At 48.2% G+C, this 71,617-nt stretch overlaps 1 protein-coding gene across 1 annotated transcript; it reads left to right on the top strand.

The window, feature by feature from the left end:
- The first annotated feature begins 22,737 nt into the window (after positions 1-22,737).
- LOC131399926 (myelin and lymphocyte protein-like) lies at positions 22,738-47,310 on the top strand. Its single transcript, XM_058534568.1, has 4 exons — positions 22,738-22,931; positions 40,530-40,697; positions 41,875-42,000; positions 46,769-47,310. The coding sequence occupies exons 1-4, from the start codon at positions 22,839-22,841 to the stop codon at positions 46,889-46,891; spliced, it is 510 nt and encodes a 169-aa protein (XP_058390551.1). The 5' UTR covers positions 22,738-22,838; the 3' UTR covers positions 46,892-47,310.
- Positions 47,311-71,617: the final 24,307 nt, after the last annotated feature.

Here is a 71,617-nt window from a genome sequence, read left to right on the forward strand (position 1 = left end):
GTATTCCATTGTGAATATATACCACATCTTCTTTATCCATTCATCTCTTGATGGGCACTTGAGTTGCTTCCAAATCTTGGCTATTGTGAATAATGCTGCTGTCTGGCCACATGCCAAGTTGGTGAGCTGTGCAGGATAATTTGCGGAGAGACCACACAAAAGACACAGAAACAGTGAACGAGACATATAGGTTTATTGGGAGTTACTTACAGGCAATGTCCAGTGGTGGCCAGCTGGACAAAAGTGTGCAGCTGGACAAAAGTGTGCACCAGCAATCACGGGTGGGGAGGGGGTTGTTTATATAGGCGGGGCACAAAGGCTATGTGCTTGCTGAGAGGGGCTGTCCCTGGTATGGCCAGCGTTCCCAGGAACAGTAGCTCACGTGGAGGGGCTCTGTGTTTTTTTAAGATGTGATGATCTTTGAATGAGATGAAGTAAGATCTGGGCTGGCCAGGCCCTGGATCATTACAAATCCCAGGAGCTGGGTGTCCTGCCCAGAATGTTGGTGTCCTGCCCAGAAGGGGGCCAGAAGGACACATGGCTGTTAAAGGGTATGCAGGTTACTGCCCCTACAGCTGCGATGAACATAGGCGTGCATATATCTTTTTGAATTAGTGTTTTCATGTTCTTTGGATAAATACCCAGAAGTGGAATAGCTGGATCATCTAGTATTTCTTTTTATAATTTTTTGAGGAATCTCCATACTGTTTTCCATAGTGGCTGTACCAGTTTGCACTCCCACCAGCAGTGTATGAGAGTTCCCTTCTTTCCACATCCTCTCCAACACATGTTATTTCTTGTCTTGGTAATAATAACCATTCTGATGGGTGTGAAGTGATATCTCATTGTAGTTTTGATTTGCATTTCCACGATGATTAGTTATGTTGAACATCTTTTCATGTGCCTGTTGGTTATTTGTATACCTTCTTTGGGAAAATGTCTATTCAGATCCTCTGCCCATTTTTCAGTTGAGTTGTCCATTTTGTTGTTGAGTTGTATGAGTTCTTTACATATTTTGGAAATTACTATGGTCAATTGATTTTTGACATGAATGCCAAGACAATTCAATGGGGAAAGAATCGTCTTTTCAACAAATGGTGCTGGGACAACTGGGTATCCACGTGCAGGAGAATGACGTTGGACCCCTACCTCACACCAGATACAAAATTAACTCAAAATGGATCAAAGGCTTAAATGTAAGAACTAAAATTACTAGAGTCTTATAAGAAAACATAGGAGTAAATATTTGCAACCTCAGATTAGGCAATAGTTTCTTAGATATGACACTAAAAGCACAAGCAAAGTGAAGAAAAAATAAACTGGACTTGATAAAAGTTAAAATGTTGTGGGCTAGCCCGGTGGCTTAGCGGTTAAGTTCACATGCTCCGCTTTGTTGGCCCAGGGTTCACCAGTTTGGATCCTGGGTGTAGACCTACGCACGGCACATCAAGCCATGCTGAGGCAGTGTCCCACATAGAACAACTAGAGGGATGTACAACTATGACATACAACTATCTACTGGGGCTTTGGGGAGAAAAAAGGGAAAAAAAAAAAGAGGAAGATTGGGAACACATGTCAGCTCAGGGCCAATCTTCCTCAAAATAAATAAATAAATAAAATGTTTATGCTTCAAAGGACACTATTAAAAGAGTGAAACGACAACTCACAGTTGGGAGAAGATATGTGAAAATCATATATCTGATACAGGACTTGTATTGGAATATATAAAGAACTCTTACAGCTCAATAATAAAAAGACAAAATCCCAGTAAAAAGCAGACAGCAGGGGTCTGAGTGAAAAAAAAGATATACGAGTGGCCAATAAGCACCTGCAAAGTTGTTTAACTTCATTCACCACCAGGAAAATGCAAATAAAACCCATACACCCACAGAATGGCTAAAATTTAAAATAATGACAATACCAAAAGCTGACAAGTATGCGGAAAAACTGGATCACTTATGCATTGCTCAAAGCATCATACCTTCACGCAATAAGGTCCAAGGTCATAAAAAAGACACACTGCAGATCACCCTCTGTGGTGTAAGGACTAAAACTAAGGCCCCACATCATGCTCTGCCTTGATATCTGGTGTAGCTGGGAGGGACCTGAATGGCCTACCTCCTCCTTCCCCTCCCTGCTCTGCCCCAGGGATAGGCCCCTGGCCAAACCACCCTCCTTATCAAGGGGCCCAGGCACAGTTCCTGTTTATCCCTGAGCAGCAGGTGTCGGTTCCCTGCCAGCCCAGGGAATTACTCAGACAAGCCAATCCCCCCTCCTCTGGGAGCCTCCCCGCTGACCCTCTTGCTGCTGTGAAGCCTCCCAGGGCCCCCGCCAGCTCACTCTCCTCCTGGGGGCACTCCCCACACACAGGCTGCCCCTCCAGCTCCAGCTGCCTGCTCTCCTGTCCCCGGGGACAAGCCCCTGTGTGGCCCTGCCTGGCAGCTTGCCCTGGTTTGGAGCTGCAAGTAACAAGGGGTCTGCCTTTCATCTGAGGGTCTTTGTATTGTGTCCAGCATCAAAAGAACCTTTAAATCTCATGAACCCATTGGTGGTGTGACAGGATGGCGTGGCCGTGACCTCTGGCTCCAGGATGGCCTCGTCGGGAGATGGCTCTTGGTTTGTTAATTGGTCCAGACCACGGCAGAGGGCTTGGCACAGAGCTTGTGCGTGGCCTTGTTGCCCGCTGCTGTGTCTGCCAGTGGTCGCCACTCTCCTGACCCAGATTTCCTCAGTGTGGGGATATTCCAAATGAGTGGTGCTAACTGGGCCAACTCTGGGGACTGCATACCAGCTTGGGTGGGGCCCACCCTAGGGCACTGCTTCAGTGTCATTTGTCTTTATTACTATTTGGGGCAGAACCCTGGTGTGTTTCAGGCAACCCCTGTGGAAGAAGACGTTGGTTGGCCTCCCCTGTGGTGGAGAAATGGCTCCCTGGTCTCACTGTGAATGTTTCTCAGGTGGGGGTAGTGGCCTACCTGTCTCTTGGCTGCTCACACCTGGCTGCTGTCACCTGCACACTTCCTGCCCCCAGATCCTCAGGGGGGTTGTGAGTTACACCCTCCCCCACCCCCAGCACCTGCAGAAGTTACCCAGCTGCTTCAATACTGCAGGGCTCCAGCCAGTGTGCTCGGGCCTGAGTAAGGGCCCCGTATGTCCACACGCAGAGAGCCTGATCCCTCAGACGGGGGCTAACTGTGCTGTCCAAGGAGAGGCTACTCTCTTTCCTAAGAGCAAACCAGGATCTCTGGGAGGGGAGGGCCCTCCCCCTCCTTTCCTGTAAGCTTCTAGAAGTCCCGCACTGTCAGTTGTCAGAGAAAAAAACTAAACCATGGCTTTAGGCTACTAGAAGCCACGCTTCTGAAAAAAAAACAAAGAAAGAAACCTGCGTATGGTGGAGAGAGGATGTTAAAATATATTATGTAAAATAATGGTTCTCAGATACATATATACAATTAAATTGAAACAAAAGTCCATAATCTGACTCATTGAAAATCTAAACTTTACTTTAAAAAAATATGTAAAACAAAATAAAAGAGTGCTGATTGGCCTTCTGCCTATACAGCGTAGATTCTAAATTAACAGTTCTTTAAATGCACCAATTGCCAAAGTTTCATGGACTTAATCAACATTGGGGCTCAAGTTATAGTTGTACCTGGGGCCCCCTCTACAATTAAACATGGTAGCCCCTATAATCTTAGGAAAGAAACTAAATATAATATAGAAAAGATAGGTGTGCCTTACTTTACCCGTAGCCTTGGCTAAATTTCCCATAGTTATAGTACCTATTGCCCTAAAATATCCCATAGATGCTCTGACACAATGAGCAATAAGGTAAAATTAAATCTTGGACACTTACAATTTGTTTGACAAAATGGGACCCCATGGACCCCCAGTTATAATTGTTACTATGGGGCTGGCCCTGTGGCTTAGCAGTTAAGTGCATGCGCTCTGCTGCTGGCGGCCCGGGTTCGGATCCCGGGCGTGCACCGACGCACCGCTTCTCTGGCCATGCTGAGACCGCGTCCCACATACAGCAACTAGAAGAATGTTTAGCTGTGACATACAACTATCTACTGGGGCTTTGGGGGGAAAAATAAATAAATAAAATCTTTAATTGTTACTATGGTCCTGTGTAAGTTAAAACAAGGCCATCAAGGATTAAAACTTATTATATATGATCTAATTAATAAATAGGTGTTTATCCTCACTGGTTCTCCATTGACAGCCCAATTTTGCCTGCTCTTAACCCTGAAAAGATATATGGCACCTCATGGTGAATTATTGCAGCCTTAATGCTGTGGCCCCATCCGTTAAGACCTCCACACCCAGGACCCATCGTTGAAATCACTAACTCCATCCAATCAGCAGCCGGTGAATATTTCGCTATTATAGATTTGGATAGTATGTTCTGCTCAGTGCCTATTTCAATAGACTCTCAGCTGCAGTGTGCCTGCCCTTCTGTGTAGTAACTATATTTTCTTGTTTTCTGTATTCTTGATGCTCTGGCATCTGAGGTCTTGCTGATAAGGGGAGACTGCCCTTCCCAGGGGCAGCCAATCCTTAGAGATACAGACAACTCACTTGCAAACCAATCAATCCAAAGCCCATACCCCCACCACCTCCTCTGCCTGGCTCTTACACTCCAGAAGCCATATCCCTCTGTCCTAATCACCCAGGGCCAGGTCCCAGACAACTAGGGACACCCCTCTGCCCCAGAACCCACTGAAATGATGCAAAGTAGCCAATCCTCAGCCTGCTTACCCTGCCCTGCCCATTCCTTCCTGCAAATCCACAGTAAAGGCTCCCCACCCCCTCCTCCTCCTCACTGACCTTGATGCTTCCCCATGTGACCCCACCTGGTGTGGCACGTCCCCTCCTCTTGCGACTGTGAGTAGCAAACTGTCTTTTCAATGGCAGTCTGAAAGCTGATCTGTTGGCCTCCCCACACCTGAATAATAAAATCTACATTTTAAAACACTCTGAAGGGACACAATACACCTCTTCTGGGCTACCCACGGGGCACCTCAATAGCTCTGCCATTGCACAGTCTTCTCAGGCTACATCCTAACTGCATCCCCCTTTGCCCAGGAGCACAGCTATCATGTTACATTGATGCCATCCTCCTCCAAGGTATTTTGTTTAATCCACTCATTGAGGACTTACAGGTCCAGCATCTTTAGTCCTTTTTGAGTCCTGGAGGCAACACATTCCTCGTTGACAAATTCTACTATATCTCACTGATGCTGCTACTTACAAATCAGCCCTCCTTCAATGGGCTCTCACCAACAACGGCTCTGGGAGCTGTCCAGAAGAAAATCAACAGCCCTCCTGCTAGGGCTCTCAGAAACTCCTTCACTGCAGAAGCTGCTGTAACAGCCTCCCCTCGGGCCTCCTGGGGTCTCTGGGCTGCCTGTGCTGCCCAGAAGTTGCCCATGGGCTTCTGATGCAAGAGACTGCCCTTCTCAGCTCCATGCTGTACACATTAGAGCACAACTAGTGACCACACACTGGGCTCTCCTGCACACAGAGGCTCTCTCAGACCCTGAGCCTGTGACCCTCTGTACCAAGCTGAACTTGGGTAGTGAAAGAAGCACCCCACAACCTCAGCACAACTATGGAGGCCTCCTTGGTATAAGATGGAGCCAAACCTGGGCCCTGTGCATATTCCACCTGCAGGCAGGGTGGTATCTCTTTTCCTCAGTGCCTTGCCAGATGCTTTGATCTTTCCAAGTGTCAATGCGTTGTGTTCACCATTAAAAGAAGCTTTAAATCTTATAAAACACAAGTACACCAAGTGCTTTCTGAATCAGGAAAGGTTGGGAAGCACTGGGTCTGGGAAGGTGCCTTGGAGCTTATGGGGTCCCAAGACATGACCAAAATCTGGGTCTTGAGCAAGAAAGAAGAAAAGATGGGGAGGGATGTGGGTAGGCTGCCTCCAAGGTTCACAAAGCAGGGACTTTCCTGCCAGGCCACATCAGTCCCCTGCAAGTCTTGTGTCAGAACCATTGTATTAGTGCCATGACAACCAGGGAGGATAGATCATTCATTCAGTCACTCACTCATTCCTTCCCTCACTCACTCATTCATAGACTCATTTGTTCACTTGTTTATCCAACATGGATGCTCCAGGCCATAAGTCTAGAGAGAGGATAAAATTGTTTTCTCCTTGAAAAGCTCCCAAGCCTGTTTCCTGGGTTAATAAATAATTACTGTAGGAGAAATGCCGGATGAATAAAGTGCCTCGAGAGGCCTGGGAAGGGGCTGCCCTAGGGGGTGCAGGGAGGAGAGGTGTGGGGGCCACACAGTGGTACCTGGGGTTGAAAGGCATCAAGTGGAGTGGAAGGTGAATGCACAGACACAGAGACAGACAGGGAAAGTTCTGGTGACCGTGTAAAGAACCTGTGAGTGTCATATCAGACACCAGTTCTAGGGCAAAATGAGTGCACACTGAGGGAATTCTGACTGATCTCTGAGGGAGAAGAAATGTGCTCTTTGATGTTGATTGGAGATTTAAGGAAGTAGGGCAGCCCCGTGTAAGCAGCACAGATCATGAACCAGACTTGAGACAATTCATAACGTGGTGCCTCCTGACCCCGCTCACAGACCGGCAGTCTCCATCCCAGGATGCTGCTGTGGGCACTGGCCCAAGAGAGCTCGACATCAAGTGCTAACTGCAGGTTAATTCTCATCGGTGTAAACAAAAGGACCAGCTGTGCTTTCTGAATGAGGCTGGCTTCCAGTTTCTCAGAGGATCTCACCTCACTACCTTATGAGATTCATTGACTCACCCAACAACTGTTTATTGAGGGCCTTCTCTGTGCCATCGTTATTCCAGGCTTGGGGAACAAGGCAGGCATTCCAGAGGGTGAGCATTCATTAAACAAGTAGATAATGGACAATTTTCAACAGAAGAAAGAGCCATGAGAAGTGATCAGGTGGACATAAGTGGTGGGGAGTGTTGCGGAAGAGGGAGAATGCCCCCTCCACTCTTTCCCTTAAGGTTCTTATGGCTGGCCAAATATTTAAAAAGGCAGGTTAGCAGGAGAAAAGCTTGAGAAGGCTACTCCAGCCCAGTAAGGAGGCTGTGCAGTGGCCATAGCCAGGGAGGCCTCAGGCTTGGACCAGGGCGGTGAGGAAGAGGAAGAGAATGGACAGATGGGTGAGATATTTTGGAGACTCTATGAGCTTTGGTGCAAAGCTGTTGAGAGGAAATTATGCTGCCTGATGGGTGTCTGCAGGCCAGGTGCAGGAGAGAGGTGCCTTCTAGCTTCAATCTCACTTCTGCTTTATAGGACTCTATACGCCCTACTTTCCCACCACCCTTTTCACATATTGGTCTCGCTCCACTCCCTACTCTGTACAGAGCCCCAGGTTCTACTTCTGCTTGTTCAAGAGCTGGGCTGTTTTCTCCACGCTATTGACTTTGTTCACCATGCCACAGCTGATGAAAACAAAACCGACACATTATTTTTCTCTACTGGATGCCCTGGCAGACAGAATCCAGAACAAGGAGCTAAGAACTGGCTTCCCTTCTGGCCCCTTGTGGGGTTTTGAGACAAGGGTTGCAAGGTTTTTGGTGGCAAGCCACCAGTCTGGTTCCTGCTTTCCAATGCAGGATGAACTTAGTGACCACAAAGACCGTAACACAATATAAATGAAGCATTGACACAGGAACAAAGCGGTCAACAAAAGAAAACAGTAAATTACTCTAAGCCAATATTGATTAATACAAGTAAAGTAGCAATTGAAACCCATGAGAAATTCAGGGTGACACTTGTGATATGGCGACCTTTCTCAAAATTGTGAAAATTGTAACCACCCATGTGGGTGTGTGCAGACCTAGCAGTGAATGCCTTAGCCTAACACTCCTCCCAAGACAGATTTCTTAGGGAAATACTGAACTAGGGCCTGAGAAAACTCTAGTACCAAACTTATCATTTAAGAATACCAACCTTAGCAGAGCTTAGAAAGTCCCCAAGGAGTTGCTCTGTGAGGTATCTTCAAATTATTTGGAGAGTCCAGGAGGCCTGCTGTCCTTTGCTTGTTAACAACAACCACCACCAAGAAAGATTCAGGGGAGGATTTGTTAAGTCAGTTCTTGGCCCCCACATTTGAGCCAATCTCTTCATTCAGTGACATAAATGTACTCTGTACACTCCCTCCCTCACTCAGAACTGAGGACCTGGTCCAGGGGATTTCAAGTTGTAAGTAGTGTCAAATTATGGTGAGAAAAGTGTTACAATGTCAATTTTTTAATAAATCATTCTTTTTATTTTATTATTAGTTCAAATGAAACTCAAAAAGTACAAAATAGTGTACTGGGAAAAATAATTTTTCTTTCCACTTCTCTCCCCCAACCACCCACTGGAGGCAACTGCTGCTACAAGGTCCTTGTGCATGTGTCCAAAATATCCCAGGCATCTAACAGCAGGTTCTAGAGCAGTGGGGGAAGTCTGGACAATTCAGTGAATGTTTCTGGGACAATGATCCATCATATGAATACGTGAAATTGGATCTCTACCTTCACCACACACAAATGTCAATTCTATGTGGATTGAAGTCCTAAATGAGAAAAGAAAAACCATGATCTTGGGGTAGGGAAGAATTTCTTAAGACACAGAAAACACAAACCATAAGAGAGAAGCCTGATAAAGTCAGTCATTAACAACAATCTTCTGTCCCAGAAGTCACAGACTGGGAAAAGACATTAGCAAAAAAGAAAATTGTCATAGGACTAGTACCTGAAAATATAAAGAACATCTACAAATACCATCTCAGACCCCTCAAATTGGCAAAATTTAAAGAACTTGACAAGGCTATGTGTTGGAGATATGGAGTGACAGGATCTCAACCCCTGGAGAGGGAGAGTCAATTCACCCCACTCCACAGGGAGCTGCAGATGAGGCTATACCCTGAGGGCAGTGGGTCTCATCCTTCTTTTGCTGTCATTGGGGCCTCATCTGCTCAATTTCTCAGGAGCTGATAAAGACCTTGGTTTGGCCACAAAATCTTCTGGATGTTATCCTGCTATTTGGTCTGCATGGTATCTATTTGCAAACTCCTTTCTATATTTGGAGAATGATGCTGTTTTTCCATTTATAAAGGTGACAAAGTTTCCACTTAAAGAGTAACACTGTTGGTCAGAGGATTCTGGGAAGATGGTGGAGTAGGAAGCACAAGGATTATGTCTCCACACATGGACAACAACTGCACTGGTGGAATCTGTCTGATGTAACTAATTTGGAACTCTGGAATCGTGAAGGCTTGCAACTTCCAAAGGAAGACTTGGGAAAAACTTCAATACCCCACTCACAATAATGAATAAAACAACCAGACAGAAGACAAGTAAAGAAATAGAGGACTTAAATGACGCAATAAACCAAACAGATCTAACAGACATATAACAGAGCACTCTATCCAACAACAACAGAATACACATTCTTCCCACATGCACATGGGACATTGTCTAGGATAGACCATATATTAGGCCACAAATTAAGTCTCAATAGATTTAAAGAGATAGATATTATACAAAGTATCTTCTCTGATCAAAACAGGATGAAATTAGAAATCAGTAACAAAAGGAAAAGTGGAAAATTTATAAAATTGTGGAAATTTCAGTTTAAACAATACACTTTTTTTAATTGGGTTGTTAGTTTTGTTGTTGTTGAGATGCATGAGTTCTTTATATATTTTGGAGATTAAGCCCTTATCAGATGTATGGTTTGCAAATATCTTCTCCCAATTGTTAGGTTGTCTTTTCATTTTGTTGATGGTTTCCTTTGCTGTGCAGAAGCTTTTTAGTTTGATGTAGTCCCATTTGTTTATTTTTTCTATTGTTTCTCTTGCCCAGTCAGATGTGGTGTTTGAAAAGATGTTGCTAAGACCGATGTCGAAGAGCGTACTGCCTATGTTTTCTTCTAGAAGTTTCATAGTTTCAGTATGGAGATTCCTCAAAAAAGCAAGGATAGAACTACCATATGATCCAGCTATTCCACTGTTGGGTATTTATCCAAAGAATTTGAAAACACCAATTTGCAAAGGTACGTGCACCCCTGTGTTCATTGCAGCGTTATTTACAATAGCCAAGCAACCTAAGTGCCCATCAAGGGATGAATGGATAAAGAAGATGTGGTATATATACACAATGGAATACTACTCAGCCATAAGAAACGATGAAATCCAGCCATTTGTGACAACGTGGATGGACATTGAGGGTATAATGCAAAGTGAAATAAGTCAGAGGGAGAAGGTCAAATACCATATGATTTCCTTCATTAAGTAGTAGATAATAACAACAATAAACAAACACATAGGGACAGAGATTGGATTGGTGGTTACCAGAGGGGAAGGGGGGAGGGAGGAGGGTGAAAGGGATAATTCAGTACATATGTGTGGTGATGGGTTGTAATTAGTATTTTGGTGGTGAACATGATGTAATCTATGCAGAAATAGAAGTACAATGATGTACACCTGAAATTTTTACAATGTTATAAACCAATGTTACTGCAATAAACAAAAAATTAAAAAAATACACTTTTATTGTTTACACTTTTAACAATCATTAGTGATTCTTAAATCACTTTTAAACACTTTTAATACAATCAGTACTTTTACACTTTTAAACAATACATTTTTAAACAATCAGTAGATCAAAGAAGAAGTCACAAAGGAAATTAGAAAATACTTACAGATGAATGAAAACTGAAACAGACCATACCAAAAATTACATGGTGCAGTGAAAGCAGTCCTGAGGGGGGAAATGTATAGCTAGAAACACTTACATTACAAAACAAGATCTCAAACCAACAACCCAACTTTACAACCCAAGGAACTAGAAAAAGAAGAACAAACTAAACTCAAAGTTAGCAGAAAGTAAGAAATAATAAAGATTAGAGTAGAGATAAATGAAATAAAGAATAAGAACACAATAGAGAAAATCAATGAAATCAAAAGTAGCTCTTCAAAAAAAATCAACAAAATTGACAAACCTTTAGCTAGATGGACTGAGAGAAAAAGAGAGAAGACTCAAGATACTAAAATCAGAAATGAAAGTGGGGACATTATTACCAACTCTACAGAAATAAAAAGGATTATAAGAGAGTATTATGGACAATTGTACACAAACAAATTGGATAACTTAGAAGAAATGGAAAAATTTCTAGAGACACTGAACTTCTCAAGAGAGAATCATGAAGAAATAGAAAATCTGAATAGACCTATGACTAGTAAGGAGATTCAACCAGTAATCAAAAATATCCCAACAAAGAAAAGACCTGATGCCTTCACTGGTGAATTCTACCAAACATTTAAAGAAGAACTAGTGCCAGTCCTTCTCAAATTTTCCAAAAAATGGAAACCCATTCTATGAGGTCAGCATTACCTTGATTATCAAAACCAGACAAAGATACCACAAGAAAACTATAGACCGATATCCTTTATGAACATTAACGTAAAAATCCTCAACAAAACACTATCAAACAGAGTTCAGCAGCATGTTAAAAGGATTATATATCATGACAAAGTGGGATTTATTCCTGGAATGCAAGGATGGTTCAACATCTGAAAATCAATCCACGTAATACACTACTTTAACAGAATGAAGGGGAAAAAAAACACATGATGACCTCAGTTGATGCAGAGATAGCATTTAACAAAATTCTACACCCTTTTAATGTAAAAACACTCAACAGTCTAGGAATAGAAGGAAACTACCTCAACATAGTAAATGCTATATATGGAAACCCCACAGTGAACATCATACTCAATGGTGAAACTGTGATTGCGTTTCCTCTAAGATTGGGAACAAGGTAAGGATGCCTGCTTTTACCACTTCTATTCAATCTAGTACTAGAAGATCTAGCCAGAGTATTTAGGCAAGAAATAGAAATAAAAGTCATTCAAATAGGAAAGGAAGAAATAAAATTATCTCTGTTCATAGACAACATACTCTTATTGTAAACAACCCTAAAGATTCCAACAAAAAACTGTTAGAACTAATAAGTGAATTTAGCAATGTAGCAGGATACAAAGTGAACAGACAAAAATCAGTTGCATTTCTATACACTAACAATGAACAACCTGAAAGGAAAGTTACCAAAACAATTTCATTTACAATAGCTTCAGTAAGAATAAAATACTTAGGAATTAACTTAATCAAGGAGGTGAAAGACTTGTACAATGAAAACTACAAAGCATTGCTGAAAGAAATTAAAGAAGATATAAATAATTGGAAACACATCCCATGTTCATGGATTGGACTACTGGACATTGAAATGTCAATACTACCCAAAGTGATCTACAGATTCCATGCAATTTATATCAAAATCTTAATGATGTTTATTGCATATATTGAAAAACCCATGCTAAAATTCATCTGGAATCTAAAGGGACCCCGAACAGCCAAAACAATCTTAAAAAAGAAGACCTAAACTGGAGGATTCTCACTTCCTGATTTCAAAACTCACTACAAATTTCCAGTAGTCAAAGTAGCGTGGTGTTGGCATAAAGACAGACATATAGACCCTTATCTAAGATGATGTGCAAAAATTAACTCAAAATGGGTCAAAGATCTAAATGTAAGACATGAAACTCTTTGAAGAAGACATGGGATGAAAGCTTCACGACACTGGATTTGGCAGTGATTTCTTGGACAGGACACCAAGGGTACAGGCAATAAAAGAAAAAACAATGGACAAACCGGACTTCATGAAAATTAAAAAATTTTGTATATCAGAGACACTATCACGGAATAAAAAGTCAGCCCACAGACTTGGAGAAAATATTTGCAAGTCATATATCTGATGAGGAATTAATATCCAGAATATAGAGAGGATTCCTACAACTCAATAACAAAAAAGCAAACAACCCGATTCAAAAACAAGCAAAGGATTTGAATCAACATTTCTTTAAAGAAGATTTTCAAAAGACTAATAAGCACATGAAAAGAGTCTCAACGTCACTAATCATTAGGAAAATGCAAATTGAAACCACAATGAGAAACCACCTCACACCAATATAAAAAAAAGAAACAATGGGAAATAAGTGTTGGTGAGGATGCGGAGAAGTGGAACCCTTGTGTGCTGTAGGTGGGAAGGTAAAATGTAGTAGCCACTCTGGAAAATACTATAGTGGTTCCTCAAAAAATTAAAATTAGAACTACCATATGACCCAGAAATTCCACTTCTGGGTCTATACCAAAAGAATTGAAAGCAGAGTCTCGAAGAGATATTTGTACACCGATGTTCATAGCAGCATTATTCACAACGGCTAAAACGTGAAAGCAACTCAAATGTCCATCGACAGATAAATGGATAAACAAAATGTGGTCTACAACTACAATGGAATATTATTCAGCCTTAAGAAGGAAGGAAATTCTGACACATGCTACAACATGGATCAAGCTTGAGGACATTATGCTAAGTGAAATGAGCCAGTCACAAAAAGACAAATACTGTGTGATTCCACTTAGATGAGGCATGAAGAGTAGTCAAAATCATAGAGACAGAAAGTAGAATGGTGGCTGCCAGGGGCTAGAAGGAGGGAGAATGGGCAGTTATTTTTTAATAGATATAGAGTTTCAGTTTTACAAGATGAAAAGAGTTATGGGGATGGATGGTGGTGATGGTTGCACAAAAATGTGAGTGTGCTGAACTGTACCCTCAAAAATGGTTAAGATGGTGAACTTCATGTTTAGTGTATTTTACCACAATAAAACAAAATGTTTTTTTAAGTAGAGTTGTCGGGCAATTAATGAGGTAACATAAAGTAGTGAGCACATGGAAACACTTGAGCAAAAGGGAGCAAGTATTGTTCATATAATTAGTTAGCAACAGTGCATTCCCACATCTTATCACCAGAAGAAAGATGTGAACCTAGTGTGTGAACTACAAGAGATCCCTGGAGAGGGAAAGAGAATTTGCAACCTAGCAGGTCCTGCTCTGGCTGTAGACAAGGCGCCTGGGGGCTGGGAGGGGCTCCCACAGATGGTAGTGAGGGGAGGGGGCAATGGCAGGAAGGTGTGAGCAGGATGTGGGGGGTGGGGAAGCAGAGGGGTAAGGAGCAGGGGAAGGTAGTTATGCTCCCCTTCTCTGCCTCCCAGGGCAGGACTCAGAGGCCAGCGGGTGCAGTTGTAGGTGGGTGAGAGGACCCAGCCCCCTGAGTGGGCGGTGCTGGAGCAGGGGGCAAGAAGTTTTCATGGAGGCAACATGGAGCCTTCTGGGCTGAAGGCAGCTGCTCAGGACCCCAGGGAACTAGGCCTGACCCAGGGCAGAGCCCAAGGGGCTGCCAGTGGCAATTCTGCTGTGTCCCTACTTCATAGCTGGGAGGCCCCTATCGACCCCCACAGGCCTGAGAGGTCATTCAAGGGTGAAGTGTCCAGAGCAGGCTGGCCGGGATCATGATGTGATGCCAGCTGATGGCACAGTGGGAGCAATGGGGATGAGCTATGGAAGAAGCGAGTCCTCCAAGGGCAGGTTCCTACTGGGGCTGAGATTCTGTTTGCTGATGAAGATTCTGGGACCTTTTGTAATTGGTTTTCCTTCCCTAGATTTCAAGGTCATGAGGACCCCATCTAAGAGCTCCAAGTGAGGCAGGGGTGACTCTCACACGGGTCATTCTCTGGTTTAGTTCTCAGCTGCCGACTGTGGGGTTGGCTCCCATGGCCTTCCCATCTTCTGAGTTACAGGAATGCACGGTTGGCGGCTCCTGCAGTGACCAGAACAGAAACTTCTACTTGCTGAAAGAGGAAGTGACAGCAACAGCCTCAGGCCCGGGAGGTGACTGCCAGGAAATGAGGTGGGACGCAGGCGTGTGAGGGAGAGCCAGAGTGTTCTCTAATGGAATCTGTCCAACTAGGGGAGAAGACTTCTCTTCTGAGAGTAAAGGGCACACATGAGTGATGGTGATGAGTCCTGGGGGAATTTTGTTAGCGTCTGTTAATAGCAGCTTCCGCATGTTAAAGTTTACCTCATGGCAGGCCCTGCGAAGGGCACTCAACACACATTATCTTATTTAATCCACAAATAGCCTGTGAGAAGGATTACTATTGTCATTTTATAGATGAGAAAACCAAGGCACAGAAATCAAGTAATCTGTCTGAAGTTGCACAGTAAGTAAACAGCAGAAAGGAGATTTTTTGTGTGTGTGAGGAAGATCAGCCCTGAGCTAACATCTGATGCCAATCCTCCTCTTTTTTTTTTGTTCCTGAGGAAGATTGGCCCTGGGCTAACATCTGTGCCCATCTTCCTCTACTTTATATGGGACACCACCACAGCATGGCTTGGCCAGCGGTGTGTTGGTGCGCACCCGGGATCTGAACCCCAGGCCACCAAAGTAGAGCTCGAGCACTTAACTGTTGCACCACTGGGCCGGCCCCAGAAAGGAGATTTTTAACCCAGGTCCCCAGTTCACTCTCTATAGTCTGAGGGCTCTGCAAGGTCTCTGTTGTGTATTCATCATGGAGCTAGAGGGAGGGTGAGGATTGTGATAACATTAGAGGGGGACCCCTGACCCAGTGTGTAGCTGTCTCTGTGGAAGGCGATGTGCAGAAGAGAACGCCAGAAGAGAAAGTTCAGAATGACCAGATGCCCGCATGCTCAGCTCCTTCCTTCGGGAAGGAACCCAAGGCAAGAGGGCTGTCACAGCCGATGACATGAGGGAGCCCAAGCAAGCAAAGAATGTGTGTCTGGGTGACTTGTCCTATGCTGAGTGGATGTGGTCACAAGGCCTTCTTGAGAATGAGTTGTCTTTTCCCACAGAGCTACCCCCTCTGAGTGACTGATCAGAGGTGGGGGAGGTGGGGAGAGGATGTCGTGTCTCAGAGAACCTGGTAGTGCCAGGATTCTGGTCTCTCTGGTGTTTAAGGGGTTTAGGGGAGACGTTGGATCTGAGAGGTGATGAGGTCTGGGAAGTGAGGGTTTGGAAGACTGCTGGGGTCTGGGAGGTCTTGAGTCTGTGAGGTGATAGGGTTGTGAGGGGAAGAGTCTGGAAGGTGATGCAGAGGTGATAGGGTCTGAATCATCTCCCATGATGCAATGGAGCTCTGCACAGTCAGGACTGTTCCCCAAATCAGCTGAGTAGCTCAGATGAGGGCCCAGCCCTCCTCCCCACAGGCTGTGGTTGCCATTCACCCTCTTCAGGCTGGCTGTTTCCTGCACATCTCTGGGGTGACCTCTCTGGAGCTTCCTCTTCTGTCACCCAGGTGAGGCAGCCATGAGTCCCCTCCCTTCCTTCCCAGGGCTTGGCTGCTGCGAGTCATCAACCAAGACCCAGGGCAGCCAAGAGCTTTTCCTTCCTCTTCCTTTAGGACACACTTGGTGTCACGGTTGGAAAGTTTAGGGAACCAATGGAACACAGCCCCTGTGGAGTCTGTGGATTCCTCAGCTTTCCAGAAGCCTGCCTGCATGCTTCACTTTCCCTTCCCTCTTTCCTTCTCTCCCTTCCCTCCACTCTCTCCTTGTCCTTCAACAAACACTCACTGCCCCTCCCATGGACCAGGCTCTGTGCTCAGCACTGGGCACTGAGAGATGAATCAGCAAGTCCCTACTACTCTCCATAAGAACACGCCATTCTTCTTTCTACCAAGTTTCATTCTCTACTTGGTTGAGGTTCTATGATTTTATTGTGTTTTCTGATCTCATGCTGTTCCCGATCTCCAGGCTCCCTGGGCCAATTCAGTAACCTCAGAGCTGGTCCCTGGACCCCTGTTTCTTTTGGCACTGTTCCAAGCTCTTGGCACTGACCAAGCCTCCCGAGGACTGAAGACACATGGGCACCTGCTGGACTCCCCTCTCTTCCCCCAGAGAGGACCTCACACTGGCCTTGGCAGGGGTCTCTATGGCCCACACCCTGGAATGCTGACAGGAACAGTGGCTTCAGCTCCATCACTGAGGCTCCCACAAACATCTCCTCTCTGGCCTGGGTACCTGTGCTCAGACAGCTTGAGTGTCTGAATGAATGGACAAATCTTGACGCTGAATGAATGTATGAGTAACTACGTGGATATAGAAGCTCAGAGAGGTAACAAAGTCTGCCTCTCCATGAGTTCTAAAAGATAGTATGCAGACATGAAAATAGTTGTCTTGATTTGGAAAAATCATGGGGCATTAGTACAATTTCCTTTTTTATGTTTTCTAAGTGTAAGAATATTTTTTCCAACAGAAATGCTAAGAAGAATAGACAGCCAGACAGGGCCCACTGGTGCAGTAGGCGGGAGGGTAAAGGTTCCCCTCACTCTCTCAATGACTGGAGGGCAGGTGGCTTCTCTAGAAGGTGGGTTCCTGGTCATCCATGAGGGGTCAGTTACCATGGGGAGGCCTTTGGAGGAAGCCCAGGTACAAGGATGAGTTTGAGAGTGAAAGGCTGGGGCCAAGGCTGTTCCAGGACGTATCTGCTAAATTCTGATATTCACTCAACAACTGGTTCCCCATCTAAGAAGCTCGCTGTGTGGCAAAGGCTCTCTGAAGGGTGTTGTAGGTGAAACCTGGAAGGAAAGTGCTTAACTCGGAAGCAGGCAGCCCAGCCCCAACCTGCTGAGGCTGCATTCCGAGGACCCATGGCCCAGCCCTGCTCTGTGGCTCTGATGTTTCGGGCAACGTGGGCCGAATTCCTGGCGCACCTCGCTGGGCAGGTCGTGAGCTCTAAGGCAGAGGTTCAGGGTCCGGCCCCTCTCCGGGGCAGAGAGAATGAGCCCATTACTCTCAGGGCCAAACAGGGGAAATGTCTAAGCTTGATGGATGCTTTATAGTCTTTGAATTTTGCCTCTTTCTCCTGAGCCCAGCCTGCCCTTGGCCTTTCCAGCTCTGCCCCAGGAGCCCCCCTGCTTCCCACAGAGATCAAAGGCTCTCGGCCTCTGGGACTCACCCATGCTGCTCTCCTGGCCTGGCACATCCCTTCTCCCTCTTCTCTGCACAGGCCCTCCTCAGACTGCCCTGTGGGCATCAGCCCTGTCTTCTTCCAGAACTCACTGCCTGTGCCCATTTCCTTCTGCTCTGGGCTCCTGTGGCTGCCCACGTTCTCCCTCCCGCCCCTCCCGAGTGCCTCTGACTCTCCTGATGGATTTCCTTATTTACACTGCAGCCCTGCAGTGTGGGGAGCAGTGCATGAGGCTCCTTCAGGAGATGGCCCGGGGCCTGGCGCAGGCTGATCCTCTGTAGGGGAGGCTCTCTCCCTCCCCCTAGTTAACCACTGCTCACTCACTCAGGGGTCACCTCCTCCCACACGCTCCCTGACCCCTAGGCCAAGCCAGGCTGTGCAGGTGGATGCTCTTGGGGCTCCTTCCAGCACCAGACCTCGTTACACATTTATTATGCGGGTGTGTGATTGGTCCTGTCTCCTTCCCCCCATGATAAGCTTCAAAATGGTGGGGATCCTGTCAGCCCTGCTCCCACTGCCCGGCACTTACTGAACTGGTACTGATGGGGCATCCACGGCAGGGGCCTCTATTACTGCTACATGCTCAGTGCGCCCAAGAGGTGCTCAGAAATGGGGGCCTGTCCCCACCCCGACCTGGGTGTGGGATGACTGGCCGTGTGCCACCTCTCAGCCTCTGGCTGCAGAGACGGGAAAGGGCCCAGTGCAGGCCCAGCCCAGGTGTCTACTGACTCTGAATGTGCTGTCTCTTTTGGATGGAGCTTGCCTAGGGAGCAGGGACTCTGTCTCCCCTACTCGCAGACCCTCCCCCTCTGTTCCAGTCCCTGAGACACCAGACAGCGCCAGCCCCTGGCGCGTGCTCAGGTCTGGAGCTTGGAGATGATTCTCTCGGAGTTGGGGGGGAGTGTCAAGTCTCCCTGGGACTAGAGACACAAACCTAGAAGAGGTTGGGAACAAGTGAGAACGACCACACGTGGTGGCTCATTGTCACTGGAGGCAGCAGGGCACATGTGCCCCATTGGTCCATCACAGGACAGCTCCTGGTGAGCAAACTCACCACCTCTGGTTTCAAGTGAGTGGATTGTATGCAATAGGCACAGAGGCAGTGGGGACAGTCTGCCTTCTGGAGTCAGGAGGTCCGGGTGTCCTCCATGTCGCCTAAGCACATTCCCTCCCCACTCTGAGACTGTAGGGTGGGGTGACAACTACCAGAAAGGTCTGTGGTGTTAAATGAGGTCATGTGGGGCAAAATATCTGTGGTGGGGCTGGGCGCTTAGGCCCTCAGCAGTGCTATCTCCCCTCTGCCCTCCTAGGGTCAAGGCAGCGGGGACCACCATTAGTCCATCGGCCCATAGGTGCCCTTGTTGCTTCCTGCCAGGAGTGGAAATCCAGGGCTGCGGGTGACTGTTAAATAGATACAATCCCTTGGGGTCAGTGCTGGCCCAGGGTAGCTCTCTGAACTCGGGCCTTCATCCAGCTTCCCCGTCCATAAATGGGGATGATGACCTCCGACCTTGTGTCACCAGTCAGGGGAGGGAAGGTCCAGAGCCCTGTCAGCTGGGCAGAGATGCCTCAGGGGACCTGTGCCCAGAGCCACGTTTGAGATGAGCACGAAGGCTGGATTTGGGCGGCTGCCGACAGTCTGCATGGAACATGGCATTTGATTGCAATTGTCCATCTTCAGCACGGTTCTTTTTCTTCATTTCTGTATTGTTTGAATTTTTTTCCTGTTTTATTGAGAAATAAATGACATAGATCAGTGTATAAATTTATGGTGTAAAGCAAAGTCAGACTTACATATAAATATGAAATGGTCACCACAATAGGTTTAGTTAACATCCATCATCTTGTATAAATACAATAAAAAGAAAAGAAAAAAAGTTTCTCCTTGTGATGAGAACTCTCAGGATCTTCTCTCTTAACAACTTTCCTGTGTCTCGACACAGGTGTTCACTGTGTCACCCTGCTGTACATTACATCTCTACTCCTTGTTCGTCTGATAATCGGAAGTTTGTATCTTTTGACCACCTTCCTCCAATCCCTCCCTCTCCCAGCCCCCATCTCTGGTAACCACAAGTCTGATCTCTTTTACTACGAGTTCGGTGGGATTTTTGTTGTTTTTTGTTTGTTTAGATTCCACATATAAGTGAGATTATACAGTATTTGTCTTCCTCTGCCTGATTTATTTCACTTTGCATAATGCCTTCAAGGTCCATCCATGTTGTCACAAGTGGTAGGATTTCCTCATTTTTTATGGCTGAATAGTATTCCATTTTATGTATATACCACGACTTCCTTATCCATCATCCGTCCATTAAGCATAGGCTTCATCAAGGGCTTGCAGCTTTGGGGGCCGAGGGTCAAGGCCGAGCTCCACCACTCACAGCTGTGTGGCCTTGGGCAGCTACTCAACCTTTCTGAGCCTCCAACACCTCATCAGTAAAAAGGGAGTCAGTCTGCAGACCCCAAAATAAATCATACCTACTATTATTTACTGGCAAGACCTGCCCCAGGAATCTTTCCCTGAACACGTTTCTCTCCCCTAATCCCTTCTCCCACCCCCAATTCCCTCACCACCCCAATACACACAAGCTGGAGATGACCTCTTCCACCCTCAGGCTGGCACAGCAATCGTCACTTTCTAGTTCCTCCTTTGCAGAAACCCATCCTAGACCATGGTATTATGTTGACAGAAGCCCCAGATCCTCCCCAGACTGACCCCTACAGTCACACTCACTATGCTGCTAGGAAGACCGAGGACACTGCAATGAGTTACTATTGGCGGAGGTTGTTTTTTCATGTCCTGCTGGAAGCCACAGTGTGGTGCTGGTCTCCCTATAAATATGAACCACCTAAATCATCAGCTCGTGGCCCAAAGCACCCTGGGGAAGCTCTGTGACATGAGGACAGACCCATCTCTACTGACAATACTCTCCATTCACACAGAGTCATTCCACTTCCTCCTCAGGCGGTCAAGCACAGACAAGGCTGGGTCCATCCTGGCAGTGGATGATATGTACTGAGCACCGTGCGTGGGCTGGGGTCTTGGTTAGGCACCGAGGACGTGATATGGCAGGAAGGAGACAGGCGGGTGGGGTGGGGTGGGGCTGCCCTGCAGAGGGTGGAGTGTGGTCAGAACGAGGAACATCAAGCAAAGGATGACTGGTGAGATTGAGGGGTCACAGAGAAAGGGACCTTCCTAAATCCTTTGTGGCCTCTTAGGCCTTCTCAAAGGAGGGTTGGAGCCGATCAGCTTCACTGGGCTACACCAGGGGGCTGTGGCTTCTCCCCAGAGTCTCAAGCCCAAGCCTGAGGAATTTAGCAACAAAGGTTTGAAATAGCAGAAAACCCAACCAAAACACATACAAAAAACTTCAAGGGCAGGAGAAGAGATTATTAAGAGTTAGGAAGACATTTGTGTGTTTTAATTAGCGAATTCTGATTGAGAAATTGTCAAACAGCTTTGGTTGGATTTGCCTGAGGATGGCTTGTGGCTCATCCCCACCAGAGTCTCTTCGGGAGGAAAAAACTGTCCTCCCAGGACCAGCAGGCTCCGCTGACACAGTGTAAGATGCCCTGTGTGGTGAGGAGCTGGGGGGAGGGCCCCTGACAATCTCACAGCCCATTGTGCCCAGGAAGGCTCATCCAGGCAGAGAGGTTCTGCCCTGGGGACCTGGTGGGGCCAAGGGGCTCTAGCCAATGACACCCTGGCTCTCAGGCCACCAAGGCCAGCAGTCCCAAGGAGGCTCACAGAGACGCAGTGGGATTTTCTTTTTTCAAATGCCTGGTCCCTCTCCATACGTGGTCAGAATGGACAGCTCATGGGCATGGGTTTTGTTTTGGGGTTTGTTTTTGGAAAATGTGTCCAGGAATTTACTTCTCTCCATAGGGACTGGGAAGGGAAAAGTGCTGTGTAGAGGAGAAAGGGTGAGAGCTCCACTGCAGAGAGGGGGGCTGTGCCCTGCTGTGGCTGTGGGTGAAGCCACAGAAGTGCTGGGGAGTCTGAGCTGGGGACATGCTCTGGACTGCGGGCAGATTTTTGGCTTTGGGATTTGTAGGAGAAAACTCAGTAATAGTATCTAAATTAAAATAAACATGCAATGTACTGGAGTGACACTTGTTCAAAAATAAAGTCAAAAAAGAATAAAGAAATTGTGGTCCAGAAAACAAAACCCAGCAGCAACAGGTCGTCACAGGACGTGGGGAGGAGTCATCGCACTGCAGAGGCGCGCAGGGCGGTGCCCTCTGAGACAAGGGCATAGATCTGCTCTAGGAGGCCCTTCCTGCCCCTTGGCTTCCACGCAGATCTGCCCCAGCGCCACCACCACCACCCCTCCTCCCTGGGCTGGCAGGGCTGAGAGCAACCCCCTACCCTCAACCAGACAGACTGGAAACTCCAGCACCGAGTGGTGCGGACCACGGTGCGTGGCTACCAACGCGCGAGGAGAAAGGGTGGGTGTCCAGAGCTGTTCTCAGTGCAGCCTCTCAGACCCCAACCTGCATCTAGACCCAATGAAAAGATGAAGACCCAACTTAAGAACAGTTAAAGCAATGGTGACCCGAGGATTGCCACGGTGGGGAGTTTTGGGAGCCTAGTTATTGATCCATATCATTCTTAAGGGATGGTGATCACCTGTGAAGAGTGCAAAGGCGGCGAAGTGGAGATGGCGCCCAGACCTGGGATACTAGAGTCAGGCCCCCGCCCCCATCTCGACAAGCCCGCTGCGCGCTCTCTGAGTGTTTCAAGGCGGCACGCCAGCCGGATCCCTTGGGGCGCGCACGGCTGGCTTGTAGAGGGTGAGGAGGGCGGCGGCCCAGGCTCCTCCCTCCTGGGCCCCGGGCGTCTCTGCTCAACCCTTGCGCGGAGGCGGGCGCCGGGGCCGCTGGGCTCCCGCAGCAAGCAGAGGGGTCAGCGCGGAACCGGAGCCGCCTGCGTCCTGTCCCGAGGCCAAAGCTAGCACGCCGGCATGGCCCCCCCAGAGGCGTCGGATGGCAGCACCCTGTCCATCTACATCGAAATGTTGTCCTCCTTCCCCTACCTGCTCTTCATCTTCGAGTTTGTGAGTGGCTGGCGCGCCGGAGCCGGGGAGGGGGCGGGATGGGCCGGGTCGCGCGCCACCGCGGGGGCTCCGCACAGCCGACCCGACCGGATCCTAAGTTGCGAGAGTCGCAGAAGCATCGGGATAGCGGGGCCAGGGTGAGGAAAGTCTCCCTACACCCTAGCCGTTTGGCCCCTTCTAGACCGATGACAGTGGGAGAAACAGTCTCCAGGACTTCGGTGGAAAAACCGAATTCGCAGCGCGAGTCAGATGTTAGAAGCGGGTCACGGTCCATCCGTTGCGCTGGTTCCAAAGCTGCCCTCTCGACCCGCTTCACACGGGCCGCGCAGAGGAAGCTGTTATTGGAGAGCGACCTCCTTGTAGAGGCGCCCAGCTCTGTCCAGGGTTAGGATTTCGTTTACAAAAATCAGCAAAAGAAACCTAGTAGAGGTTTGGAGATTGGGTTGGTGTCGTAGGAGGAGCTGCATTCGGATTATTCTTTTCTGGCCTTTGGAAGTATCTGGCCAGAGAACGTATTAGCGACAGCTTTGATCTGGCAATAACAAAACAGGCCTCCTTTGTCTCGCCAAAGTCATTCCGCCCTATGTGTGGAGTGAAGGGAGGGAGGGGGCTGGTGAGAGCTGTCCTCTGCCTTGGCTGACCTGAGCAGTGGGAAGGCCTCGGTACCTGACATTGGTCCCTCCTTAGGCTGGAGCCACACAGCAGTGCACGTGGCAGCGGGAAAGCGCTTCCTACCCTGGGCTCCCGGTAAAGTGCTTACGGTGTGGTGAGGCTTCACACCACCCTCAGCCTAAACTCCCCAGGGGCCACAGGCCCTTATGTGGGAGAGGGTGTGCGGTGTGTATTCTGTGGGTTCGGAGCCTTGGAGCCAGGGAGACTCCTTTCCTTGCACACACCCCCGCCCCCTGCAGAAGAGTTGGTTGGAAAAGAGTTTGTCCAAAGCTGACTGTTTAAAAAGGGACCCCAGCTTCTTATTGCCTGATGGAGGCGGGAGGGTGTGAACAGCAAAGGAGCAGGTTCTGTCATCCATGGAGGGTTTGGGGAAAGGGCTAAGGGGATCGAGGGTGCCTGGTGGCCCCATATCACTGCATTTGTGAGAGCTGAGTTGAGCTCACACCTGCGTGTGTCCAGAGTGACTTCAAGTCCTGGGGCTAGCCAGAATCAAGGAGTGACATCTAGAAGAAACCCTGGACACCACTACCACCATTTCTGGATAGGGACACCCAGGCCCAGAGTGAGGAGGGTCTTGCACCCAATGGAACATTCTGTCCCCAAATGGCTCCTCTGGGTGCGTCTATTCAGCACTTGGCCTGTGCTTGTCCAAGGCTGATTTCTGAAGATGAGCACACAGTGTCCATGACCCGGGAATAAGTAGTGGGTGTTCCTTCAGAGGCCACTGTATTTCCAAAGGCAGAGTTTCATGACCAAAGAGATGATGGCTGATGGTGAGGTGTGATGGGGCAGAGAGATTTTGAAGCAACAAGAAGTCTTCCTAGTGTCTCTTCAGTTGCCCTAATGAGTGGCTTGCTCTGCCTTTGTAGCTGTTCGGGGAGCATTGTGACAAGAATCACGAGAGAGTGTGTTAGCAGGGCTTCGTGCAAAAGACTCAGGTGCACCTCCTTCTCCTGCCTTCACAAGAGCTGGCTCAGGTGGCAGCAGGTGTGGGGGGCCTGGCTTCACAGAGGGGACAGCCTCCCAGTGTCCGCTGACTCCTCTTGGCATCCCAGCCTAGGGGAAGGAGTGCCCCTGGGGGTAGGAACAGCCCAGGCAGGCAGGGTGATCTGTGGGGGAGGGGATGGAAAGATCCGCTAACTTACCAAGTGAAAGGAGAGAGCAGGGGTACAGGAGATCTCAGAGCCATGGAGTAGTGGAAACTTAATTCTCCAGGGTACTTTTGTGACCTGTAATAGTAGAGGCTTCTAGAAAAAATAATTCTGCCTTGCCCAGACCACTTCCCTCTCAGCTGTCTTAGAAGTTGTGTTTTCTCCTCCACCTCAGCCCCTCCTCTCCCAAAGCCTGAGAGGTTCTGGGTGCCTCAGTTGTCACCTCCCAACGCTTTCTTCCTCTCTAGATTGGGGATGGGTTCCAGGGTGCCTGGGACAAAGGAAAGAAAGCAGACACCAGTCCTTTAAGATTTCCCCTACATGGATTTTACATAGGAAGCTGGATGTGCTTTGGTGTGTGCAAAAGCAGAGACTTGAAGGGCCCGAGGAGGCGCTGGCCATCTTGGGAGAGTTTTTTAAACTGTAGACTATTACAACACAACAACAAAAAGATAAACAAGCCAGTTAGAGAATGGGCGAAGACTTGAATAGATATTTCTCCAAAGAAGATCTACTAATGGCCAATAAGCACATGAAAAGATGTTCAACATTATTAGTTGTTAGGAAAATGAAATCAAAACCACTATGAGGTACCATTTCACATGAAACTAGGATGATTATTATCCAAAAACTGGAAAATAGCAAGTGCGGGCCAGGGTGTGGAGAAATTGGGGCCCTCATACATTGGTGGTGGGAATGTAAAATGGTTCATCTGCTGTTGAAAACAGTTTGGTGGTTTCTCAAAAATAATTATGACCCAGCAATTCCACGCCTAGGTTTATAACCAAAAGAATTGAAGGCAGGGACCTGAATAGGTACGTGTACATGCGTGTTCATAGCAGCACTTTTCACAATAACCAACAGGTGGAACAGGCGAAATGTCCCATCAACAGAGGAATGGACAAACAAATTGTGATATATTCACACAGTGGAGTATTATTCAGCTGTACAAAGGGATGAAGTATGGAGACAGACCACAAAGTTGAAAACACTGTGCTGAGTAAAAGAAACCACACATAAATGTCCCATATTTTATGGTTCTATTTATAGAAAATATCCAGAATAGGTAAATCCGTAGAGACTGAACACAAACTGCTGGTTAGCCAGGGGCTGAGAGGAGGGGGAAACAGGGAGCAGCTGCTTAACGGGTACGGGGTTTCCTTTTGGGACGATGAAAATGATTTGGAATTAGATAGACGTGGTGGTTGTACAACATCGTGAATGTATTAAATACCATTGAACTGGTCAATTTAGCATGGTTAGTTTTATGTTATATGAACTTCTCTTCAATTTTTAAAAAAATAAAAATTAAGAAATGTTTCAAATATTATAGGAAAGTAAATATAGTACTTTAATAGGCACCCATGTAATTATCACTCAACTTTGTCAAATCTTAATATTTTGCCTTATTCACTTTTAGTATCAGGGAAATAAAGCTTTTCAGGTGCATCTAAGCCCCTGGATTCTCCGCTGTCTTACTCTCCTCCCTCCATCCTCAGGACGCCCCTGGGTTAGTGTGTTCCTGACTCCTAAGCAGGGTTCAGACCTTCCCTGCACACCTGACTGCCTGTGAACTACACGGGGCACTGTGTTATGTGTCCTCACACTTTATGGAAATAGTATCATCCTGTATGTATCCTTCTGCAACATGCTTTTCATGCAACGTTCTTTTGAGATTTATACACATTGATGCTGTTTATCCATTCTTCTGTTGAGGGACATTTTGGCTATTTCCAATTTGTGGCTTTTTGTTATTGCAGACAGCATTGCCAAAGAACATTCTTGTATTTGCCTCTGTAGTTACATGTTGGGAATTTCTTGCGGGAACACACAGAGGATTTGACTTGCTGGGTCATGGGGAATGCATATCTTCATTTTCCCGGATGCTACCACATTGCTGTCCAAAAGCGTTATTCCAATTTACACAGCCCAGGAGCGGAGTCACTGGGAAGCTCATGAAGCTTAAGCTCAGGACCCCCACTTGCTCAGGCCCCTTCCAAGACTCAGACTCGTTTTTTATTCTTTTATAAAGAAGGTCCCCAAATTGTATAAGCTTCAGGCTAAATCTGGACCTTCCTGACTCTTGCTAGCAGTGGATGAAAGTCCTATTTGTTCCTCATCCTTGCCACACTTGGTAGCGTCAGACTTTTGTAATTTTCTGCTAGTCCAATGGGTGTGAAATGGTTGATTAGTTTTTAAATCTGTCGTCCAGTGAGTTGCTTACTCTGAGTTCTTATTTCCATGCCTGACCTCCCATTTGCCTGGGAGGGGCAGGTGTCAAACCTTTGGCCCCCAGGGCCCACAGGGTGAGGTACCCTCCCCTCCCAAGGCAGGAACACTGCCCACAGGAGCAGGGAAGGGTGATGGCCGAGGGTGGGGCATGGTCACCTTACCCTGGCCCAGCACCCCTACCCCAGAGTTCCGGACCCCTGAAAGCTGCAGGGTCCCCACAGGAAGTGGAAGGCAGCCCAACCAGGGGGTGTGACCCTGCCTCTCTGAGCACCCCCAAAACCCCACAGGCCATGCTGCTGTTGCAGGCAGTGGGGTCACAGGTACACCCCCATACAGACCCTGGTGGAGTGTCCAGTGTTTCCCCTCCCCAACTGGTGTACCCAGGGCTCTGCTTCTGGCCTGTTCCCCTGTGCCCACCCAAGGGGAACCTTCCTTTTGGCACCACAGTCTCTGTTTCTTCTTCCTCCTCCTCCCTCTAAGCCAGGGGCATCATGACACTCCGGCCACCATTCACAGAACAGGATGTTAACATAGGGTGCTTTGTGTCTCAGCTCTGGCCAGGGCCCCAAGAAGAAATTTCTCTCACAAAGTGCCAGGAGATACCCCCCCACTTTCAGAATTTGGGAAGGAAATGCCTGAAAAGGGGCTATGAAATCATTAACCCAGCTCCCTCCTCCCCAGACTATCAAAGGAGTGGAGCCACAGAAAGAACGGCCGGGAACTCAGAACATTTCTTTGGGAAGAACCTGCTAGGAGTGCCACTCGCCTCTCCAGGGGCGGGCGTCCCTTCATTGCAGGCGCCCTTCAGGGGCTTGGGGACTCAGAGGAGTAGGGTCACCTGTGGGAGGTAAAGCTTGTAGGGTGGCCTTTATAGGGTGGGGGTTGAGTGGGGGAACCACTTGGAGTCGGTTTGCAGTTTCCGTTCTTACAGTGAACTGGACATAGTAGTTACTAAAATGAGCCTGTGTCTGTGACCCAAAGTGCCTGGGGACTTTTTATTATTTGAGGTGACCAAACAAGTCCTGGGACATGCCCTAGATGTTCACCTGTCTGGGGAACAGCGGCCCCAGAGCCAGGATTGGGCAGTGGGGTGGGCGGGCAGGATGATGGAGCAGCTTTCTGGTGGGTGGTCCACATTCTGCTCCATTGAGAAGGCCCCATGAGGACTCCTGGGAGATGAGAGATGTGGAGTCCAAGACCTGACTTTCCAGCACTGGGAGGAAACTGAGGCTCGGGGGGGGGGCAGCTTGCCCCTCAGTCTCCAGGGTGGTGCTTCTTGCAGTGACAGCAGATCACGTCCAGGTCTCTGCACTTGCCCAGACACCCGGGATGAACTTCTGCCCACAGCAGAAGGACCATGAACAGGTGCCCCGCCCACCTGGGAGCCCTGGGCAAGGCCTGGTTCCCTTCTCTCCCCCCAGGGAGTGAAGGGACAGCTCAGAGCCACTGGGGAGGTCACACTCCCCTGGGCTGCTTATCAAATACACACCCTGGAGGTCCTGAGTCACTATGTCCAGGGTGGGCCCAGGAATCTGTATTTGATAAGTAGTGCACAGCCTCCATTGATTCAGTGAGGTTTGGAGTGGTCATGGGTAGGCCAGCCCACCCCCTCGACATTTTTAAGGGGGGACAGTATAGTGGGGCAGGTCTCAGGGAGAGGCTGGGGCAGGGAGCCAGGTGCCCTGAGGTTCTCCTTGGTTCAGGGCAGGTGCCCTCTCTGTGCTGCCCCAGCCAGGGACCCCTCCTACACTCACCAGAGAGTGGGGGCTGCCCTGCTGGCCGGGGCATGACAGCGGCTGAGGCTGGCCTTCCCTGGCTGTGCCCACTGACCCCTGGCCCTGTGTCATCTTCTTGTGTTGGGGGCCCTTCTCTGTCGCTGTTTAGAAGGGGCTAAGGCTACTGCCCGGTTTTCTCCTTTCCCCCTCTCTAAAGGGAGGGGAAATTACAGGTAGAGGTCTCTCAGGGGTTTGTTCTTGGAGTTGAGAAGTGACTTTTCCGGTTTTTCCAGAAGCAGAGGCCTGCTCTGATCAGCAGTCAGTGACTGAGCAGTTCTCTGGAAGCTACTAAGTGTGGTGATGGGGACTCTGGGGGGTCATGCATATGTCAGCACAAAGATTGCTCTTAAGCTTTCCATAAGTTACTCTTTGACCTGCCACAGGTGGCGTAATGTGGGGGGTGGTACAAGGCCCGAGGCCCGTCTCTGTCCCCGTGCTTCCAGGAGAGAGCAGGAGGACCCCAGATGCCATGGCAGGGGAGAGCTCATGCTCAGGTGGGGCCAGGGACAAAGGCTGACTGTTGGCACCTGCAGGCACACGGAGAGAGGAGAGCACACTGGGCTGCTGGCCGAGGCCGCTTCTGCAGCCTCAGGAAGGGCTTGGCTTTGCTCTGGGCTCAGGCACCTTCTCTGAGGGATCTGCTGGGCTGGGGACTGAGCCCCCTGGGGCCTGCCTTGAGGTGGGATGGGCCAGCCGGTCTAGACGGGCTGGGGGCTGGGGGCTGACTCCTGATGGATTCAGAACTGAGCCCTGGCTTCCACCTGTGACACAGTCCCTGGGGCTCCCTCCTGGCCTCTCAAGTACCAGTCCCTGGAAATAGTGTTTTGGACCAAAGGCCGCCAAGGGCAGGGCTGATGGGATAGCCCAGCAGGGGTTCTCCTCGGTGCTGATGGCTGGGGACAGTGGGTGAGGGCCCCCTCGTCCCTGAAGCACTAACGCCATGGGGAGGTGCAGGCCAACTCCTCACAGGTTTCAGACTGTTCCCGGGAGCACGGAGCAGGTCCCTGGATTCTCTGCATCACGGGGCCCTGACTTGCCTTCTAGATTCTGGTGGAAGGTTTGGTTCCTGGTCGGCTCCTGCTGGGCACCAGCAGCATAATGACTTCCTAGAGTGACCTACTGGCCTTGATTCTCCACTCCAGGCTCTCGCCAGTCCCAGCTCAGTAATAGCTGCTGTTCTGCCCACACTGGGGCAAACAAGCCTGTGTTGAATCACTTCAATGCACCGAGGCCCTAGGGCCTGAGGAACTGTGTAGGAACTAAAGGAAAGCCTTGTCAGCAGCCGTCACACACTGAGAGGCACAGGCAGGGGGAGGAGGAAGGCCCAGGGCCACTCAGCCAGTCTCAGCTGACCTGAAACTCCACACCAGAGCCCCGCTCCTGTTAGAAGGCAGCTGGGCTGTGAGGGGAGGGGCAGGAGAGGAGGAGGAGGGGGAGGACCCCTGAAACTCCTGGGTCCAACTTAGAAGGAGGCCCTTAGAGGGCCCAGGGTACAGGCTTTGGGTGGGGTGTCACTCCAGGAAAAGAGGAAAGGAGGAAGGACAGAAGGTGAAGCCCACGTCCCTACCCTGTTAGTAGGGGTCGGGGTGGGGGTGACAAGGGTCCTGTTGATGGTCCCGGGGATGAGGACCACAGCCCTGTGTCTGCTGAAGAGGGAGCCATGTCCTTCAGGGTTCTGATCTTTTCTTGTGTTTTGGTCTTAAACACAAACCCTGGTGTTTTTTCCTCTGAAGGAACAGAGCCTGTTGAGCCAGTGGAGGGCTGGGGAGGGGAGCCTGCCTCCCATCGCCTCCTCCTCTGTGATCTCTTCTGCTCTAGACTCAGGGCTGCTGGGAGCAGGATGACGGCTAAGGGGCTAGTCTTCTCTCCCTCCAAGTTACGATTCTCATGGCCATTTCCAAAGCCGACCCTATATTGGGTAGATTTCATGGTGAATGGCCTGTGGGTCTCCTTGGGTACCTGCCACACGCAGGGACGTCCTGACCTGGCTCCATGAGCAGCCTGTCAGAGCTGGCCCTCAGCAGCTGTGGAATGTCAGCAGGCCACTGCGCCTCAGTTTCTGCATCAATGAAATGGGGCTGTAATAGCACCCACCTTAAGGCTTGCTCTGAGGGGTGAGTGAGTGTAATGTCCACAGAGTTCTTCAAACAACGTGCACACAGCTCCTGCTCAATAGCTATTATGTGCAATTATCATTAATTTACTAATAAGTCAAACACCTGCCCCGAGATCCACTGGCCAATCCGCGCTGAAAGGGGGCAACTGCAGGAGGGGCTGTGAGGCGATCCTGCACCACCTCTGACCTTAGACGACCTTCCCGGGCAGGGTGCACCACGCAGGGGAGAGTGAGATTTGGGGTGGGTGTGGCTGTGGAGGGGACACGTGACTTGTCCCTGGGGTCCCGCAGTACTGCACAGACAGCACTCTCTGTAGGGCTTTCCCAGTGGCTCCTCTGCTCGGAGCTACCCCTGGTCAGCCCGATGGGGTGGCCAAAGGGAAGATGGGGCCATGGCAGTCATGTCCTGCCTTCTGCCTTCGAGCTGGGGACTTCCTGAGCCTCTCCTGCACCGCCCTGCCTGCCTGGTGCCAGGATGGGTGGGGAAAGCTCTGTGAATCCTGAGTGCAGAGCAAAGTGCTGCATCTGCCCGAAGGCGAACGAACCAGTCACCAGAGGGCCCGGGATTAAACCTTTGGAAACTGATTTGTCATCCGTGTCAGCGCATCACCGTCTGGGCAGGCACTGGAGCAGGGAGAGGGCAGCCTCTGTACAAAGTTGTGCCCCACCTTCCCCAGCCTCCACCCTGCCCTGCAGCTGCTTGGTGATAAGTGAAGGGCGGTTGGACTGAGGGGCCCAGCAGGAGGGAAGCACCCAGCTTCTATGTCTTAGGACTCTTTCCAGAACCAGCCCCACAGTCCTCGCTGGTCTCCATTAGTGGCGCTCCTTTGTTGCAGGTGGCATGGCATGTCCTTCAGGCCCACCTTACCCAACACCTCCACTTGGAAGCCCACCCTGCTTCCAGGGTCCTGCAGGCCCCTGCTTGTGGTCTGTCTCCCGCCTGGACCCTGAGTCCGCCCATGTCCCCGCACAGACTGCCCTCTGACACATTTGTTCTCAGCGGGCAGTGTTAGGAGAGGGGCTGGGTCTCATCTCCCAGCTGGCTGATGTTTGTGAATCACAGCAGAGTCCTTGACCCCAAGGGTAGACAGAGGGTGAAACTGACAGTCACCACCAATTCCCCAGGGAGACCCCTGGGACCCTCAGAGAAGCGCCAGGCCATTGATGGGGGTTTCTTCTCACTGTTGGCAGGCGCACACCTGTTTTGTTGGTTGACTACACTACTGACCTATTTGGTGACTCCCATCAATACCTTTTGTTTTTCTCTCACTGAAGCCACTCCAATCTGGTCTACATTTCCACAGATTTTGTCTCTTAGAGGTGGCTTATCCGTACTTTTCAGGGAACATCGCTGTTTCTGTTTATCCTGCTGGGTAAAGCCAGGGGGTACAGGCGTGGTAGGAAAAGTTTCCATCCAGACGAGGACAAGCCTGCGTGAAAGCTCCCAGCTTTGTGAATCTGGAGGAGCTTTCCTCCACTCAGGAGCTGTTGACCATCCTCTACCTTGTGCGGGAGGGCGATACTGGTCAGAGATCGTTCATCATGCTCACGGCCAGTGCTGGGGAGCAGAGGTGTAGTGGGTACTATGGAGAGAAGATCATCCTGGGACTTCAGTGAAGTGGGAGTGCAGGCCTGAACAGGGCCTTTCCAAGTCCACACTCGCCCTGGTAATATCAACTACAGACCTGAACTCCCCTCCTCTCTCTGTGAATCCCAACTCACCATCCCTTCTTTACAAACAGACTCCAGGCCCCCTGAGTCCTGGTCTTGCCTTCAGTGTAGGTGAAAGGACACTATCTAAGCTGGCCTTAGGAGGGATGGTGACAGGATAGGTCCTCTGAAAGGAAGGAGCCTGCTTATGAGGGGCCAGGAGGGCAGAGCAACAGGCATTGGTAAACTGAGTCAGGTGGCCTCAGCACCACCCCCAGTGTTCACCTTGGGAGCAGCCTCAGAGCTCAGACTCCCAATAATTGGGAGAAGGGGTGGGGGTCCCCACACAGGAATCTTCTGACTCCCCCCAGACACCTCCCCATGGGGTCAGAGTGGGGCATCCTGTGCAGATATCTGGGCTCCCTGTCCTGGGCAGAGGTGTGAGCTGGTGTTCACCCTCGCTGGGCCCTGACACTTTCACCAGGACCTGACTCTGCCCTTGGTGGACCCAGAGCTGCTCCAGGGGGGCCTTGGTGGCAGGACGGGAAGAGAGAAGACAGGAAGGGAGAGAGGGGTTCCATTTATTAGTGTGTGTCTTTGGATAAAGTCTGTCTCCCTGGATGTTCCTGCCTCGGTGCTGGGCGTGGTCTTGGTCACTCTCAGTGTCTGTTAGATGCGTGAATGAATGAATGAATGAATGAGTGGGTGAGTGAGTGAGCAGGTGAGGGAAGCCTCTCCTCTGACTTGCTGGGAGCTGAGTCCTCCCTACAAGGGGGTGGGGGTCACACAGGAACTAGAGGAGCTGGCAGAAGCCCCTCCGTGCTTGCCTCCTGCTACCCCTGCCTCTCAGTCCCCGGCCTCCCTCTCAGCCCCGTTCTCTGGGGTCTCCGGGAGGCTTCAGTGTGTTGGGGTCTTGGTCTTTCTCCTCTGACCTCCCTCTCCGTGCATCCTCCTGCCCCCTGGTGCTTATGTTTCCTTGACTTCACCTTGATGGTGTTTCCCTTCTCTGCAGATGCTCATCCTTAACCTGCGTCTGCGCGCGCGCGCGCGCACACACACACACACACACACACACACACACACACACACACCCCCTTAGAGCTGGACTGCTGAGCCCCTCCCTGAGCACACAGTCGCTATGCTGGTCAGTCCCCACAGCACACGCCCTCCTGGCATGGCAGTGACCTCTGACTGCTGGAAGAGGTCAGCGGGTGTAAACACTTCCAGCAGCAGAACCGGGGCTGCAGTCCTGGTGACCTTGGGAGAGCAGCAGAGGGCTCCGAGCTCACGGCAGCAGGGACGAGTCTCATCCAGTGTGGCCATCTTTTCTTTTCCTCCCTGGAGAGATGATTTTGCCCACCTGACCTAAGCGGCAGGACGGCTGAGTGTTGGGGGCACAACCGGTGTCTGTGGCCGGAGTCCTTTACTTCTCGAGAGTTCAAGGCTCAAACTCTCGTCACATGCGCCTTCAGGCCGCACACCACGCCCTTGGAGCTGCTGGGAATCTGACGCTGCGCTCTGAGGGGCCGCACTACCAGATGTGTGTGTGGGAAGTCCTCTGTGGGTCACGTCTTGACTTGTTTCTGGAAGAGGGTCTGCTTGTGGAGACCCTGACACAGTAAAATGGAGCACCAGAAAAATACAAAGAATCTGAGCCATTCCTCTGCACTGGCCTCTGTTTTCCAAGTCCTACAGGAAAAACACTGGACGATTGTGGATGTGGAGCTCCTTCAGGCCCGCACAAGCAGTGGGCACGCCGTACCAATCTCAAGAACATGCCAGAGGATTCCTCTCCCCCTTTTGTGACTGAGGCTCACTGTTTGTAGGAAGACTTTCTCATATTTTTATGTTCTTTGTGTTTCCTTCTGTGGAGGCACACACATTTTCTTCAACTTTGGTTTCTGGGAGATCATAGGTTTTTCTCTTTTTGATGCTTTTGAAGTTATTTTTAAATCCTGGGTCCCACCAAAGTTTGGAGGGGAGGCTTGTGCATGTGGAGATCCTAGACCTCCTGAAGTTTTCACGTGGTTACAGGTGAGGCTTTGCCTCCTCACATGACAGTTGTGACAGCGAGCATTTAGAGTGCCCACAATGTGCCAGGCACTCAGGACCAACCCCGTGAGGTGGGCACTGTTGTTATCAGTATGATTCAGATAGGGAACAGAGAGGTTAAGTAACTTGTCCAGGGACAACAGGACACCCAGCTAGTAAGTAAGAGCTGATTCAAACTCGGTAATTCTGGCTCTAAAGTCTACACCCTTAACCACGCTCACCTCCATCCTGTAAATTAATTCCAAAAGAATAAAGAGAGAACCTTCTCTGAGTTCACACGAGACCTCCCCCCAAGACTATCTCCTGAGGAAACTTTTGTCACAAAAGTCATTTGATCGGGTAGACCATGGATGTAAACTCTCAAGTCTTGGGAAATTTTTTGTCTTGTTTTGTACATTATCCTTGGTTCTTAGAGAACATCAACTCTGCTCAGCATCCCAAACTGGACTGAATTAAAGATGGGTGGTTTGCAGTCCTGAAACATGAGGGTGGGTGGGAACTCAGATTCCCAGCTCTACCCCGTTCACAGACGCTGAGGCTGTGACCTGGCGTCTAGAGGACACCCAAGGTCGAGCGAATCTCACGTTCAAGGTAAGACAGGGATTGAAGCTTGAGGAGAAGAGAGGACAGGACAGGACAGGACAGGAGAGGAGGGGACAGGAGAGGAGGGGAGAGGGAACTTTGCATCCATAACCCAGGCAGGACCTGGAGAGGCATCTGGGCCGTGTCGCTGGAGAGCAGGGCAGGGCATGGAGACAGCAGGCGTTTATTCTGCTGTCTGACGGGAGTTATCAGAACATCATCCACAGGCTCATGTTGTGGAAACACATTCCCAGGCCTTTGGCAAAGAGCCCGGGCTGTCTGTCCCTTGTCCTGTGACTCTGCTTCTCTCCAGTCTAGTCAGACCCTGGGCCCGAGACCTGGGCACTGGTGGTTTTCCAGGTGTCTCGGGTGATCCTAGTGTAGATTGAGGCCTGAGAGCCACAGAGCGTTAGCCCAGGCCCCACCCCCATTTCCCAGTTTGGGGACCTGGGGCCCAGAGAGAGGGATCAACCCAGGTGACTCTCAGGCCACCGACTTAGAGACCTTTGTCTGAGACCCCCCTAGCCAGCCGCCCCCTCTCTGGTGTGGAGGATGGTGACCCAGGGGCAGGCAGGGGGTGGAGGGAAGTACAGCCTGTACTGTGGACAGAGATGAAGGGAAACTGAGGCAGTGCCTCCACTGTGTGCCTGATGTTGTCAAGATGGTCGCCTCTGAGCGTCTGTCACCTGGAAACTGGAGCCGCTTAGAGTTTTCTGTACGAAGGGAAATGCTTGACCCTCACCTACCCCTTTGCTCTTGACAATATCTGTCCAGCGGCGTCCTGAGGCCAGGACGGGTGGACTGCTCCCTGCTCAGGAGGCCTTCTCTCCCGGGGGTGGGCGCAGCGCCCGCGCTCTGCTGCTCTCTGCACACTGAGTGGGGGAGCGCGGCAGGCACGGGCTGTGTCCACGATTCACGTTGAGTCCCGGCTTTCCCCTGAGTGGGGCCTCGGAGGCCTTCACACCGGCCCCGCGGCCAGTGCTGTCTCCAGCTCTCCCTCCTTCCGCCCCATCTCCTGCCACTCCTTGTCCCCCACTTCGTGCGCAGCTCCCCGGCCTTCTGAGCCCTCACTGTGCTTCAGCTCCTCTGGACGCGGCGTGCACTCTCTCCTCCCCCGGAGAGCTCCTTCCTGACCCTTTGGCCAGGTCAACCAGCTACGGCCACCTCTCCCTTCAAGACTCGAGGGGCCCATGCCCCAGTCCAGGCTGCTTTGCCCACTCGGGGCTGGGCATCATCCAGCACTGTAAGTGGCTGCCTCTGCATCTGTCTCCACCGGGCTGTCGGCTCCTGGGTGGGCAGTGTCTAACCCCAGTTGTTGGGTGGTGCTGGGCACAGCGCCAGAAGCTTCACACTCACATCCACAGTTTCAGCCAGTTTGCACCAGCCCGCGATGTGGGGAGACAGCTGCAAATTGCCATTTACAGATGAGGGAGCCGAGGCCCGAGAGGCCGAGTCACGTGCTCAGCCTCCTCCAGTACATTCGGAGGAGAGCCCCTCTCAAGGGCTCACGTGCGCCCCCAGCCCGTGCAGACGCTGCGTGGTGCAGGTGCTGCGGGGGCTGGCATGTGCCGGGAGGAGTGGAGCCTGTACACGTGCACAGCCGTCAAAGCTGTTACCCCTTCCAACACGCATCTGCACTGGAATTCTCACAGCAGCGGGGTCTGTGTCGAGGGCACTGTCACAGACGTCTAGTGGGGAACAGACTCTCTATTCTCAGCCTCCTCTTTTTCCCTTCTCCCCCCATCCTCTCTCAGGGTTGTTCTGCACCCACCTCAGCCCCCCTCCCAGATGGTCCCCTGTGCAGGTCGCCCTGCATTTCTCCCCGGGGCACCTGCTGGGCAGGGCTGTGAGGGGGAGAGGGCAGGCCCACTGCCCATCTCCTGGGGGCAAACCCTCCAGGTTTAATCATTTCATCTGTGCTGAGGACATTCCCTTCACATGATGTGTTTCTTAAAATACGTTTCCGGGACAGACGGGGCCTGGTGGCATGTTTCCTATGAGAATGTCCCTGGGCACCAGAGATTCCTCAGCTCTTTCCAGTTGGAGGCTCCAGAGAGATGAGACGCATTCACTCAGTGTCCCCAAATGGTGGGTCAGAATGGCCAGTGGGGTGTGCTGTGAGGGTAGAGATATTTTGTAAAAATCCCCTTGAGCAAATTTCTCACCTTGAAAGACATTATGCTAAATGAAGTGCCACTTTTATTATATGATTCAACTTGTGTGAAAGTTGAGCATAGGGGGATCTATAGAGACAGGAAGTAGATCAGTGGTCCCTTAGGGATGGGAGGGGAGGGGAGCCATAGCTAAAGGGCACAGGGTTTCTTCTGAGGTGATGAAAATGTCCTAAATTGGCTCTGGGGATGATGGTTGCAAATATATGTGAATATCCTAAAACCATTGAATTGTCACTTTAAATGGGTGAGCTGTGTAGTATGTGAATCATCTCTCATTAAAGCTGTCTAAAAGAGAGAGAATTTCTCCCCACCATCTTCCTATGAAACTTAGTGCTATAGATAAACCACACAAAGAAAAAAGTCAGTGTGATTTTTAAAAGGACCTTTGCAAGGTGGTCCATCCAGATGGGCGACAGGGTCCTGAGGTACGAGGGGGCAGGGCTGGGATGGGGCACAGGGGGGCTTTGTTCCTGTGGACAGAGATTCTTCCATAGACCCCGGGAAGCTGCATAAGAGTGTGTATGTGTGTGTGTGTGTGTGCGCGTGTGTGTGTGTATGTGTGAGAGAGAGAGCGAGAATTCCTAGGGAGCTGGGACACAGTCTTCATCACACTGCTGAGAGCACACGCCCACAGCAAGTGGAGAGTCGGGATTGACCTGGAAGCTTCCCTCTGCACTGGGTGCCGGAAGCTCAGCCCAGAGCTGGGGCCACGCTCGCTAGTGCACACTCAGGACTCTGTGGCAACACTCAGTGTGGTGAGTGTGCTCTGACTTTCCCTCACTTTTCCCTCTTTGATTCCTGACCGAGCCACACGGGAGGAATCCAGCTGAAGGAGGTGCAGTGAGCTGAGTCTGCAGACCAGGCTCTGAGAGCCGCCTTCTCAGATTTTAGCATTTCCAGGGACCACCCATGCATTCATTTACCTCCTATGTATTCTACAGTTAATTTTTTCCAAAATACTTCTATCATTACCTTAAAAGTAAAAACACTGCCCTTCTCCAGATCACCTTTGCCTGCCCATTCTTGGAGCTCCTGTTCTAGTGGAGTCCAGACACCTGGCTCCACCTGAAAAACTGAAGACAGTGACAGAACCATTTTCCTGATGTGGCATTCGGTGTCCCTCAATGCCATGTCCATTGACCACATACATGTAGCTCTGACCTGCTGGGTCCCAGGTGGGATTCCATAACGGTGGGCTCTCCCCTCCACGTGCAAGGCCAACCGTTCCTTTGGGATTTGGTCCATCAGTCACTTGCTTAAGCACAGCCCTCTTACAGGAGACCCTGAGGGCCAACTAACTCGGACACTGGCACACTCTGGACAGGCCTTCCCTGTGTCCCACACCCCAGAGTCAGCCATGAGCAAGGGGACCCTCACCCCCTCCCTCACCTGGTCAGGGGCAGTGCCATTTTGTAACTAACCTGATACACCTGTCTTGTGCTGAATGCTGCAAAGGAGAATACAGGGCTCCCTGAGAGCATATGAATGGGGGACCTAACTTAGATTGGTCCTCTTCTGATGCTCACCAGTTGACCAGGCAAAGGGCAATTATGAGAAATGTGACCCAGGCACTTGAGTCTGCTCTCAAGATGGGCATGCCCGATCCTCCCTCTTCTCCATGCCACACTCTCGTGCCTAATAAATCCAAGTCCATCTCAGCCATCAGCACGCTCATGTCCCTTTGTCAGTGCCCGTTATAGAAAAGGCCAAGTAATCTGTTTGATCATAAAGTCAACTATGGATGAGTTCGACACATCTTATTCTATGGCAGTCTGAGGATTTGTATTTAATTGATTTTGTTCCAGTTACTATAAGTTGTAAAGCGTGTCCCACTGGCTCTGTCATGTGCCTTCCTTCAGGCAATCTCAGATTCAGCAGTAGAGGAAGTCTTCTGGTCAGAGATGCCCAGATCAGATTCATGAGACCCAACTTGGTTTGATAACTCCAGATTCTTCATTGCACTGACTTTTCTACCCAGATGTGATTCTCTCCTGATGCTTCTCAGCTAAGAGGCTCGGAGAACACCTGTGAGGACAGTGGTACCTCTCACCCAGCAGGTGGGCAGCAGGTACAGGAGACAAGGACAAGGTACCATTTGAGTTCACACCACGGGGCATGTAGGACTGGGGGGTCAGCCTGTCCAGATGCTCAGGAGGATGATACCAAGGGTCACAGTACCTTGGAACCTCTGACTGCTAAGCCATCTCCACCCGTGTCCCAGCCCACTCCCAGCACAGTCCTTATCTGGGTGGGGACAGTGGATGGGGCTGAGCTGATGTCACTGGGATGAAGAGGGACAAGGAGAAGGGGAGAGAAGTACAGAGAATCCCAGCTTGGGGTGTGCTTGTCCACAGGGGGAGCGGGACTGTGGCACTGAGGGGTGTTATGACCCCACGTGTGTCCTTATACTCCCCTTTGATTGGGGCTCACTGACCCTGGGAGCATCAGCTGGGGTGTCTTCTGGGTAATGATGGGGGAGTGCTTCTCTCATGCCCATCCTCGGCCACCCGAGGAGACCAGGCTGACCTGGGCCCTCTCTCCAGCCCCAGCTCCAGCACTCAGAGCACTTCCTGGACTTGGGGATTTAAGGCGTCAATTCTTTAATAAGAACATGCTAGTGACATAGTTTGGGTAATTTATTTTGCCAACAAAGACCAAAAGAATCTTCTGGTCACTACCATTTCATAAAAGAAAGGATATTTTTATACAAAAAGTACTAGGAAAGATATAATCTCAGAATCAACCCTCCTAATGATAATGTTGGATGGCATAAGTCCTTTCTTGGGATGATGAATTACTTAACTTCCACAGGCCTCAGTTTCCCCATCTGACAAATGGGTCAGTACCTTGCTCGTAGGGTTGTGTGAGGACTGAGTTAATATTTGTAAAGTGCTTAGGACAGTGCCTGGCATATAAATGTGATCTAAGTGCCTCTTATGTAGAAAATTAAAATTGTATTTAAAAAGTGAGTAAAGGCAGGCAAGCAGAGGATTGGGAAAGACTGAGACTGGAGATCCAGGCTAGAGCCTTGGGGGATGAAAGAGTCATTTGTGGTGAGGAAAACGCCCACCGCTGTTCTCTGCCTCCTTCCTGTTTTCTGCCCCTCGTGCTGCAGCGTGACCTCTGGGTCTGGCCCTTCCTGGGCGTGGGCTCTCCTGGTCTGATGCTCACCCCTGCCCTCCCTCCCTCTGCAGGTCTTTGGGGGCCTGGTGTGGATCCTCATCGCCTCGTCGCTGGTGCCCTTCCCTCTGACCCAGGGCTGGGTGATGTTCGTGTCTGTGTTCTGCTTCATCAGCACCGCTGTCCTGTTCTTGTCGTACACGATTGGTGGCCACTATGAGGAGACTTCCTGGGTCGCCCTGGTGAGTCTCAGCCCTGGATGTTTGAGGGGGTGGGTAGTATTGGACCCTCTGCCCTGGGAGGCTGGCTTCTCCAGCGCTGGGTGAGGCTGTAGAGTCTCCCACCCGCGTTCCAAGGCTGGGCTGGCCAGGCCTTCAGCTCCGAGTGTGCACAGCAGCCCAGGGCTCCTGCAGCAAGGTCAGGAGGAGGTGAGGGCAGAGGGTGGCTGTCGCTGTCTGATCCCCTTGGGGCTGCTCTGCCTCCTCCTGCAGGATGGCCTTTTCATGGATAACCAGCAGCCCACCCTGCCCTCCTTCCCGCCTGCACCTGCCAGGGCCTGTCGGCACCTCCTGTCGTCCAGGAGGGCTGGGTTCCATCTCGGGGGAGCAGGGTCCTGGGGACTGGCCTTGGCTGCCCGTGTGAGGCCCTGCTTACTGCCCAGCTCCCAGTCACAGCCTTCTAAAGCCGGCTCACCAGAGAGGGGCTTGGTGGGGGAGAGAGATGGCCTGTGGTCTCTGTTCTGCATAAATTCTTGAGGCCCATGAAGAGGGTGAAACTTACACATGGACCCCTGCCCCTTACGTACCCTGGAAGGGGGTGGGGGCCATTTGGCCAGATCTCTCGCTCTCGAAAGTTCTCCCACTTAGACTTATGAAGTCACCCTCAAATTACAGCTACTCAAAACTCCATTCTAGTACTTTTTGCTTGTAAACATACCTGGAGCCCTGTGCCCCCCCCCAAAAATTAACAGCAGTAATACAAAACAAAACAACAATGGAAATGGCCTGGGCCTCTCTCACCTGTGCTGGTCACCGAGACCACGTCTGAACCAGGACTGTGACCATGGATGACACTCCTCAGGTCCAGACCAATTTCTACCTATTTAATCCCAAGCCGCCCCCCTCACTTGATCCCCCCTCGAGGGAAAGCAGCGTCCCTTCTCCACTGAAGTCCTTACTCTGCCCTCAAACCAGTGAAATAAAAGCAGCTGGATAAATGACCTCTGTGAGGAGGGGGTTGGAGGATATGGTGATGGTGGATGGGGTGGGGGAGTCAAAGGAAGTAGCAGAACATGACCAGGCACCTGAGCCATCCTGGGCGGGGACAGGTGGGGTGGATGGGCCCTGCTGGGACCACAGCTGCCCCACATCTCCATGTCTGGGCGCCCCATCTCGCTCATGGCTCTTTCTGACCCTGCAGGAGGCAGCCTACCACTGTATCGCCACTGTTTTTTACCTCAGTGCTGCTGTCCTGGAAGGTTTGGCTGCCATCTCCATGCACAGTGGCTTCATGCAGGAACATTACCTTGAAAACGCCTTTGCTACGGTGAGTCTCCCAGTCAACCTGCCCTTGTTCACAGCTCCCACTGCCCACTGACAGAGGGTCTGAGAGGAAGGCTGCCCGAGCTCTCCCCTCTTTTAGTTCAATAACTTTTGAATGAAATAAGCCTTCCCCTCATTTCTGAAGAAACAAAGCCCCAGAGAAGGGATGGGAAGTGCCCAAGACTCCCTTCGTTATCTGGTCAGTACTGCATTCCCCAGGCCTGAGCTGGCCCAGGGGTCCGTGTCTGGGTGGGCTTTGTGGGGGCGGATGTGTGAGGAGACATGAGTGCTGAGTGCCCGGCACTGCCTGAGCTCTCCATGAAGGATCGTATTGAACCCTCACAACAGCCCTGGGATGTAGGCGCTGTTATCATCCCCATTTCACAGATGGAGAGCCAGGGCACCAAGAGCATGGATAACCTGCTCCAGATCACCAGGAATTGGTGGGGCTGGTGTCCAGGCCAGGTGCTCTGTCACCCACACTCAGCACCAGTTTGGAGCAGTGAGTCTGGCCACTTGGATCTCCTGGCTCTCCCTGAGTGGTCTACCATCAAAGCACAGGGATCACTGAGGCCTGGGATGGAAAATCAAGTGGCCAGTGTCTAATTGTAACCAAACTCAATGGTTCATCTCTTGGTGGGGGCAGAGCCAAAAAAGTACAACCAAGACAGCACTAGGTGAAGAAAAGGTTTATTGCTTGCACAAGGAATGGAGAATCCCAGGGATTGCTCCCCAAGCAGTGTCTCCCCATGCTCAGTGCCAGTGGAGACTTTATACACTAGAGAGCAGAGGATAAAAGGTTTATTTGTAACAACTCTGTAACAACCGTCTTCATAGAGGGCACACATGTAGCAGGTAAATGTGCTATTACATACATTGCATGGTCTGAAAATGGCTGCTTGGACTCTCCCAGAGGAGGAAAATTTAAGATGCTAATGAGTTTAAGCTAATTTTAGGATTCTTGGAGCTGGAACATTTTGCAGGGGTCTTGCTGCAAACCTGTGAGTTTCTGCAAGATAGCAACATATGCAAAATGGGGACATCAATTTCTGCAAAACAGACCACATAGTTTCTTCTTGTCTGAAAATCATTCCACAGACCATGTTAGTTGATCAGATCCTCAGTAACCCTTTCCTTGCCTGGTTCCCTGGTCACACTGCCAGGTCCTGGTTCTGGGTCTGGGGCTGTGGGGAGGCCCTTCTGGGCCCAGTGAGTCCAGACCCCCAGCTGTGGGTGTTTGCTGCTGTGATCAGGCCCTCAGCTCTTCATGATGGTGTCTCCTGCCCCACAGCTCTGAGAACCTGTGGGAGGAGGAGGGGCTGGAGGTCACGTCTCCACCAATTCCCTGTGCAGGTCCCTTGTGCTCTCTGAGCCCCGGCTGCTCATCTATGAAATGAGATGGTAATTCCTGTCCATTTCCCTCTAGGACTGCACAGATATTAAACAGCTTCCTCCCGAGGCCTCACAGGGAGCACTGGGTGGAACAGGGGTTTGAACTTTATTCTCTCCATCAGCAGAAAAAATGGGGCGCCAACTGTGTGCCACTAGGGGGCACATTGGGTACCGGTCTCTGAGCTCTAAAAGGAATGTTCTCCAACTGCGGGGCCAGACCCGTTGGTGGGTGAGGTCATAATACGGATTCCTTTTTTAAGGGAATGGGTCAGAATGACAGGAGTAAGAGAATGTATTGTTTCATATAACTTTTTTTCCAGACCTGCTCATGGGTGGCTTGCACCAGTATGACAACTCACCATATCAAATGTATTTCTAGCCATGGGTATTGTTTGAAAAATAAGAAAAAGTTTCAAAAATAGCACTTCTCGGATGTCTAGAGGTCAGCCTATGAATTATGGAAATCCTGAAGTCAAATGTACCGACAGATCACAGGATGTCAGCTCCAGGAGCCAAAGCTGTGCCATCCCCCCATTTTGGAAAGGACAGAGCAGAGGCTGAGAGAAGACCCAAAGGGTGGGCATTGTTGGGCTCTGGGGGAAAGTTCCTCAAAGTCTTGTCTGCTGGTCCCTGTGGGCCTGGCCCTGGCCCTGGCCCTGGCCCTGGCCCTGGGGAAGCCACATGCTCCTCGCCCACTCCCCAGGTCCATCAACATGGCCACCTAATGGTCCCTGCACCCCCTCAAATGTCCCACAGTGTGGGAATGTCTCCCATATTGGTTCATTTCCCAAGATGGCTGGTTTCTAAACAGTAGCACAGCCAGGCAGCCCCTAGGATGCTCTTCCTTCCCTGGAAAGGCTGGTAATCCACCTCCTCTGTTATCCTTCAAATGACTCTGTTTCATCTCCCCCTCACCTAGAGAGCCTATACATCCCCCCATCCCATCCCCAGAACCTTTCTCTCTGAATAGACATCAGCAAGGCCTTTGACAACAATTTCCATAAAGTTATTACAGACAATGGTAATGAAATGTAGATGGAATGGGGCTAGTGGGTCAGCACTTGAGGGAACAACCCAGATGAGGTGGATTAATGCTCCTGCCCACTAGACAGATCTCTAGCTGAAAACCACTGGGCTGCACCGTGTTTTGACTTCTCTTTTACTTTTTATCGAAATGCAACCTACATCCAGAGAAGTGAGCAAGATGCAAGTGCTTGGTGAATTTCCATAAAGCAAACCCCTCTGTGTAACAAGCATCCAGATTAAGAAATAGAACATCGTGAACAGCTTCCAGAAATCCCCTTCTTGTCCTGCCACCATCACTGTGCACCCACACCAAGGATGACCACGGTCCTGATTTCTAGCTGCCTAGTTCAGTTAGGCCTGCTTATGAACTTCATGTGAATGGAATTGTACAGTGTGTGTTCTTTTACCTCTGGCTTCTTTCTCTCCACCGTAGGTGTGTGAGGCTCAGCCCCACTGTTGGGTGGGGATGTAGAGTGTTAATTCTCGTTGCTGTGGAGTATTCCATTCATGACTACACCAGCGTCCCTTTATCCAGTCCACCATTGATCGTGTCCCCCCGTTTGTTAGTTGAGTTGGAGAAACATGACCATGTTTCTCCAGGCACAGTCAGGAGTGCCAGAATCAAGCATCACGATGTCCTCAGCAGGCAGGGGCGCACGGCTGAAATCACCAAGGTGAAATACGAGCCCGGTTCACTGTGAAGTCTCGCCTTTCTATTCACAATATCAATTGTGTCAGTGCACAGGGGAGGAGGAGTCATGATTGCTCAGGATTTAAACCTAGACCCTGCCCAACCATCACATGCCCTTCCCGTGGTCTAGGGGATGGCCAGTCCAGGGTGTGGGTGTCGTCTCAAGACCTTCTCCCACACACCCCTGGCCTTTGGAAGCATCTGGCCTGCCTCTCACCCTCTGTGGTTCCTGATGGGGACCTGCCTCAAAAGCTGAGCTTCTCCCCGCTCCTTTGCTGGCAGCACAGTGTCTGCACCAAAGGGACCCCTGGGATTGGTGGGAGCTGACTGAGGGTAGCTGGAAGTTTCTGCAGAAATCTAGAGGTTTCTGGATCTTAACTGTGGTGGGCAATAATGGCAGCCATTTAGGGAGAGGGGCTTCTGAAAGCATAAGGATGTCCCTTCATGTCCCTGACTGTCAGTGTTCCCAGGTGCCATGTCTTACCCTCACTTGGAAACTAATCCTATTTCCTGTTCCTGTGGGGACTTCTGAGGTGCCTCTCCCAAGGTTTCTCATGGGGTCTGGAACAGCTCAGACAGTAAACTGTTCCCACCTGACGGGGAGAGGTGTTTTTCGGGGGGCTGCTCACCCCTGTGTGACTGCTCCTTTCAGCCAGGGTCCTTCAGAGTTCCTGGATGAGTTCTCTTAAATTTGTTATTAAATAACTCAGCTTACTCATCACCTCTGGTCAGTGAGGGTGAAGGGTTCACCCCTGTGTGGGGCAGGGAGAGAGCAGGCACGGGGACGGCTGGTATTTATGGGCATTTTCAAGAGTCATGGAAGCGTAGCCTCCCTAAGTGTTTTGCCTGGGCTGGAAACTCTTGACCCTATGCCCAAGGTCACAGAACCAGGCTCAGATATTGGACTTGGGGGCAGACAAGCCTTTAGGAATAGATAGTGCCCACGTGAACATAGCACATCAGGGGCTCGACAGGCCACAGAGTGACCATTTCCTACATTTCCATGGCTTTCTTCCCAGTGCCAAAAGTGGCTGACTCGATCTTCCCAGCAGCTTTCTCAGTAAGCCCCCTCCTTTCTCAAAATCCCTCCTCTCTGTCCCTATCCTTCACTTCCTTTGAGCCTGGCTCCCTTGCCTGTGCCTGTGAAAATAAGAATCCTAGAGTATGATTCTGAGAGGGGTGTGAGAATGTCCAGGCAGCATCGAGACCTTAACCAGGGCCAGCAAACTCACATGCTCACATTCTCCTCGCTGAGGCTGTGGGGATCACAGCTGGTAGACTCTGGTCTCACTGGTGTGGAGGAAGGAAGTTTCCCATGGAGAGCAGTTGATACTTGCCTGTGAGTATCATTTGAGGGGCCTCTGAGGGCCCCTGCTGCCAGTTGGGTGGCACCAGCATGATGATGTGAGGTGGCAGATAGTTGGCCTCACATGCCATGTCCAGTGGATCGTTAGGTCACCTGGAGCTCTGTGCCAAAAGCATACTGGGGCCACATCTGGCTCAGCCAGAAAGGATATCTGCATGAGTGATGGGAAGCAGTGGCAGTCCCCACACTTTGGGTCTGTCACCCGAGGGCCATGTGGGCAGACGGCCCAGTGTGGATGGCCCATGCCTTGCCCTCTCCCCGTGCATGCCCATTAACGATCAGTTACCTTGCTTTCAGGTGTTTTCATCTATAGGCACTCTGCTCTACATGAACCATGCATGGTTTTCTGTAATCAGATGGAAGTGGTTTTCATTAAGGAAGGAAAAAAATTTGGCTGAAAAACAAGACAGTATAAACTGATCAGCTCGCCTTCCAGCATAACTTTTTAGAATGCAGAAATGCTCTCCATGGTGGAAAAAAGAAACCAAAAGAAGAGCAATGCTCTGTTTCCTGTGGGTGTTATGTTGACTCTCCCGTGTCCCCTCCTGTCAGGGTTGGGAACTTGCTGTGTTTAACCTCCAACTACTGAGCCGTCTTTCAGGGTCATTTCCTGTTTGTGAAAGACGGAAGCAGGTTATGAAGTAGGGACTGTGACGTGAGAGACCACGAAACAAAGATCTCCTGCTGACCCCTGGACTGGATCTTGAGAACTCTCTATTGGAATTTTCCACAGGCTCTTTTGAGCACCCATCTCATGGCGTGTTTCTAAGTCTTGATGGATGTTCTACGTGTCATAAGGATAAAACTCAGCCAACAAGTATTTGCAGATGTCCACGGTGGAAGATGATAACCTTTGACCTACTTTATAAAGTGCCTTTATGTTCAATACTCGTGTAGAGTGTTTTCTGGGTTTTGTTAATTCCCCAGTATCAGGAACACCATCATTCCAGCTTTCTTCCTGGGGATCCTTTGGCTTAGACGCAATCTCTAGAGGCAGCATCAAATGGCAGTTCAGATGACAGCTGTGTGTGCTCGGCCACTGCACTCAGGGAGCCCAGTGCTCGGTCTCCCACCCTCCCAGCTACCAGGGGCATCAGATGGCTTCACCCTCCCTGGAAACTCACCAGTTACCAGCCTGTCTCCTTCTTTTTCCTACGAGACGAGCGGTCTATGCCCAATTAGAAAGTCCTGAAGCCACAAGAAAACAAGGTGCAGAAGTTTCTTCTCACTCTGTGAAGCTGATCAGAAATGTTCTGGGTGGTGGGCTGTGTGGTCTGTTCCAATTAGTGATGTGGATAATAAGCTGTTTTTAGGATTTCCTTGGGCCACTCCAGAGGAGAAGAAGGGGACCAGACTACAGAGTGACAGGAAGTGAGGTGACAGTGATGAGGCCACGTTTCAGAGTGAGATGTCCGGGTGAAAGGAGAGGAGATGATAGGAAGGAGCCCTCAGTCAGGAACCCTGAAAGTCAGCTCCTGGTATCAAGTGCTCCTTCATCCTTCTCTCAAAGAACCCGTGACATTCCAGAGCTGGACTCTAGAACAGGGGCCTCAGAAACCTTCAGCCCCCAGCCGTGGAGGCGGACGGGCAGGGGCTGGCTGACCTCTGGGGAGTGACCATGAGGACAAAGCTTCAAGCCTCAGGCAGAGGTTTTACTGGGTGACATTTTCCTTCCCGTCCACCTTGTGGACCCCATGACTAACTTGGGTCTCAGTGGTATCTCCAGGGGGTCCTCTGTTATCCCAGGATAATTATACCAGAAAAGGGCCACTTTCAGTGAGTCCACCTAAAACAAAATTTAAGTAAAAAACTTCACCATAAATTAGGAGCAAAATGTTTGATTGGGGCTTTATCCCGAAAATTAAAGTACAAATTAAGAAATGATAGGAAGTTTGTCACGTGTTTAATAAAATGTGCAATCAAGTGTTGGTTGAGGGAAGTCTCACTTTTTCAACAAAACTGCCTGATCGCATTAGGGGAGCCAGCACCACGATGCTGACAGAGGCGCATTGTTGACCCTCATCACAAAAAAGACACCAAAGGGTTAGCTGAATTTCCCAAGACTTTCTCAACGTTTTGAAAGTTTAATTATTGTCTTGAAAGAAACTTTGATACGATTTTTCTCTATTTTCTCTTTTTCAGTTCCAAATTGGTCTAAGGATAAAACCCTTGTTAGTCCACGGCTTTGCAGGTGATGCTCTGACATGACTCTCCTTCCCCCCATCCCGAGTGATTGTGAAATTTGCAGTTTCATTTGGTGATTGATTTTCATCCTATTCACCTTGGATGTTCCTGGGATGGGCAGCCTCAAAAAATGCCCTCCCCTGGCGTTGCTTTTCCTTCACCTAGACCACCCTTCCCCCCAGCCCACCCTGGTCCAGATCCCTTGCTCCTGCAACTCATTGCTCAGCTCTGTCTGCATCCAGCTCCTTAGGGAGGGTTTGCAAGTACAAGTGCTGGCTGATGGACAGGCTTCCTGCTGGGGCTCTGCCCCCCTGGAAGCGCACGTGCCTGGGGAGGAAGGGGCTGGGAAAGGGAGAATTTAAGAATCCTGCTCGGCAATAGTCAGAAAGTATCAGACCACAGAGAATGGGCATTGACTGAGCACCTACTGTGCACTGGGACCATTGGTCCCTGGAGGTGTGGGATGGTGTCTGGCTCCCAAAGCTTCTTGTGGCCAGCATGCCTCACTTCTCTGCCTCTGTGTCTTGGGCAGGAGGGAACCTCTGGGGCATAGATTGGTGTCACCTCAAGGGCAGGCAGGACATTCCTTACATGTTGCCTGCCTGGTGGCCCTGACTTGGACCAAACTTCAGGTAGCATCAACATCCAAAGATAATAGCCCAAAGGACCCACATCTACACCTGTGTCACCATCTTGCCTGCCACTTTTGGAGCTCTTGCCTTGGGCCAAGCACTGCATAAGCACCTTCCATCTCTATAGCCTCCTGTCATTCTCCCAATGGCCACAGTAGATGGCCACTATTGTCCTTTTACAGGTGAAGAAATAGACTCCCTCAGCTGGGGAGAGCTGGAGCTGCTCCTTCTGTCCCTAGGGCTCTGTGCCCACCTACTGCCCTAGGGTGCCCAGACCTGTCCTCATGCCTGTCTCTCCCCTGACCTCGCAGGAAGTGACAATGAGATGCAACCTTGTAGTGGCCCTGATGCCAGTGGGCAGGGGCTTCAGAGGGGGATGAAGCCGGGCATTTGGGACAGCCCCAGACCACTGGCCAGGTCTGCAGCAGGCCACGTGGCCGAGTCCAGGTCCTTATTGAAAGGGGCTGGCTGCTCTCAGCTGCAAAGTCACCACAATGCCAGTTCGGGCAGCTGCCGAGTTCCACTTTGCAGCCCCCACAAAGCCAGAGGTCCCCCCAGTGCAGCTGTGCTTTGTAAAGAAGGTGAGTAACTGGGGTTTTTAAGCCCCTGGGACAAAGAACTAAATGCTCCCATGGGCCTGAGAAAGGATGAAGAAGAAGCTGATGTCTCTGATGTGACCAAGAGCCACAGCTTGCAGGACAGGACAGACCACGGTCTCCACAAACATGTGCTGAGGGTGACATCAGGGGAGGGTCCACAGCAGAGGCAGCTGTGGGTCACGTCCACCCAGGACAGTTTGGAGGCTCTCTCCTGTGACTTCCGTGGCTGTGGCCTCCTTGCTACGTGGGGCTCTGGGGCCCCTCCTGGGGGCATTCTCCTGGTGGCCTTCCCTGTGCAGGGCAGGGGGGCCTGGGAGGGGCTTCATCCACACACAATCCTCCTCTGGGAACCAGCCCCCTGACCCCTGTTCTGCCCACAGTTGGTCCCACTGGATCTGCCCTTCTCTGGAGAGGACACAGTTTATAGGAGCTGAGCTTCACTGACGTTCTAGAACCAAAGTCTAAAAAGCACCTCTTATCAGAACCCCGGCAGCAGCCCGAATGGGGGATTTGAGGCCTCCTTATGCTGACCTTAAAGAGACAGCAGAGGGCTCACACTGCCAGCCGTGGGCGGAGTGAGTAGGCCTTCGGGGCCTGCACAAGGGCTGTTGTTCCAGGAATTACTCCGGGCCGTATCAGGGTCCCAATGGGGTCTTTCAGGGGACAAAGTACCTCTGGCCCGGCCGAGTGTCCCTGCACACGTGCGCATCTGCCCAGGGCATTTCCTATAGCACAATTTGGAAAAACAGATTTAAAGTGATTTTCCCCACTCTCTGTGTGATTCAGAGGCCTGTGTTCTGTGTCCTTCACACCCGGTCATGGCAGCCTCTAAGAGCTGGGGCGCTGGAGGCAGACTCCGGGCTCCTAGCTGGGACCTCTTTCTTCCCCCACAGGGAACACGAGGACAATCCCAGTGCAGGCTCTACAGATGGACCCTGAGAGGTGTGGTCCACGCGGAGGGCTCAGCCTCCAGGACTTCCTTCAGCCAACACACCGTCACCGAGAGCCTGCTAGGAGGCAGACACCAGGGACGGGACTGCCAACAACACTGGGTGCCGGTGCTGCTGGAAGTGCTTTCCTTCTTCACTTAGTCCCTGTGACAACTGCATGAGGTGGATACCATTCAGATGAGGAATCTGAGGCACAGACAGGTTAAATGATTTACCTGAGATCACATAGCAAGTAGACGTGATTCCATTTCCAGGGGTCCGGCTCCACAGCACCGAAGTTGCCTGTTATGTGCCACATCTCACCGTGACAGGGTCCTGTCCCTCTGGGAGCAGGAGGCACAGACATGCCAAGCAAGTCCTTCACACCCACAACACTGACAGAGGATACTGAAGATTCCAAATGGCCCACAAGGAGTGTCACGGAAACGCAGCTGGGAGCCCAACCCTCCTGGGAGGTGTGTCTGGGGTGAGGGGGCCTTTGCCAGGCAGAGAAGGCAGGGAGGGCTTTCCTAGGCAGAGCCAGGGGCGTGATCCAGCCAGGCAGGGGGGGAGGGGAGGTGTCAGGAGGTTATGAGGCCCGGGTGCCCCTGAGAGCGAGGCTGCACCGGGCTTTACCCAGGGGCACCTGCGGGGACTCCCTGCGGGACAGTGGCAGCTGTCCAGGTGAGAGACGCTGAGGGTCTGGGCAGCAGCAGGGGGACAGGCAGACGGGCTGGCTGGGGAGTGGGATGGACTTGGCCAGATGTTGGTGAACTGAGAGCCAGTGGACGGGGCTCTGACGGATCCCTGAGCCAGCCCGAGTGTGGCCTCTCTCAGCTCAGTTCCCTTGTCTGCAGAACGGGAATGTTCATCCTGCCTCATGGGTTCTTGGAGGATTCGAGGACTTGGTTCAGGTAAGCCCCTGGGACTGAGGAAGGTTGAGGAGGTGCCAGCTGTGGTCACCATGATGGGAATGAAGGAGGGAAAGGTCTAGAATGAACCTGAAGTTTCTACCCTGGGCAGATGATGGTTATGCCCTTTGTGTTCAGTATTCATTAACCACGTTCCTGACACTGTTGTAAACTTGATTGATAGTTTTGCTTTTCCTCACAGAACTGAAAGTTTAATCAGCCATGACAGAGGTTAAAATAGCCCATCTAGTAAACCAAACTTCAGTCCCTTGGGAAGGAGGCCATTTCTGCCAGAGCCCTCTGACCACTAAGTGAAGTGCACCGTGAGGGCCCGAGAGGGTCAGGGTCATCTGACCAGACCCTTCAGACCCTCAGTCACCTGAGCCTGAGTAGCCAGGCCTGAGAAGCCTCACCCCTTCGGGGGACAGTATCACTGGGAGGGGCGGGGAAGTTACCCATGAAGAACAGGAGGCCCCAGAGGCAGGAGACGCAAGTAGAGCACCCGGCAGGTTAGTGCTGGAGCTGGCACTCGGCCTCGGGCACCCTCCTCTGCCAGCCACCCCCCTTGGCTTCCTACCCCTGCTGTGCTCCCCTTTATTGCCACAGTTTTTTGTGTGTGTGAGGAAGATCAGCCCTGAGCTAACATCCATGCCAATCCTCCTCTTTTTGCTGAGGAAGACTGACCCTGGCCTAACATCTGTGCCTATCTTTCTCCACTTTATATGGAATGCTGCCTCAGCATGGCCTGACAGGCAGTGCATTGGTGCATGCCCGGGATACGAACCCGGGCTGCCAGCAGTGGAGCACGCGCACTTAACTGCTACGCCATGGGGCCAGCCCCCGTATGGAGATATAATTGTCATATAACATTGCATAAGTTTAAGGTGTAGAACATTAATGATTTGGTATATGTATATACTGTGAAATGATCACCACAATAAGTCTAGTTAACATCCATCCCCTCACATAGTTACAAAATTCTTTTCCTTGTGATGAGAACTTTTAAGACCTACTCTCTTAGCAACTTTCAAATATACAGAACAGCATTTTCAGCTACAGTCATCATGTTGTACATTACATCCCTGAACTTGTTTATCTTATAACTGGAAGTTTGTTCCTTTTGATCCCCTTTACCCCATTCTCCCACTCTCCACCCCACACCTCTGGCAACCACAAATCTGATATCTGTTTCTATGAGTTTTTTTTTTTTTTGATTCCACACACAAGTGAGATCACACAGTACTTGTCTTTCTCTGTCTGACTTTTCTCATTTAGCATAAGGAAATCACTATCCCAAAGAGATATCTGCACCCCATGTTCACTGCAGCATTTTTCAAAATAACCAAGACCTGGAAACAACCTAAGTGTCCATGGATGGATGAATGGATAAAGAAAATGTGGTCAATCTATATATACAGTGGAATACTATTCAGCTCTAAAAAAGAAGGACATCTTGCCATTTGGGACAACATGGATGGACCTCAGGGCATTGTGCCCTCCTCTTTTAAGATACCCCACTGCTTTCTGACACTTGTGCTGAGGCCGTACAGAGACAGAGGCTGAATTAGCAACCTGCACTGATAACATGGCCAGAGGTGAAAACGGCCACCCTGTGAGTGTGAAGATACGGTGTGCACACTCTGCGGCCCATGGGGAGACCCTGCGGACTTCAATGTCTATGATCAGAACTGACGACAGGGAGACAAGTCAAGATGGCGGCATAGGTGGACTCTGAACTCACCTCCTCCTGTGAAGACAGCCAATTTACAACTACTCTTGGAAAAATTACCCCTGAGAGAGAACTGAAAACTGGATAGGAGGAACCCCTGCAACAAACAACAATCCTAATTGAGGTGGAAGAGGCAGAAATTCCCTTCTGGAGAGAAAAAAATGCCACCTTCAGAAGCTGCAAAGCTTCAAGGCCACCCAGGAGCAGTCCAAAGGTAGACAGCCCTCCCTGGAGGAGGGGAGACCTGAGCCTGGGAGCATACTCACTATAGGCATTTTTTGGACCCAGCACAACCGAGACAAGTGGCATAATTTCTAACCTTGCTTGCTACTAACAATATTGGGGAGTACCCCCAGAAAAGCTGCTTCACAAAGAAATTAAAGCCGCCTCTAAAGGGCCCACGCTCAAATTCACCCATTTCAGAAAGCAACCTAAAATAACCAGAAAGATAGGTGCGCAATCCTTTGGTGAAAAGAGACTCACCTGATAGGTTCTGAGTGCATCTCGGTGAGAGATGAGACCTCTTCAGGGACTGGGACATTGGTGGCGGCCATTGTTGTGGCCTGATGTGGGTATGCTGACACAGACACTGGCAGATGCCATTCGAGTTCTCCCTGGGGCCTGCTAGCCCAGGGTCTGCCCCACCGAGTAGAGCACCAATTTAATCCAGCTCAGCCAGGGCAGGCAGCCCACCCTAGGGACTGGTGGCAAGCCTGCAGGCAACTTGTGGGCCTGTGTAGATTGGTGACTGGATTCTCCACAGGCTGGTGACTGTGTCCACCTCCGTGGGCCAGGGCATGTGCAAGTGTGGAGCGTGTGGAGAGTGTGGGGTGGTGGTGGAGTGTGTGGGGCTTCTGCCTAGGAGAGACTGGGTCCACTTCAGGAGGTCGGGCTGTGTGCGCCGGGCAGGACTGTGTTGATGGTGTGTGTGGCCCTGTGGGCAGTGGGGCTTGTTAGCTGCAGAAGAATTGCACTTTTCAAACAAGCACATAGGGTATCAGCCCCACCTTCCAAAGCCTGAAACAATTGGGTGCTCCCATGCCTGAGGCCAGCCCCACCCAGCTGCAATCCTCAGAGAGATGACAAGAGACCTAAAGGCTGGAGGATTATAGCAATTGTAAGCCCCTAAGCCTAACAACCTGCCACGCTGGGGGCCTACTCACTTAATAGAAATACTGCAACAGGAATGTGCTATTAGAACTTGCAGCCAATTGTGCTGGGGCTCCCCACGCCAGATAAAGAGACTGAAGGGCCCACAACAACTACAAGCAGCTGAGCATTACAACAGCTGGCCAGGGGGACAGCTCAGCCTCCCTGGGCACCTATGGGAAGAAAAACCATGCCACAACAGAAGGACACATATAGCCCACATAGGGGTCACTCCTGGAATATTTGAAACTGAGGGAAGCACACTGCTGGGCCTCATAAGGCATCACTTATATAAGGTCAACTCTCCAAGAGCAGGACATAGCTGACCTACCTAATACATAGACACAAACACAGGGAAATAAGCAAGATGAGGAGGCAAAGGAATATGTTCCAAGTAAGGGAACAGGACAAAACCCTAGAAAAGGAACTAAATGAAACAGAAATGAGCAACCTAGCCAAAAGCGAGTTCAAACAAAGAGTGTTAAGGATGCTCACTGATCTTGGGAGAAGAATGGATGAACTCAGTAAGAACGTCAACAAAGAAATGGAAGATATAAAAAAGAACCAATCAGAAATGAAGAATACAATACTGGAAATGAAAAATTCACTAGAGGGACTCAAAAGCAGAGTAGACAATACAGAAGAACGGATCTGTGAGCTGGAAGAAAGGCTAGAAGAAATCACCCAAGCTGAACGGATAAAAGAAAAAAGAATTAAAAAGAGTGAGGACAGTCTAAGGGACCTCTGGGACAACATCAAGCACACTAACATCCATGTTATAGGTGTCCCAGAAGTATAAGAGCAAGACAAAGGGGCAGAGAATTATTTGAAGAAATAATAACTGAAAACTTCCCTAACCTAAGGAAGCAAATGGACATCCAGGTACAGGAAGCACAGAGAGCACCAAGCAAGATAAACCCAAAGAGGCCTACACCAAGACACGTCATAATTAAAATGTCCAGAATTTAAGATAAAGAGAGAATCCTAAAAGCCGCAAGAGAAAGACAAGTTACATACAAAGAAACCCTATGAGGCTATCAGCTGACTTCTCAGCAGAAACTTCACAGGCTAGAAGAGAGTGGCACGATATATTTAAAGTGCTAAAAGGAGAAAACCTACAGCCAAGAATATTCTATCAGGCAAGGTTATCATTCAAAATGGAAGGAGAGAGAAAAAGTTTCCCAGACAAGCAAAAATTAAAGTTTTGTCACCAAGAAACCAGTATTACAAGAAATGCTAAAGGGACTTATTTAAGGGGAAAAGAGAAGACCACAAATAGGAAAAATTATCTATTTCCATGATAAGAGGGTAATGGATACAAATGCAAAAAAAAAAAAAGAGGTTAGATATGAGATCAAAAACAAATATGTGGGAGGAGGGGAGTTAAAGAGTAGAGCTTTCAGACTTAATATATATTGCCATTTACGTAGGTTACTGTATATGAACCCCATGGTAATCACAAACCAGACCTATAATAAATACACAAAAAACTAAGAGAAAGGAATCCAAACATAATACTAAATAAAGCCTTCAAACCACAAGGAAAGAGAACAAGAGAAGAACAAAGGAACAGAGAAGAACTAGTAAAACACCGAGAAAAAAAAAAGTTAAAAAATGGCAGTAAGTACATACTTATCAAGAGCTATTTTAAATGTCAATGGACTTAAAGCCCAAATTAAAAAGCATAGGGTGGCTGATTGGATAAAAAAACAAGACCCATATATATGCTGCATATAAGAGACACGTTTCAGACCTAAAGGCACTCAAACTGAAAGTGAAGGGGTGGAAAAAGATACTCCATGCTAATGGCAATGAAAAGAAAGCTGGGGTAGCAGTACTTAGACAAAATAGACTTTAAAACAAAAACTGTAACAAGAGACAAAGAAGGGCACTACATAATGATCAAGGGAACACTCCAACAAGAGGATATAACACTTGTAAATATCTATGCACCCAGTGTAGGAGCCCCTAAATATATAAAGCAATTATTAACAGACATAAAAGGAGAAATAGACAGTAACACAATAATAGTAGGGGACTTTAACACTCCACTTACACCAACGGATAGATCATCCAAACAGAAGATCAATAAGGAAATATTGGCCTTAAATGACACACTAGAACAGATGGACCTAGTAGATACATACAGAACATTCCATCCAAAAACCGAAGAATACACATTCTTTTCAAATGCACATGGAACATTCTCCAGGATTGATCACATACTAGGCCTCAAAACAAGTCCTCATAAATTTAAGAAGATTGAAATAATACCAAGCATCTTTTCTGAACACAATGGCATGAAACTAGAAATCAACTATAGGAAGAAAATCAGAAAAGCCACAAATATGTGGAGATTAAACAAAATGTTACTGAACAATTATTGGGTCAATGAGTAAATCAAAGGAGAAATCAAAATATACTTGGAGACAAATGAAAATGAAAATACAACATGCCAAAATTTATGGGATACAGCAAAAGCGGTTCTAAGAGGGAAGTTTATAGCAATACAGGCCTATCTCAACAAACAAGAAAAATTTCAAATAAACAATCTAACAATGCACCTAAAGGAACTGGAAAAAGAAGAACAAACAAAGCCCAAAATCAGTAGAAGGAGGGAAATAATAAAAATCAGAGCAGAATTAAATGAAATAGAGACTAAAAAAACAATAGAAAAAATCAATAAAACCAAGAGCTGGTTCTTTGAAAAGATAAACAAAATTGACAAACCTTTAGCTAGACTCACCAAGAAAAAAGAGAGACATCTCAAATAAGTAAAACAGAAATGAAAGAGGAGAAATTACAACGGACACATCAGAAATACAAAAGATTATAAGAGAATACTATGAAAAGCTATATGCCAACAAATTTGACAATCTAGAAGAATGGATAAATTCTTAGAATCATGCAACCTTCCAAAACTGGATCAAGAAGAAATGGAGAATTTGAATAGACCAATCACCAGTAAGGAGATCGAAACAGTAATCAAAAACCTCCCCCAAAATAAAAGTCCAGGACCGGATGGCTTCCCTGGTGAATTCTACCAAACATTCAAAGAAGACTGAATACCTATTTTTCTCAAACTCTTCCAAAAGGTTGAAGAGAAGGGGAAGGTCCCTAACTCATTCTATGAAGCCAACATTACCCTGATACCAAAACCAGACAAGGATAACACGAAAAAAGAAAATTAGAGGCCAGTATCCTGATGAACATCGATGCAAAAATCCTCAACAAAATACTAGCAAACCACATACAACAATACATTGAAAAGATTATACACCATGATCAGGTGGGATTTATTCCAGGGATGCAGGGATGGTTCAACATTCGCAAATCAATCAACATGATACACCACATTAAAAAAATGAAGAATAAAAATCACATGATCATCTCAATAGATGCAGAGAAAGCATTTGACAAGATACAGCATCCATTTATGATAAAAACTCTGAATAAAATGGGGATATAAGGAAAGTACCTCAACATAATGAAGGCCATATATGACAAACCCACAGCTAATATCCTCCTCAATGGTGAAAAACTGAAAGCTATGCCTCTAAGAACAGGAACCAGACAAGGATGCCCACTCTCACCACTCCTATTTAACGTAGTTCTAGCCAGAGCAATCAGGTAAGAAAAAGAAATAAAAGGTATCCAAATTAGAAAGGAAGAAGTGGAACTCTCACTATTTGCAGATGACATGATTTTATATGTAGAAAACCCTAAAGAATCCACCAAAAGACTTTTAGAAGTAATAAACGAATACGGTAAAGTTGCAGGATACAAAATCAACATACAAAAATCAGATGCATTTTTATACACTAACAACGAAGTAGCAGTAAGAGAAATTAAGAATACAATCCCATTTACAATTGCAGCAAAAAGAATAAAACACCTAGGAATAAACTTAACCAAAGAGGTGAAAGATCTGTACACTGAAAACTATAAAACATTGTTGAAAGAAATTGAAGAAGACACAGAAAAATGGAAAGATATTCCATGCTCTTGGATTGGAAGAATTAACATAATTAAGATGTCCATACTTCCTAAAGCAATCTATAGATTCAATGCAATCCCTATCAAAGTTCCAACAACATTTTTCACAGAAATAGAACAAAGAATCCTAAAATTTATATGGAACAACAAAAGAACCCAAATAGCCAAAGGAATCCTGAGTAAAAAGAACAAAGCTCCCTGATTTCAAAATATACCACAAAGCTATAGTAACTAAAACAGCATGGTACTGGCACAAAAACAGACACACAGATCAGTGGAACAGAATCGAAAGCCCAGAAATAAACCCACACATCTATGGACAGCTACTCTTCGACAAAGGAGCCAAGAACATGCGATGAAGAAAGGAAAGTCTCCTCAACAAATGGTGTTGGGAAAACTGGACAGCCACATGCAAAAAAATAAAAGTAGACCATTGTCTTACACCATACACAAAAATTAACTCAAAATAGATTAAAGACTTGAATGTAAGACCTGAAACCATAAAACTTCTAGACGAAAACATAGACAGTACACTCTTTGACATCAGTCTTAGCAACATATTTTCAAGTAGCATGTCTGACCGAGCAAGAGAAACAATAGAAAAAATAAACAAATGGGAATACATCAAACTAAAAAGCTTCATCAACAAAATGAAAAAACATCCTAACAATTGGGAGAAGATATTTGCAAACCATATATCTGGTAAGGGGTTCATCTCCAAAATATATAAAGAACTCATACCTCTCAACAACAAAAAAACCAACAACCCAATTAAAAAATGGGCAAAAGATCTGAACAGACATTTCTCCAAAGAAGACATACAGATGGGCAACAGGCACATGAAAAGATGTTCAACATCATTAGCTATTAGGGAAATGCAAATCAAAACTACAATGAGATATCACGTCACACCTGTCAGAATGGCTATAATTAACAAGACAGGAAACAAGAAGTGTTGGAGAGGATGTGGAGAGAAGGGAACACTCATACACTGCTGGTGGGAGTGCAAACTGGTGCAGCCACTGTGGAAAACAGTATGGAGATTCCTCAAAAATTAAGAGTAGAACTACTGTATGATCCAGCTATTCCACTGCTAGGTATTTATCCAAAGAACGTGAAAACACCAATGCCTAAAGATACATGCACCCCTATGTTCATTGCAGTGTTATTCACAATAACCAAGACTTGGAAGCAACCTAAGTGCCCATCAAGGGACAAATGGATGAAGAAGATGTGGTTTATATACACAATGGAATACTACTCAGCCATAAGATACAATGAAATCCAGCCATTTGTGACAACATGGATGGACATTGATGGTATTATGCTAAGTGAAATAAGTCAGAGGGAGAAGGTCAAATACTGCATGATCTCACTCGTTAAGTAGTAGGTAAAAACAAAAACAAGAACATAGAGACAGAGATTGGATTGGTGGTTACCAGAGGGGAAGATGGGAGGGAGGAGGGCGAAAGGGATAATTAGGCACATGTGTGTAGTGTTGGATTGTAATTAGTATTTGGGTGGTGAACATGATTTAATCTATGCAGAAATAGAAGTATAATGATGTACACCTTAAATTTATACAATGTTATAAACCAAGGTTACCCCAATAAAGAAAATTAAAAAATAAAAGAAAAAAAGAACTGATGACATTCTTGTGGATCACAAAGGACACACATCCACCAGTGGCTGCAGTGAGGGGCACGGCTGTCCCCAAGCATCCTACACGAATCACCCACACACCCTGCCACAGTGTACTATGAATGTCAAAGATGATGATGAAGATGATGGTGAGGATGACAACAATGTCAATCCACTGGCCTAAACCCTGCCCAGCTGGCATGCCACATCCTCCAGGAAGCTGTCAGTGAGGGGCACAGCTGTTCCAAAGCATCCTGCACAAATCACCCAGCAACTCTGCCTACAGTGTACTATGAATTTCAATGATAAAGATGATGATGATGGTGAGGATGACAATGTCATCTACAGGCCTAAACCCTGCCCAGCTGGCATGCCACATCCTCCAGGGAGCTGTCCCCATACCCCGCCAGCTCCTGCTCCTGGGTATCCTGGCTCTCCACACCCAGCCTCTGCTTCTTAGGCTTGCAAACACCTCCTCCACCCCCTACCTCCCAGGCAGATGCCCTGGCCAGTTCTCTGCAGATGCTCCCCCACACCAACCCCAACAGGATAGAGTGAGGCTAGCAGGACCAAGGGGCTCTGTGCAGCCCCCAGGATGGGCTGTGGGAGAGGCAGCAGGAAGGGAATTGGCCCCAAGGGGCCCTCCTAGAACTCATTCCTGTCACCCAGGCCAGGAACGGATGGCCAGCAGGGCAAGTACAGGGGGACACAGCATATTTCCAGGACCTCTCACTTCTATAAGCAGGGCTGGGCCCCCGTGTCAGTCTGTGCCCTGCCCTGGGCAAACAGTGACAGGAACGCACGCCGAGACAGCGTGCCCAGCGCCGGCCTGTCAGTCAGATGCTCCACTAGGGCTGCCCTGCCCTTCACCCCACTCACCTGAGTCCCACGGTTTTCTGGACCCTGATGCCAACAGGTGAAGGATGCTTGACCCATTCAGGGGGTCTCCCCACTAGGTGCCCTCCATGCTCTGGCACAGCCCCCACTGTAATGGAAGGGGCAGGGGTTTCTGGCATCAGTAGGCAGGAATGTGGGGGGAGAGAGGTGATGGAGGGATCGAGAAAGCCCCTCACCATCTGCTCAGCTTTGTTCCCTCCTGTGTTACACGTGAGGGTCCCTAGTGGCTGGCGTGCATTTTCAGTGTGACTGACGCTAAGAGCTCCCCATGCGTTCTCTGCTCTCACCTCACAACAGTCCTACAACAATCCTATTATCATCTCCACCGTGCAGATGAGGAAGCATGTTCTTGACACTGAACAATGCCCATCTGAGGCCACTCCTAAGTGGCTGAGTCAGACCTTGAGCCAGAGCAGGCCGACCCAGAGCCCAGGCAGGGATGGAGCCGTCCCTGTGGAAGTGTCACATAGACTAATGCATCCCCCATGTTCCCTGCCTCCCTTGAGCACTTCTCTCCCCCAAACCCCCCGCCCCAGGCCTGGCTGGATACAGGTTTTCAGCTGCCCACATTCACATTTGGAGCTTAAAAGGGCTGCTGCTCCCAAAGATGCCAGCATTTTAGCAGGAGACCCTCAAAAATCCTCAAGGAAGGCAGTAATGGTGGTGTTTCAGGCACCAGGATCCCTCCCACTCTTTCCCAACCCAAAACTTTTCTCACAGGGAGCGTGTTCTTCCTGCTAGTGATACCGAGCAAGGGCTCAATCAGCTTGCCCCAAGATAAAAGACCAAGCAGGTGGTGGTAGAGAAAGAACTTTAATAAGCAATAAGCTAGCATATTGCAAGATGATGGACTATCATCCTAAAAAACCCATCTTAAAGGGAACTGATTTGGAAATGACTAATATAAGCCAAATGGGGTTGGGGAAGGGGCTCAGGAGTGCCAGATGACGGATGACCTCAGAACGTTGGGTGTCTCTCCATAGCAGATCTGCTGAATACAACATTCCCAAGGAATCTAAGTAAACCTCAGTTACTTCCTTATCTGGGACAGAAGGAACCATTTGGGCAGAGGACATAAATTTTCTGCTAACAAGTTATTCTTTCTACATGTTACAGATTAGTTTGCCTACGTGCAGTTCTAAGTGTTTTTCCCAAAGCACATTATGAGAATAAGATGGGGAGGGGAGCATGTGGCCTTGGGGGCTGAAGTTCTAAGAATCCTTTGTGCAGGGGTGACTGTCTTTCATATTTATTATGGTGTGTGAAGCTTACAATTGGTCATTTTAGCTTCTTAATGTTCCTGCATGATGCTTAGTCAGGTGGAGGGCTCTCAGCAAGTTACTCTCTTACCAGTGGTCCTCCTGCTGTTCTGCAAGGCAAGCTCAGAAACTTTGGTTACTTTGTTCCCCATGTTTACCTTGTGGGCACAGGCAGAGCTTCATCCTAATCCAGGGAAACTTGAATTCCTTCATCCTCAGTTTCACTGGGGTGGGAGAACAAACCCACAGGGAATAGACTGCCCCCTAATCTGTGAGGAACACTAAGAAGTCCCCTGCTTGCTTAAGCAAATTATCTGTTCAGATCCAGAGAAGTTATTTCCTAGACAGCTGTGAGAAAAAAACAGATGTGGCTGCAGAGGCCATCAGGGCCTTTGGAGCGTCAGGTGGCTGGGAGAGGGGCACAGGATGAGGATGGATAAAGACCCCTTCCTTTCTTGGGCACATCACATGGGCAGATGTGGGTTTGATGTCCTGATTTCTAGCTTCCTCAGGGCCTTCACATCAGCACTAGAACCAAGATGACATACAAGACTGCTCTCCTGCCACCTGTCCAGAGGGTGGGCACCAGGAACCCTTCCTCCCTCCCTGGTCAAATACAGATGGTTCTCTCTCTTTCTGTCTTCCTACCCGAGGTGCTGAGAACACTGTGACTTGCAGAGCTGCATCTGCCCACCGCCCTCCCTGCCTCCAACCTCAGCAGGCCCTCAGCCAGCAGTGGAGGCCCATCCATGGCCTGAAGCATAATTTGAAACTCACGTCTCTCCTTAAGCCCCTATTGGTCACCTCCTCCAGCACAGTTAGTACCCTTATCTCCTACTTCTAAAAATTAAAAGGAGAAGAAGAAAGAAGGAGGAGGAGGAGGAAAAGAAGAAGCAGCCCATGAGAGGACCTTCCCCTGCCTTGTCCCTCCTGGGCTCCTTCTTCCTGCCCTGTCCCTCCCACACTACAGACCTCCCTCCATCCTCCCATCACATGGGGCCCCTCCACCTGCCCTAGGCGAGTGCTCCCCCACACTCCCGGACCTCAGGGATCCTTCCAACATTCCCCTAGCCCCAACCTTCAGTGGCCGCCCTGCTCCCTGCTGGGGCTCCCACCACAGCATATTCTCAAATATCTGCCTCCTCAAGACAACGCCAACACCAACACCAACCAAAACAGGTCAACAAAGAAACAGCAAAAACCAAATTTCAAGAAACTAACAACTCAAATCAAACCACATCTAAGGGAAACCCTTCCGTGACTCCTGCTTTTCCCCCCTCACAGCCAGACTTCTGAGTCAGCTCCATGGCCTGCTCAGAGATGAGCCACTTAATGTGCCATCACACCTTGCCTTTCATTTAGGTTTGTTGTTGTTGTTTTATTTTCCATAGAGTTAATAATAGTCTGTGGTTTTTTCTTTTGTGTTTATTTTTAAGGGGGAGGAGTTTGTTTTTTCTGCTTACTTATCATTAACTCAACCCGAATACTGTGGCAGTTTTCTCAATCTCTGTCAAGACTGTCAGACATGTCAGATATTCTATCAGTTGCCTCTCCCTGAAGAAGTCTCTCCCAGAGCCTTCCAATCTGTGTAGGTGGCCCTCAACACCTGGTGCCCAGCTGTCCCCTCATTGTCACCCTGTGTGCTTCCTCATCTCTCCCACATTGCTCTGTGGTTTCCTGTGGTCCATACAGTCGTTGCCTCTTGTTTGGTTCACTCCTTCATTTGGGGAACACATGCTCTAGTAACTTCCTAGGAAATAGTTTAATGGAAACTGAGGTGATTGCTTTTTAGACTGTTCTTGTGTGAAGATGTTTTATCCTACCTTCACATTCGATTAATAGTTTAGCTGGGTATAGAATTTGGGTTAAAAATAATTTCCCTTTGATATGTGGGAAGCATTGCTCTGCTGCAGTCAAGATTCCAGAGTTGCTAATTTTTTTTTTTTGATAATTTCCTTTCCTCTCTTTTTTTCTGTACTTTTTCAGAACTTCTGTTATTTGGGTATTATCATTTCTGAACTGGTGCTCTAAGCTTCTTTGCTTTCCCATTTTCCATCTCTGTCATTTTGCTCTACTTTCTGGAAGGTACCTCACATTTATCACTCAACCCTTCTATTACATTTTTCATTTTTACTGTTGCTTTTTAAATTTTGTTTTTAAGAGCTTTCTTTTGTGCTCTGATTTTCCTTTGTAAGGTGATCTTCTCTTGCTTCATGGATCTGTTATCTTCTTTTGTTCTCTGAGGATATTAATAATTTCATGGATGCTTTCTTCTCCCTTCATAATCTCTTTTTCTTCCAAGTTCCCTTTTCTGTTTGTGTGGTCTCTCTCTTTCATATTAGAGGCACTCTTGAGATGCTTGTTAGTCTTTTGTCGTTGGCTTATATTTTCAAACCAACTTTATTGAAGTTTAATTCACAAATAATAAAATGCACGCATTTTGCACATACGTTTTGATGTTTTACCAATATACACACCCATGTAACAATTATCACAATCAAAGTCTAGAACATTTTCAACACCCAGAAAAGGTCCCTTGGGCACCTCCCAATCAATCCCCACCACTCCCACCCCTCAGCCCCATGCAACTATTAGTTGGCTTTCTGTCACTATAGATAAGATTTGTCATTTCTAGAGGTTCATATAAATGGAATCTTACAGAATATACTTTTTTGTACCTGGCCTCTGCTCTTCAAATGTGTATGAAATTCATCTATGTTGTTGAGTTCTCAGCCATTCGTTCCTTTTATTGCTCTTTTTTCTTAGTATCTAATTGTATGAAGATGTCATAATTTGTTTACCCATTCATTCATTGATGGACATTTGGGTTGGTTCAGCTTGAGATATTATGACTAAAGCTTTGTCTTTGTGTGGACTTATGCTTTCTTTATTCCTGGGTGAAAACCTAGTTGTTGAATGGCTGGGTCACGTGGTCTGTGAATATTTAGGTTTATAGGGTAACCATTTTGTTTTCCAAAATGGTTACCATTTTACACTCCCACAGAAATGTAGGAGAGTTCAAGTTCCTCCACATCCTCACCAATACTTGATAGTCAGTCTTTTTAAATTTTAGCCATTTTTGTGGATGTGTAATGGTATATCATTGAGATTTTAATATGCATTTCCCTAATAACTAATGATGTCAGACAACTTTTCATGTGCTTAGTGGTCATTTTTATATCTTCTTTCATGAAATGTGTGTTGAAATCTTTTGCACACTTTCTGTTGGGCTCTCTCTCTCTCTCTATGTGTGTGTGTATGTATACCATATATATATATATTTGTTTTAAATTTTTTGTTTATTGCAGTAACATTGGTTTATAACATTGTATAAATTTCAGGTGTACATCATTATACTTCTATTTTTGCATAGATTACATCATGTTCACCACCCAAATACTAATTACAACCCATCACCACACACATGTGCCTAATTATCCCTTTCGCCCTCCTCCCTCCCCCCTTCCCCTCTGGTAACCACCAATCCAATCTCTGTCTCTATGTGTTAGTTTATTGTTGTTATTATCTACTACTTAATAAAGGAAATCATACGGTATTTGACCTTCTCCCTCTGACTTATTTCACTTTGCATAATACCCTCAATGTCCATCCGTGTTATCACAAATGGCTGGATTTCATCGTTTCTTATGGCTGAGTAGTATTCCATTGTGTATATAGACCACATCTTTTTCCATTCGTCCATTGATGGGCACTTAGGTTGCTTCCCAGTCTTAGCTATTGTGAATAAAGCTGCAATGAACACAGGGGTGCATGTATCTTTAGGCATTGGTGTTTTCAAGTTCTTTGGATAAATACCCAACAGTGGAATAGCTGGATCATATGGTAGTTCTATCCTTGATTTTTTGAGGAATCTCCACACTGTTTTCCATAGTGGGTGCACCAGTTTGCACTCCCACCAGCAGTGTGTGAGAGTTCCCTTCTCTCCACATCCTCTCCAACACATGTTGTTTCCTGTCTTGTTAATTATAGCCATTCTGACAGGTGTGACGTGATATCTCATTGTAGTTTTGATTAGCATTTCCCTGATAGTTAATGATTTTGAACATCTTTTCATGTGTCTGTTGGCCATCTGTATATCTTCTTTGGAGAAATGTCTGTTCAGGTCTTTTGCCCATTTTTTAATTGGGTTGGTAGTTTTTTTTGTTGTTGAGATGCATGAGTTCTTTATATATTTTGGAGATTAAGCCCTTATCAGATGTATGGTTTGCAAATATCTTCTCCCAATTGTTAGGTTGTCTTCTCCTTTTGTTGATGGTTTCCTTTGCTTTGCAGAAGCTTTTTAGTTTGATGTAGTCCCATTTGTTTATTTTTTCTATTGTTTCTCTTGCCCGGTCAGACATGGTGCTTGAAAATATTTTGCTAAGACCGATGTCCCAGAGTGTACTGCCTATGTTTTCTTCTAGAATTTTCATAGTTTCAGGTCGTACAGTCAAGTCTTTAATCCATTTGGAGTTAATTTTTGTGTATGGTGTAAGGTAAGGGTCTACTTTCATTTTTTTGCATGTGGCTGTCCAGTTTTCCCAACATCATTTGTTGAAGAGACTTTCTTTTCTCCATTGTATGTTCTTGGCTCCTTTGTCAAAGATTAGCTGTCCATAGATGTGTAGGTTTATTTCTGGGCTTTCAATTCCATTCCACTGATCTGTGTGTCTGTTTTTGTGCCAGTACCATGCTGTTTTGGTTACTATAGCTTTATAGTATATTTTGAAATCAGGGACTGTGATACCTCCAGCTTTATTCTTTTTTCTCAGGATTCCTTTAGCTATTTGGAGTCTTTTGTTGTTCCATATAAATTTTAGGATTCTTTGTTCTGTTTCTGTGAAAAATGTTGTTGGAACTTTGATAGGGGTTGCATTGAATCTATAGATGGCTTTAGGAAGTATGGACATCTTAACTATGTTAATTCTTCCAATCCAAGAGCACGGAATATCTTTCCATTTCTTTGTGTCTTCTTCAATTTCTTTCAGAAATGTTTTATAGTTTTCAGTGTACAGCTCTTTCACCTCTTTGGTTAAGTTTATTCCTAGGTATTTTATTCTTTTTGTTGCAATTGTAAATGGGATTGTATTCTTAATTTCTCTTTCTGCTACTTCCTTGTTAGTGAATAGAAATGCAACTGATTTTTGTATGTTGATTTTGTATCCTGCAACTTTACCATATTCGTTTATTACTTCTAAAAGTTTTCTGGTGGATTCTTTAGTGTTTTCTATATATAAAATCATGTCATCTGCAAATAGTGAGAGTTTCACTTCTTCCTTTCCAATTTGGATCCCTTTTATTTCTTTCTCTTGCCTGATTGCTTTGGCTAGGACTTCCAGTACTATGTTAAATAGGAGTGGTGACCGTGGGCATCCTTGTCTGGTTCCTGTTCTTATAGGGATAGCTTTCAGTTTTTCACCATTGAGGAGGATATTAGCTGTGGGTTTCTCATATATGGTCTTTATTATGTTGAGGTACTTTCCTTCTATACCCATTTTATTCAGAGTTTTTATCATAAATGGATGCTGGATCTTGTCAAATGCTTTCTCTGCATCTATTGAGATGATCATGTGACTTTTATTCTTCATTTTATTAATGTGGTGTATCACGTTGATTGATTTGCGAATGTTAAACCATCCCTACATCCCTGGAATAAATCCCACTTGATCATGGTGTATAATCTTTTTAACGTATTGTTGTACGTGATTTGCTAGTATTTTGTTGAGGATTTTTGCATCAATGTTCATCAGTGATATTGGCCTGTAGTTTTCTTTTTTGTGTTGTCCTTGTCTGGTTTTGGTATCAGGGTAATGTCGGCTTCGTAGAATGAGTTAGGGAGCGTCCCCTCCTCCTCAATTCTTTGGAAGAGTTTGAGAAGTATAAGTATTATGTCTTCTTTGAATGTTTGGTAGAATTCACCAGGGAAGCCGTCTGGTCCTGGACTTTTATTTTTGGGGAGGTTTTTGATTACTGTTTCGATCTCCTTACTGGTGATTGGTCTATTCAAATTCTCTACTTCTTCTTGATCCACTTTTGGAAGGTTGTATGATTCTAAGAATTTATTCATTTCTTCCAGATTGTCGAATTGGTTGGCATATAGCTTTTCATAGTATTCTCTTATAATCTTTTGTATTTCTGAGGTGCCTGTTGTAATTTCTCCTCTTTCATTTCTGATTTTACTTATTTGTGCCTTCTCTCTATTTTCTTGGTGAGTCTAGCTAAAGGTTTGTCAATTTTGTTTATCTTTTCAAAGAACCAGCTCTTGGTTTTATTAATTTTTTCTTTTTTTTCTTTGGTCTCTATTTCATTTATTTCTGCTCTGATTTTTATTATTTCCCTTCTTCTACTGATTTTGGCCTCTGTTTGTTCTTCTTTTTACAGTTCCTTTAGGTGCATTGTTAGATTCCTTATTTGACATTTTTCTTGTTTGTTGAGATAGGCCTGTATTGCTATAAACTTCCCTCTATAACCGCTTTTGCTGTATCCCATAAATTCTGGCATGTCGTATTTTCACTTTCATTTGTCTCCAAGTATTTTTTGATTTCTTCTTTGGTTTCTTCGTTGACCCAGTCGTTGTTCAGTAGCATTTTGTTTAATCTCCATGTATTTGTGGCTTTTCTGATTTTCTCCCTATAGTTGATTTCTAGTTTCATACCGTTGTGGTCAGAAAAGATGCTTGGTATTATTTCAATCTTCTTAAATTTATGGAGACTTGTTTTGTGGCCTAATATGTGGTCAATCCTGGAGAATGTTCCACGTGCATTTGAAAAGAAGGTGTATTCTTCGGTTTTTGGATGGAATGTTCTGTATATATCTACTAGTTCCATCTGTTCAAGTGTATCATTTAAGGCCAATGTTTTCTTATTGATCTTCTGTTTGGATGATCTATCCATTGGTGTAAGTGGAGTGTTAAAGTCCCCTACTATTATTGTGTTACTGTCTATTTCCGTTTTTATGTCTGTTAATAATTGCTTTAAATATTTAGATGCACCTACATTGGGTGCGTAGATATTTACAAGTGTTATATCCTCTTGTTGGATTGTTCCCTTGATCATTGTGTAATGCCCTTCTTTGTCTCTTTTTACAGTTTTTGTTTTAAAGTCTGTTTTGTCTGATATGAGTACTGCTACCCCAGCTTTCTTTTCATTGCCATTTGCATGGAGTATCTTTTTCCATGCCTTCACTTTCAGTTTGTGAGTGTCTTTAGGTCTGAAGTGTGTCTCTTGTATGCAGCATATATATGGGTCTTGTTTTTTTATTCAATCAGCCACCCTATGCATTTTACTTGGAGCATTTAGTCCATTGACGTTTAAAGTAGCTCTTGATAAGTATGTACTTACTGCCATTTTTTAACTTTTTTTTCCTCAGTGTTTTAGTAGTCCTTCTCTGTTCCTTTCTTCTTCTATACAAAATTGATAGTCTCTTTAGTTTGACCCCTATATGAAAGCTCTACTCTTTAACTGCCCTCCTCCCTCCTTTTATGTTTTTGATATCATAGCTAACCTATTTTTTGTGCATTTGCATCCATTACCCTCTTATCATGGAAATAGATAATTTTTCCTATTTGTGGTCTTCTCTTTTCCCCTTAAATCAGTCCCTTTAACATTTTTTGTAGCACTTATTTCTTGGTGACAAACTCCTTTAATTTTTGCTTGTCTGGGAAATTTTTGATCTCTCCTTCCATTTTGAATGATAACCTTGCTGGGTAGAGTATTCCTTTCTGTAACTTTTTTCCTTTTAGCACTTTAAATATATCATGCCATCCTCTTCTAGCCTGTAAGTTTCCTGCTGAGAAGTCAGCTGATAGCCTCATGGGGTTTCCTTTGTATGTAACTTGACATTCTCTTGCGGCTTCTAGGATTCTCTCTTTATCTTTAATTCTGGACATTTTGATTATGATCTGTCTTGGTGTGGGCCTCTTTGGGTTTATCTTGTTTGGGGCTCTTTGTGCTTCCTGTACCTGGATGTCTGTTTCCTTTCTTAGGTTAGGGAAGTTTTCATCTATTATTTCTTGAAATAGATTCTCTGCCCCTTTGTCTCGCTCTTCTCCTTCTGGGACACCTATAACACGGATGTTAGTGTGCTTGGTGTTGTCCCAGAGGTCCCTTAGACTGTCCTCACTCTTTTTAATTCTTTTCTCTTTTAGCTGTTCAGCTTGGGTAATTTCTTCTAGTCTTTCGTCTAGCTCACAGATCCGTTCTTCTGTATCCTCTACTCTGCTTTTGAGTCCTTCTAGTGACTTTCTCATTTCCAGTATTGTATTCTGCATTTCTGATTGGTTCTTTTTTATATCTTCCATTTCTTTGTTGACATTCTCACTGAGTCCATCTATTCTTCTCCCCAGATCAGTGAGCATCCTTAACACACTTAGTTTGAACTCTCTGTCAGGTAGGTTGCTCATTTCTGTTTCACTTAGTTCCTTTTCTGGGGTTTTGTCCTGTTCCCTTACTTGGAATGTATTCTTTTGCCTCTTCATTTTGCCTCTTTCTCTGTGCTTGTGTCTACGTATTAGGTAGCTCAGCTACGTCTCCTACTCTTGGATAGGTGACCTTATGTAAGTGATGGCTTAGGAGGCCTGCAATGTGCTTCCCTCAGTTCTCAATGTTCCGCGGGTGACCCCCTATGTGGGCTACGTGTGTCCTTCTGTTGTGGCCTGTTTGCTCTCCCTGTAGGTGCCCAGGGAGGCCGAGTTATGCTCCTGGCCAGCTGTTGTAATGCTCAGCTGCTTGTAGTTGTTGTGGGCCCTTCAGTCTCTTTATTAGGTGTGGGGAGCCCCAGCACAGTTGGCTGAAAGTTCTAATACCAATTTTTGTTGCAGTATTTCTTTTAAGTGAGTAGGCCCCCAGCGTGGCATGTTGTTAGGCTTGGGGGCTTACAATTGCTATAAGCCTCCAGCCTTTAGGCCTCCTGTCAGCTCTCTGAAGATTGCAGCTGTGTGGGACTGGCCTCAGGCACGGGAGCACCCAATTGTTTCAGGCTTTGGAAGGTGGGGCAAACCCCCTATGTGGGTCTTTGAGAAGCACAAGTCTTCTGCAGCTGACAAGCCCCACCACCCACAGGTCCACACACACAGTCAACACAGTCCTGCCCCATGTGAGCGCCCCGACCTCCCCAAGCGGACCCAGTCTCTCTCCGGCGGGAGCCCCACACACTCCACCACCGCCCCACACTCTCCACCCGCTCCTTGTCCACGCCCTGCCCCACTGAAGTCAGCTCAGTT

Source organism: Diceros bicornis, chromosome 40 (assembly GCF_020826845.1).
Source record: "Diceros bicornis minor isolate mBicDic1 chromosome 40, mDicBic1.mat.cur, whole genome shotgun sequence".
NCBI classification, from domain to species: Eukaryota; Metazoa; Chordata; class Mammalia; order Perissodactyla; family Rhinocerotidae; genus Diceros; species Diceros bicornis.

Bases quoted from the DNA above. Each gene is read 5' to 3' on its own strand.
- LOC131399926 (XM_058534568.1), top strand. From the start codon at position 22,839: ATGGCCCCCCCAGAGGCGTCGGATGGCAGCACCCTGTCCATCTACATC. The intron at 22,932-40,529 runs GTGAGTGGCTGG...CTCCCTCTGCAG, and splicing joins TGCTCTTCATCTTCGAGTTT to GTCTTTGGGGGCCTGGTGTG. The intron at 42,001-46,768 runs GTGAGTCTCCCA...CCTTGCTTTCAG, and splicing joins TTGAAAACGCCTTTGCTACG to GTGTTTTCATCTATAGGCAC.